A 72089-nucleotide genomic window follows, 5' to 3' on the forward strand; every position below is an offset into this window, starting at 1 on the left:
TCGAGCAGGTGACCCTGTTGAAGCCCTTTTCATGCTGTGGAACAGCAAGAGGCATTGGGCTTTTAACACAGTTGCCCCTGTGTGCTGTCTCCGGCATTGTGGAGTCCGGTTTGCAACTTCATACACCAGTGAACTAAGGGCAATGAAACAAGCTGGACGATGGCTAGAGTGCAAGTGGCAAAAGACGTGCTGTGAGGCTGACTGGGCACAAGTAAAACTTCATAACTATGCCTACTGTGTCAGGGCGGCAAAGAAGGCCCACTTCTCTGCCACCATTGTATTCTCAAGTAGCCATTCAGTGGAACCTTTTCATATTGTCAAGGTCTGTTGACATCAGCTCCAGGAAATGGAGTTTTAGACCCCTTGGAGGCCCACTGTGAATTGTTTGCAAGGCACTTTGAGGGTAAAGTTCCTCACCTCCATAGCAATCTTGATGCCCTATCCACATCTACTGTAGTCCCCAGTGAGGTGTTCTGTGCAATGTCTGCTGCAATGTCTTGGGACTAATTTCAGTTGATGCGGCCTGATGATGCGGACAAGGTGCTTGCAACGATGTGGCCAGCAACGTGTCCTCTCAACACTTGCTCTTCTTGGCTTATTAAAGCTTGCTGAGAAGGTATGACTGAGTGCATCCAGAATCAACTTGTTGTTGTGGGAGGGAGTGGTCCCAGCCACCCTGAAAGAGGCAGTGATCTGACCGCTCCTAAAAAAGCCCCCTGTGGACCCATTAGATTGTGACAACTACTGCCCAGTTGCAAATACCCCCTTTTTAGGGGAGCTGATCGAGAGGGTTGTGGTGCAGCAATTGCAAGTATTCTTGAATGAAACATTATCTTGACCCATTCCAATCTGGGTTCAGATCTTGATGGATGATCTTTATAAGGAGGACAGGGGGACTGCGACCCTGTTATTCTTACTTGATCTCTTGGCAGCTTTTGATACCATTGACCATGGTATCCTTCTGGCTTGACTTGGTGAGATGGGTATTGGAGGCACTGTTGTACAGTGGTTCCGATCCTATCTCCAAGGTTGTTTTCAGATAATAGCATTGTGTGATTGTCTTTCGGCCCCCTGGCGGGCAAGCATATTGTGCTGTGGGGTTCTGCAAGGTACCATATTGTCCCCCATGCTGTTTAACATCTATATGAAGCCCTTGGGAGCAGTCATTGGGAGATTTGGGGCAAAGTGTCAGCAGCACACTGATGATACCCAGGTCAGTTTCTCTATAACATATGAATCAGGAGGGGCCGTGCAAGCCCTGGACCAGTGCCCAGACTCGGTGGTGGGTTGGATGAGGATCAACATACTGAGTCTGAATCCTAGCAAGGAGGCGGCACTATGGGTTGGTGGTTCCTGAGTTTGTGGCTGTGAATAGGAATGTACTCCCTCTGAAAGAATAGGTCCGTAGTCTGGGGGTGCTCCTGGATTCATCTTTGTCTCTAGAGGCCCAGGTGACCTCAATGGCTAGGAGTGCCTTTTACCAGCTTCAGCTGGTAAGTCAGCTGCAACTGTTTCTGGACTGGGATGTTGGCTTACTAGGCCTTACTACCAATGTGTTTTTTCATCAGGTCTGAAATGTTTCAAGATGTATGGGAAAGCAGCCTTATCTGCTGTGCTGGCCTGGGAGCGCTCATTCAAGGCCAGACAGTAGTTGTCATGGTAACGGGAGATAACAGCTGGGAAAGTTGTAATTGCTGTTAGTTCTTTCTTCTTCTGTGTGTGTCTTTGAAGCAAGCAGGTCTATCCTTGAAGGGGGGGGAGAATTCTACTTGTATCTATCCTCTTAAGCCTTTGGCCGTAATGTCTTAGTAAAGACTCTTAAACCTTTCTCAAGCCTCTGTGAAGTTTCTTGCTCAACTTAACTCCAACGTAACTTATGCTGTTCACGCAACAACGCTCACACATCAACAGGGTTATGGGCCCAGATCCACAGCACGTTACACAGGAGTAAGTGGCTGGTCTGAACGGCAGACGGAGTTCCAGAGAGGGCAGTTTGATTGATTGTGCCAGACAGAGGTGAGCAGGATGGCTGCTGTAAACGTGTGGAGGCTTGCCGATGGAACGACATAATGAAAAGAATTATGGAAGCTGGAGGCCAAGGATGCGTGCTTTGTTGATAAAAGAGGATTTATGGGAAGCTATTGATGGAACACCCCCTGCACCCCTTACAGCGGCCTGGACTCGGAACGATGAGCGGGCGCAAGCTTTTATTATTCTGGCTCTATCCGACTCTCAACTGCTACACATGAGAGATGTTACAAACGCCAAACAGATGTGGGACGTGTTGGAGGCCCTTCATGTGCAACAGACCACGGGATCTAAATTGTGTTTGGCAAGGAAGCTGTACCAGATGCGCTTCACGGGTGAGTGCGAAATGAGTGAGCATCTCACAGAATTCAGATGCCTATTTGCTGAGTTGCAGTATCGAGGCATGGAACACTCTGTCCTTCAGAAGACCTATTTGATCCTGGCTTCACTCGATGGGACTTGGAATAATTTTGTTATGGGAATTGAAGCCATGCCCGATGGTGGGCTGAATGTAGCCTTTATTGAAGAAAAGCTGACCCAGGAACGGCAGCGGAGACAGGAGGCGAAAAGCGCCGTGCCGAAGGAGGCAGCCGGAAACAAGCAGGAGCAGCAGCGGCTAAAGGCTTGTTATGTTTGCGGAGCTCGTGGGCATCTTCAGAGAGACTGTGCAGTCAAGCGAAACTCCAGGGACGGAGGCTGGAAACAGAGCGGCAGTGTGAACTTTGTTTGTAAACAGAAGTCTCAAGATTTAGGACCTGTTAACTGGATTCTTGACAGTGGGGCAAGCCATATATTAATATATTAATATATTCATATATTAATCAAAGACAGTTTGTTTTACACGTCTACAGATGAGCAGGACTTTGTGTAACTGGCGGATGGATCACGGAAAAATGTGGAGGCTCGAGGTCTGGTGAGATTTGATAAACTTGGAATACTGTCAGATTGTTTGTTTGTACCAGAACTGTCTCATAACATATTGTCAGTCAGAAAACTGGTGAGTTGTGATTTTTCAGTATTGTTTCACAAAGACAAATGTTATGTAATGAGGGGAGATCAAGTGTGCATGCAGGGAAGCCTGAATGATTCTCAGTTTGTAATAAAAAGCAGTCAAGCAGGGTGTGCTGTGTTAAACGCTGAGGCACACACACATCAAGGCTGCGTCCATGAATGGCATCAAAGGCTGGGGCATGCAAACTTTGACACGATTAAGAAAACCCCTATGCATAGTAAAAACATGCGGTTGAAAGATTGTGGACAGTTAATGGATTGTGATGCATGTCATAAAGTGAAAATGACAATTGCACCAATAAACTGGGAGGCTGAGAGAACCACAACAGCTCCCTACCAGCTAGTTCATGTTGATTTATCAGGGCCAATAAACACTTCATGAGGAGGTGCGAGATTCTTTATGGTACTGGTAGATGATTTCTCTAGATACACTAATCTTTATTTGCTCAAGCATAAAAGTGAAGCTGAGCAGAAGCTGAAACTGTTCATTAAGAGAATCGAAACTCAACATGGCGTCACTGTGAAAGCGATACACTCAGACCAGGGAGGAGAATTCACGAGTAAAGCATTGAGTGACTTCCTTGAGAGTAAGGGAATAAAACAGAATTTCACTGCTCCATTTAGCCCATTTTCCAACGGGACTGCTGAGAGAAAAAATAGAGTGCTTCAGGAAGCAATGAGAGACATGTTAATGGATTCCAGTTTAGGGAATTCTTTCTGGGGAGAGGCAATTTTGTATGCGAATTACATTCACAACAGGGTATTACACAGTGCACTTGGAATGTCACCTTATGAGAAAATCACTGGCAGAAAGCCGAAAATACAACACATTCAGAAATTCAGGGCACGTTGCTGGGTCCACATTTCACAGGGAAAAAGAAGAGGCAAGCTTGCACCCAGAGCACAGCAAGGGTTTGTTTTGGGATTTCAGAATGCATATTTCAGAGTTTGGTTACCAGAAACACAGCAATTAATTCTGAGCAGAAGCATTAAAGTTGCAGAAAAGCCTTGGGATCAAAGGCAAACAGTCATTCTTACAGGATCAACTGACACACAAGCACAAACACAAGCACAAACACAAGCACAAACATTCAAACCAAACCTTGACATCAAAGTGGAAGGCACACAAATTCCTCTCAGGGATGCGTTAAATGAACTCATTTGTGGGAAACGTAGAAATAAGAAACACAAGGCTGAATAAATGGAATTTCCTGATCAAGCTGTTCCAAGTACCAGCTCAGATGGGGGGGCTGAGAGAGCAGAAGCTCTAGTTCCTTTGAGACGCTCTACAAGACCGAACATTGGCAAACCGCCTGAAAGATTTACTGTGGGGGTAATTACCAGCCCAGGTATGCATAAACAGGTTGAGATGGATCCAGAGACACTATATTTGACCTGTGTTCAGCCGAAATTTGATTGAATAAAGTTATGAAATGTACTGAGATGTTCTGAAATGTACTGAAATGTAAACTGGATCTGTATGATGCATTATCTTTGTATTGTAGAAATGTGTTATTGTTATTGTTGTAATGGATTTACAGACATGATGAAAGGGGGAAATGTTGGCTTACTAGGCCTTACTACCAATGTGTTTTTTCATCAGGTCTGAAATGTTTCAAGATGTATGGGAAAGCAGCCTTATCTGCTGTGCTGGCCTGGGAGCGCTCATTCAAGGCCAGACAGTAGTTGTCATGGTAACGGGAGATAACAGCTGGGAAAGTTGTAATTGCTGTTAGTTCTTTCTTCTTCTGTGTGTGTCTTTGAAGCAAGCAGGTCTATCCTTGAAGGGGGGGGGAGAATTCTACTTGTATCTATCCTCTTAAGCCTTTGGCCGTAATGTCTTAGTAAAGACTCTTAAACCTTTCTCAAGCCTCTGTGAAGTTTCTTGCTCAACTTAACTCCAACGTAACGTAAACATCGCTCACACATCAACATGCCTGAGCACTGTTGTCTATGCACTGGTAACCTCCAGGCCAGATTACTGTAATGCACTCTGTGTAGGACTGCCCTCGAGGTTGGTCCAGAAGCTGCAGCTGGTGCAAAATGCAGCTGCGCGAGTGCTCACTTGGGCAGGGTATCACCAGCATGTCACCCCACTGCTAAAAGAATTGCACTGGCTGCCCATTAGCTTCTGGGCCAAGTTCAAGGTTCTTCTTTTGGTGTACAAAGCCCTATGCAGCTTGGGACCAGAATGTCTGAAAGATCATCTTAGCCCTTATATATCCAGTCAATCACTGCTCTCTGCAGGTGAGTGTCTCCTGCAGATACCATCTTATCAGGAGATCTGTTCCGTACAACATAGGAAGTGGACCTTTAGTGTAGTGGCACATACTCTTTGGAATTCCCTCCCTTTAAATATTAGTCATCTCCGTTATCCTTTTGGCGCCTACTGAAGACCTTCCTCTTTCAACAAGCCTTTTTATGCAGAGACGTTGTCCCAGTCTGCATCTGTGTTGGAATTACTTTTTAAGGTATTTTAAAAGATGTTTTGTTTAAATATATATTAAAGTTTGTTTTTAAGATGTTTTAGAGGGTTTTTTAGTGTTTTTGTTTGCCACTCTGGGCTTCTGCTGGGGGGAAGGAGGGGGGGAAATGAATAAATGAATGGTTAACCAGCATCTAGGAAATGACAGCATAGATCTGTCAATGCATGTAGATGGAATTGGTTGCTCTAAAGGTGTTAGTACACTTACTCATATTCAAGGGACATATTGGGTGGTATTCAGTGCTAGTTCTACTCAAAGTAGACCCACTGAAGTTAGTACAGTAGGGCCCTGCTTTTTGGTGTTCTGCTAATACAGTGGTAGCATGCCATCATGTGGGTAATAGCGCCATCTAGGGTCCGAAGGCAAGAATGTACCGAAGTCAAGACCTGGGGCATCCATGCCCCTCCCACTCCAGTTCATTCTTGCCTTTGTCCGAGGCACTTATATTCACATGTACTGTGAGAATTGAGTGTTTTAAGTTAAGTGTGTGTGAAAAAGATTTGTTAGAGAGTGTTTTGGGGGGTGTTGGTGGGGTTTTTGTTTCCCAGCTTTTTTCCTCCCTCCTCTTTCTCTTTCACCTTTTCAGAGATAGTTGGGCTGGTTGGGGTGGTCATTTTCAGTTGTCCCCATTCACTTCCTCCTGCTCTACCTGTTTCTCTTTTGTTTTTTGGGAGAGTGGGGGCTGCAGCATGTTTGGTGCTTGCAGTGGCGGCTCTTTCCCTCTCATCCTTTCTCTGCCCCCCCCAGGAGGCTGTCTCCTCCACCGTGATGGCCAACGTTGCACTTCTTTGAACTATTTTCTCTTCACCTCTGTGACAGCTGCCATTTTGTTTTTGAATTTTCCTGCCTTTCTCCTGCCATTTTAACGCTATGTTCCACTTTTCAGTGATTTTCGCTTTTCAGCGGGGATCTGGAACCTAACCCGCCATATGAGTGGGGCCCAACTGTATAGACATTACTAACTTAGGTTTATTAATTTCAATGGGTCTATTCTGAAAAGGACTTAGCTGAATACAACCCATTTTGTTTATTTTTTTAAAAAATGTATACAAAATTAAGAGGCCTATACCTTAGTCTGGTGATGTCTAAGTCCCCCTGAGTTTCATGTAGCTTACTTGCAGATAAATGTGCATTTTAAGTTGCTTTGAGCATTTTAAAACGTCATATCCAATTTGGTTTACAAAATAGAATCATATTTAAATTCTCTGCAGGGAAAAAATCCTAACCATTATTTTTCAATGATCCATGTTCTTGCTCTCGGATGCAATTGCTACAATAAATAGTGGTTATAAAACAATTGTGAAAAGGGCCTACTCAGTGGTGGTAGCCAAGTAATAGAATGCACTCCCCAGACAGGTTTGCCTCACACGTTCTTCTAGTCTTTTCAGCACGATGTGAAGACCATTCCCTCACCCAACTTTTCAATAGAAGATGTTTTGAATTTTAGATCTGTTGTATATAGAGTGACAATTTACCCTACTTTACAGAGAAGTCTTCTATTTGAAGGGCTGTTAGAAGACTGTTCTCTATTGGAAGGAATCCTCTATTAGTAGAAGTGGTGTCTAGTCCAAATCTGGTTTAAAATGAAGCACCATCAGAAAGGAGAGCAAGGGCCTTAAAGCTGCCAGTCAACAGTTAATACCTGGAAGCAGGCTAAGTAGGCACACAAGTCAACTGGTTACAGTCTTTCCCATTATGGTAACATGTATATTTGTTAAATTTATAGTATGTTTGCATATATGTGTGTGTGCACGTGTGACTGTGCATGTAGACATTTTATTTAAATCTGTGCCCCTTTTGTCCTTGTTTATGATGCACAGTAGCGTAGTGGCAAATTTAGAAGTGCAGAGTCCCTTCATGAGTCATGCCATGCCACCTCTCAGCCATGCCCCCTTGCAGCCTCTCTCTCACACACATGCTACTTGAGCACCTCCCCACTTAATAAGTACACCTAGCGATGGGATCCATAGCTGCCATGGATTCTATGCTGATCCGCCACCACGGAGGAGGAGGAGGCAGGAGAGAAGCTCCTCCCTGGGCCAAATGATAGAGGGGAGGCCTTGGCAACAGCTTCCCCAGCAAGGCCAGACTCTAGAGGAAGAGGGACAGAAAGAGGAGGTGCCACACCATGGGGCAAGAAACAGGCTGCAGACTTGACTGGACAAATATCCGCATAATTCAGACCTCCCCCTGTGGAGGGGGCCATCTGCAAAACAAGTAACAAGACTGACTCCTGACACATCCTGACAGGACTACACACCTGGTGATGTATTGGCAATGTGTAAGCAGCCACCCTAGCTGTATACTTTTAATGACACTGCATATTTCGCTGTGCAGTTCTACTCCCTCTTGCTAAAAATGTACTTTTTAAATGCTGGAATCTATTTACATTTCAATTCCGTGATTATTATTGTATTTTAATTTGTTATTGTTTGTAAGCCACCCAGAGAACACTGTTATTGGGTAGCATACGAATGCTGCAATTAATAAATCATGCTTGAATCATTGCATCAGCCAGCCAGCCATCCCTTCTCTTCATCCCTACTGTATCATACAATACCATATTGTATCATACAGTACCACACAACCAATGGCAATTATAGTTTTCTGCAAGCAGTTTCTTGCACCTTCTACCTGCATTTGTATACCGCCCCATAGCCAAAGTTCTCTGGGTGGTTTACAACAAGGTAAATGGTGGTGATAATCTCAGACTTCTAATAGTGTGTGATGGACTAAAAAGTAGGATTCTCCATTTAGTGGCAAGGGGTGGTGTGGTCTTTGGAGGAGGTATATCATTGGTTTCTGGTAACCAATAATCACATAAATCTCAGGGTTGTCTCCAGAGACAAAATTGATGGGTATAACTAAGGTTCATGAATTTCATTGGGTCAATTCTGAGTAGGACTTAGTTGGATACAAGCCTCAATGATGTTTAAGAGAAAAGGGAGAAAATATTATAGGAAACTACATTTAAAAAAAGGCATATTGAAAACATTTCACAATATGCTTTGATTTAAAAGCCAATCAAGTTTTTTAACAAGTAGTGTGTTGTGTCCACCATGTAAATTCTTTCAAACTAAAATGAAATAGGTATCTAAAAGTTTATCCTAATAAACCGGATGTTTAGGAGACTTTGCTCCAAAAACAGCTGATGTCACATGCTGACACTGTACCATAGGAGAATGTAATTCTATGGCCGCACCCTGCACGCCTTGCAGAAAAAAGCGCAGGTGGTGCTGTCCCTCCTTCAGACCCCAGAATGTTCTGCGGTCATATTATGCAGTCACCTTGTGGAAGCTAAGCCATTCTGGTCACGTCCTAGATAAAAGTCTACCTGAGAATCTCCCATATGTCACCTTGAGTTCCATGATGGAAAAAAGGAGGAATATACATGTACAAAATTAAAGAATAAACATGCAATATCCTGCCAAAAGGCATTGAATTGTCATGATTGAAGATACTTTGGGTCAACTGTTTAGTTTATTGTTTTTCTTTCCCCCAAAAGGTTTGAATTTCACCATGATCCCTTATACAAAGCCTTGTACTTTTGTCCCAGTTCCTGGGAAAGAGAGGGAGGAGTGAAAAAAAAGTGTGAAATTAGAGAGACTAGAAGGCGGTATAGCCATAGTTAAGGCCTTTTTCCTTGTTTTCTTGTTCAAGTTTTTTATTTTAATGACTGGCTTGTCTGTCATTGGAAAGCAACAGAGAAAATCAGCAGACGTAAACTGGATACAGTGGTGCCATGACTCGGATATTCCCATATATATATATATATATATATATATATATATATATTCAGAAGAAAGTGCAACAAGGGAGCCAGTCCAGTCAGTTCAGCTCTTTCTCTGAGAATTGTGGACAGATCTGTGGTGATCAATCAGCTGAGGAATATGGCTTCAGGTTATGAGGGAGCAAAGGCCCAAAGGAGCTGTGGCCAGATTCTAGCCGGAACGTCCCAACTCCCACTGGTGTGTATGGTCAGGGGAGATGCCTTCATATGAGAAATGTGCCCTGTGGGCTAGGCCTCACCAACCAGACCCAGGATGTAGTGACAGAGAGCCAGAGTCTTCTGCTAGAACAAATAACTTCCCCAGGGTGATGTCCACCCCACTTATACCTCCTGTGGAGCATCAGAACAACCAGTCTGCTGAGATCAGTACCATCATCACCCAGATAACCACTCAGCTAGGTGAGGCGTTAATCTCCCAGATCTCCAAAGGAAATCATAGTACAGTTGGTCATAGTGGAACTAATCAATCCACTTTAGGAGCAGAGGACAGTCTCAGGGGAAACCTTCCCTCCAGTGCTAGTTCATTTCAGCCCAGCATCATTATCAAATCTTATGGTATGCAGCCTCCAGTTTTTTGTGGGGATGATACAGAAGGACTTAGCATTCATGAGTGGGTAGATATGATGAGAGTGTAACCCAGGAAAAGAGGGATTGTGATATATGAGTGAGGTGAAGAGATAATGGACAGATTAAGGGGAAGAACAAAAGATGTAGTAAGGATCAATCTGCACAACAATCCTGATTTTGACTGCATAAAAGACCCTGAGGTGATTTTTAGTATCTTCAAGCAGAGTTTGAGGTTATATAGTCAGTACTCCTCAGTACTGCATACTCTTCAGTATACTCCTCAGGTTACAGAGGTCCTCACTGAGCTTACATACTCCTGTATGCCACTGACAGATTTCTGTGCCACACTACCCAGAGAAGGGGAAAATCCAGTTGATTACTGGGCAAGACTGAACAAAGCTGTGGACATAGTAGATGAAGGAAGATCAGTAGAGAATACCAAGCATGGAAGTTACCCTGATGTTTGTCTGCAATTGTCCAGACCCTGCTTTGACTTAAGTGTTTAAGTTTAAGGTGCCAGAGGAGTGGACAGCTAAGGAAGTCCAGGCCAGCCTTAATGACCATCTAAGAGAGTCAAAAATGAAATCTAAGATACTAGGGCCTGGGTGCAAGGGTTTGGTGGAAATAGGAATGAGCCTTTTGCAAGGAGGGGAAGAGAAAATGACTCCAGTGGAAAGAAACTTGGTTCAGCTGGAAGTAACTGCAAGGCCACCTGTGCAGGAAATATCTTCAAACCAAGCGGCTCAATTTCTGGAAGCTTTGCTAGAACAAAACAGACAAGAGTGTCGCCATGTTGCAGTGTTACACCCCTAGGCAAGATTTCCAACCAGCACAAAGGGACTTCCAAGTTCCTCAGGATTGTAAAGTGTGTGTAAGTAAATGGCATTCCATCCGATTCCATAGTATCTGGGACCAGTTATGCTTCAAGTGTTACTCTTCTGACCATCAAAGTCTGAAGTATCCCCAGGCTGCTCAGAGCAATTATCAGCTTCAGGAAAACTAAAACATCCATACATGGTGAGGGGAAGAGTGGACCAGCATGATACTCTCCTCCAAAGAGAACTTGATCTGGAACATTTGTTATGTTATGTTATGTTTTGTTATGATTTATTTCTAGGCCCCAAGTCAGCTTACACACAAATAAAAAGCAAATACAAAACACAAATAAAAACAATACAATTTACAAAAAATCAAACTAACAAAATTGTAGCATTTCTAAAAAGCAACAACAGCTAACCAAAAGCATTCATGTTCCTGGTAACACAGTCCCCAGAAAAATGTCACTAAGAGCAGGGGTGAGGGGGCAAAGCAGGTGGAAACCCTTCCCCCTTGGTGGTCCCAGTAGTCTCACCCCTGCAGCAGTACCTCTCAGTCTGCAGCTCTTCCTGATAAGTCCAGGCAGAGGGGTAGGGCAAGGCAGGTGGAAAAACATGCCTCTTGATGGTCCCAGCAGTCTCACCCCTGCAGCAGTACCTCCCAGTCTGCAGCTCCTCATAAAGTCTAGGCAAAGGGGTGGGGCATGGACATTCTGTCTGGACTCACTCAGTGGAGGGGACAAGATATGCCAGTCAAAACTGGTACAGTAAGGTTGATGCAAGCTGTTACTCGTTTGACCCACAAAGAGTATCTGGTCTGGGGGAGGTTACCCAGCAAGAGCAAGAAGTTACCCAGCAAGAAGTACCGTTATGGTAGAACCTACTACATCAAAGTGCCTTCGCCATCACATTCTAGTGAGAATGACAGTTTCATCCATGTGGAATGATTGTTGGGTACCTCTGAAGGTGGTCAATCTGTCAGACAAAGCTATGACTATTAGGAGGAATCCAAGCTAGCAAATATATCAACCTGTTCAGTGCTGGAGGACATCCATCTGCAAGCTGAGGTGATCCCAGAGGGAAAGGCCAACTTATGCAATAACACCCAAACCACTGCCGAGGCCTCTTGCAGGGATCATTTCCAGCTAAGCAAGAAATGGGAAGAGAAGCTTGAAAATCTGGGCCTAAAGAAGCTGAATATTCAGTCTTGTGAGGTGTTTAGTTTTTGGAAAGAGAAGTTGACCCAAAAAGCTCTGAAGTATGAGGACATCTTCTCTAGACATAGGTTGGATTGTGGTGAAGCAATGAAATTTGTCCACCGGATCCGCTTGGTGGATTAGAGTCCTTTCTGGTTGTCTTACAATCAGCTCATTATGAGAAACTTTGTCAAGCTCTGTCAGAAATGGAAGAACAGGAAATAATCTGGAAATCCAGTAGTGAGTATGCATCACCATTAGTTCTGGTCTGGAAAAAGAATTTGTATGACTTCAGGTGGCAGGGCTGGCTCCAAAAGACGGCCAGGTAGGGCCCTGGCGAAGGGCCCCTCATTATGGTGGTGGAGTAGCATTCCCCTTCCACGGCAGGATCCCTGCCGTGGATTGCAGGGAGGGAGCTGCCCACCAGCTTGCCAGTCCACCCACACTTGCTTGCTCACTCTCCCCCATGCCTGGCTGCTCGGCCTCCATGCCCGGCTGCTCACCCTCCATGCCCGCCCGCTCCCTCGCTTGCCCTCCCCTATCCGCTTGCCCTCTCCCCCTGCTCGCTTGCCCTCCCCCGTCCCCCCGCTCGCTTGCTCACCATCCCACCCCCTGCTCGCTCACCCGTCTCGCCCCCACCTGCTCCCTTGCTCGCCCTGCTCCCTTGCCCTTCCCCCACCTGCTCACTCGCTCGCCCTCTCCCCTGCTTGCTCATTCTCCCAACGCTGCTGCTCACCCACCGTCCCGCCTCCCTTACCCGCCCAACCTCCCCCTCCTCCACCCACCTGGTAGGTAGGTGGGGCGTGCATACGTGCATGCGGGTGCCAGGGCAGGCTGGTGCCCAAGGGCCCTGGCATGCCTGGGGCCGGCCGTGTCAGGTGGCATAATGCTACAAGCTCATTTAACAAAAGTTGCAGGGGGGTGATGCTTTGGTGTATAGCTCTTGAACCAGACCACCTAGAAACTTAATTTTTTAAAAAATGAAAGCTGAGAGTCCAGAGAAAACCCAGAGACCTGGTAATGCTACCCAACCATTCTGATCTATTAACCAACATCTACATAACAACAGAAATATCTGGAGGGCAGCCATGACGCCAGCTTTAGCTGGACTGGGGCATAAATCTCTATTTTATTTTAAATTATTTGTATCCTACTCTTCCTCCCTAAGGATATCAGAGCAGCCTACAATAAAAGCAGTAAAAACCAATAAACATAACAATAATTCATGATCTGTCCTCCCCTCACTTGCAGTACTAACTTGCAATAGTGCTCTGACTTTTAAAAGTGATTGGTAACTGGTGCTAACCAATAACTGAGGGTTGTTATTGTAGCTACACAGCTAGTGGCAGATGTCTCATTTTCTGTTTATCTCAAATGCATAATTCTAGCCATCGGCCTTCTTGTAGCAGTTACTTTGAAGGTCAGGCATAACTGGGCCATGAACAATTTCCCCTTAATCCCCAATACATGCAAGGACAATTTAGATGCCAGATGTTTGATCATCTGAAGATCCTCCACTGTTTCTTCTGATACACACACCAAGCTGCTTCATAGTTGTGAGAATAATAATTATACCTGATTGTTACGCCAAAAAGACTCTTTACATCTGGAGGAAGCTTCAATAATCACCAGATGAGAAACCAGATATAAAACAACACCTTTATTAACTTCTTTTGCAAAAGAGAGACCAGGTATCCGACTCGCGTCTGGAAACCCGTCTGAGGCATAGCTACACAGATACATTGATATATTGGCTCCCAAGTTCTCCTTACACACAGCCCCTCCCATCTTGTTAGCAACTCTTGTCAAGAGAGCTCCATTGTCTTCTGCATTTACAGTGTTCTAATCTTGAGCGCTCCCTGTCCCCTACCTCCCCCAGGCACAACACATTCCAGATTGAATGTATCTTGCTACATGGGATGAACAAGCTTAACAGAACATCCTGCCTTCACAGCACTTTTAGAAATTTAGTTTTTCTGCTTGTATATGGATCAGATTAACTCATTTTCTGCTGTGTCAAATTAACACTACATACTATAGTTCCCAAACTATAACTCATTTCATATCATGATGGTGCTGAGCTCCTGATCCCTGCAGGCTCCTGAAGCACTCTTCCTGCCGTGGATTTGATTCATTAGTTGCTAGGCCCAGAATGTGCAATCTGAACATTTTCTTGGGACATTTTGGAATCCACATAATTTAACAGAACATTCATCCATTAATTTCTACAGAGTTCAGGTAGTCAGGTGTGGGGTTGGAGGTAGAGAAAATAAGCTTAGAACATAGATATGATCACCTACAGCTCCGGCCTGGATGTTTAAATAATTAGCATGTGAAGGAAACAAACCACAATCTCTGGTTCATCATTTTCTCCAAACCAGGAATCGTGGTTTGTTTCACACACACACACACACACACACACACACACACACACACACACACACACACACACACACACCATGACTGGTATGAACAAACCGTGGCTTATCGCTGGGCTTTGTTTGGAGTGAAACAAACCTCAATCCCTCATTTAGACATAATGCTAAGCCAGAGATCGTGCTTTGTTTCGCCCTGGTGCTAGTGGGATGGAGTGAAACAGGCACCATCTGCTTGTGCATGGTAAGCCAGAGGTTATAGCTTACTATGATGTGCAAACATAGGCATTGTACAGCCTACGAAGAGCTTGACATCCCTCCTGTTCTTGAAGTCTCAGGCAGTCAGCAAAAAGAGTTTTATTGATCTCCTGGTGAGCTGCCATATATGGCTGATGGGATGTTTTCAGCTTCAGGTCTAATATACAGATTTTCTGTTTATCTCTCCTTGTTTGAGAGGACCTGGTAACAGGTGCCTGTTCTTACTATTGTTTTGTTTTGCTTTTCTTCTCCCTTCAGTTTTCCTCACAGTGGGGGAGTTAATTGGTTCCATACAAAGTTCTTTGCAACACAACACTCCTAGTGCGATCAAATGAGCTAAGGAATAAAAGGACAAACAGACTGAGATGATGGTGCAGCTGGCAATGGCAACACAGAGCTGGAAACATCTCACTGTGTTATCACATAACGGAATACTGAAATAAAAATGTAGCACCTTTATGCAGCAATAGTGAGCATATCCGTTCTTAAGAGGAAAAGAGGGAAAAAACCTGCAGTACAATCTTCCAAGATTTTTGCAACATCCCTAGAAATGCACTTGCTGAGACAGGTGTCTTAAAGACTTAACAGAAGCCCGCAGCCAACTCTGACTAATACATTCCAGCACACACAACCCTTCCCTTAACTTCAAATGGGTGGATTTGAGCAAAATCTGCCTCCCTGCGGTGTCTCTGCCTCTGTAATGCATGCTCCCTCTGTCAACAGCTCAGTCTCCACTTTGTCTCTCATCTCTCTCAATTATTCTGGGTTTGCCATTTTCCAGACTTTTAACAGCCTCCATATACTTTAAGCTCCCTGCACCCTTCTCTGGAGGTTGGGTGGCTGCCTATAAGGGATGCTGTAGCAGTAGATTACCTGCATTAACAGGATTGGAGTACATGACATCTGAACTTCTGCTTCCAGCTCTATGGTTTTATGGCTATTGACATGGGGTCAACACCCATCCTTCCATTTAAGCTGGTGGCAATTCAGGAGTAAGTAAGAAAACTTTTATTAATGTACCACTGCTCAGCCCAGAGCTCCCAAAGCAGTGTACACATGCCACCATGACAAACAGGTCATCACCACTCACAGCTTCACCTTTTCACACAGTTGTAAGATAGTACCAGCCCAAGGCAACTGAGCCAATGCCTCCCATCCCACAGTAGTGCAGTAGCTTCTTCTCTCTGTTCCATAACTGAGACAGCCAGGCTGGGCTAGCTGCTCCTTCATGACAGGCCCACACACTGGTCTAGTTTGCACATTGCTTTAAATACAGTTAAACTTAAGCACTATTTAAAGGCAAACATGCAGTATCCTAGTGCACAGAGTGAAAAGCTGTTTTTCCTTCCCTGCTCCTGCCATGCTGCCAGGAGTTAAGACATAGTTTGGCCTAGTATTACATCCAGACTTAGTTCATGGTTTGTCTCTCTCCAGACAAATACCAATCCCTTGAATCAGGCTCAGAATTGAATTGACAGCCAGTGCAGATATTTTATGCTTACCAGTTGTGATTCCATTTAGAATTCACATAACCCTGTTCTACAAGAATCAGTATTGATTGCCACTTCATTTCCTGGCCCAGTTCAAAGTGCTCACATTAGTGTTTAAAGCCCCCAAATATCTGAAAGACAGCCTTCTTCCCTACGAACAGAGGACTCTCTTGGTAGGTCCACCTTCCACATAAGTTTGAGGGTGGTGGTGGCCCACAGGAGGGCATTCTCTGTGACAGCTCCTAATCTGAATTGTCTGCGCACAGAGAGATGTGCCTGGCACCTTCATTGTATAGTTTTTGTCATATGCTGAATATGGGCCTCTTTAGTCTTTGATACCTTAGACAGACAGACAGACAGACAGATAGATAGATAGATAGATAGATAGATAGATAGATAGATATGGACCCACCCTATTCCTCTGATTGTAAATTGTTTTAACTGATTTTAATCTTGTATTTTTATATTGTTGTAATCCGCGGGTTAGAAATTCAATCATCCTCATCATAATTATCAATAATAACAAAAACTAACCATCTGACTATTCTGTAACATTGCATGTGGTGCTTCACACTGCAACACCAATTTATTCTTTGACTGCCATTTTGCCAAATAAGCCTCTCTCTGTTTTGCTTAACCCCAAATTAAAACTTATTTGTTTCTACTACTTCCTTCAAGTAGTAAATTGAGTACAGATGCACCAGGACACTAATCCCCGTGGTGTGCAGCAATCTCCAACTTAAAGATCCCCCAAATCATGCTTCGTTGGTCTCACATGCAACTCACATGTTCATGTAACATGTGACAGACATACAGGCAGGTTTCAGAAGATGGGGACACGTGGCTGTTCAAAGCAACTCTTCTAATTCAGGACATTGAAGCTGAATCCCTTCCCAACACAAGATGCAAGTTGGGAACGCCTCAGAAACTCCTTATCACTGGCCGCTTAAAATTTTTTACTTCTGTAGCAGAATGGTTTAGTCTAATCAGTGACCATGCTGGCAGACCTGAGAGAGAGAGAAGCACAAATCTGCATCATTTTACAAATGCAACATTAATCATTTCAAATATTTTACATTTTATTATGTATTTATTTATTTATTACTTTTATATCCGACCCTTCCCCCAAGGAGTTCAAGGTGATGTATATGGTTCTCCTCTGCTCCATTTTTATCCTCACAACAACCCTGTGAGGTAGATTAGACTGAGAGACTCTGATGGGCCCAGGATCACCCAGCGAGCCTTATGGCTGAGTGGGGATTTGAACCCTGGTCTCCCAGATCCTATTCCAGTACTTTGAGCACTACACCAAACAATGCAGGGGCAGTGTTTTCCAGATGCACAAAAATCAAACTCCTCACCCCCGTTAATAAAATAGTGTTCTTTTTAATCACCCACCTGCACCATTACTTCCATATTTTTAAACATATGAAGTGATGCACAGTTATTACCTTGTTTCCCTTTGATTTACGTGGCCTGATGCCTCTTTACTTAGCTATTGTGAAATAAACTAGACTACGTACATGGATCATTTATGATGTAATTTAATAAGATGCCTTTTACAGTCATCCACCTTGCAGGGAGATATATAGTTTGCAAGCACCTAGTGAAGAGCACTCTCCCCCTCCCCATGGTTCTTTATCTTTGTTGCTGGGATTCTGCATAAGAAGCAATTTATAGCTACAGTGCACACACCATTATTAAATGACAATCTACTTTTAAAAATCTTCAAAACCCAGGGGGGGAAATGACAATCACGTGCCAAAATGAGGGAGGTCATGATTCAAGCTCGGCTACTTCCTAACCTTCTGTGAAAATTGCCATGCAAATTGTGCCATGATTCACCCTCTCCAATTTTTCAAACAGTAAAGATTTATTTCAGTGCAGCAAAGACAATGAACCCACAGAGTACTTATTTGTTCTCAGGTTTCATAAACAATTTCAGGAAACAAATTGCAAGGTTTATTTATATTGAAATGTAACCTTTGAAGCCCTAAACAGGTTTAAAATGGATAGAGAAACCGTAAGGTCTGGCTATTCAAACATTAAGTTGTCCGAGTATTAAAGGCTCCTCTAGATGACTTGTCTGTTTGACCATTCATCCTGATTTGCTTGCACACAGTTTATGCAGAGGTTAGACTATGCCTGGTCTTTATTGAATATTCATTCCGATTTGTTTGCAGGACAATTATACAACAACGTGAGCATTCATCCTGATTTGCTTGTTGGGTGTTTATACATCTTCCCATTAATCATTTGTTCATCCTAATTGTTTCCTTTTTTTAAAAAAGTGGATTTCTTACATTAGGGCGACAGCCTCTTAACCCACTTCAAATGTGTAAACCTAATTTTTGATATCCTCTTGAATCCCACAAAATAGTGTCAGTCTGGAGACACACTAAGAGAAGCTGCGTTCCCTTGTAGCGAGACAGGCAGTGACCAACCACATGGCCTTTTCAGTTGTGGCACTTCAGCTTTGGAATCCTCTCTTCAGGAAAGTTTCTGTGGCTTTGAGTCTACTGTCTTTTCAACACCAGAGGAAGTTGCCCAGGCTTAAAAAATCCTTTAAAAGTTAAAATCTTCAGTTTTTATTAACTCTGTTTTAATGCTGAGACTTTTTGGCTGCTCTATTCCTTTTTATTTTATTTTTGTGTAGTGTTTTATTGATTCTTATGTTTCACTGGGTTGTTTTGTAAGCTGCTCTGTGAGTCCTTTGGACTGAAGAGCAAGATATAAAATGTTCTAAATTATTTTTTTTAAAAGAAAAAAGGAACAAGAAAAAGGCCTGGTCCTGCATCGTTGCATAGCAAATGAACAGAAAGGGTTTTAAGGTGATTTTGTAAGACTTTATTTCAAATGCAAATTATTAAATGGATGTAACATAAGAGAATAACAGCAGAACAGAACATTGATTTATCTTTGAGGCTTTGACCTGTGTCATGGAAAAGTATGAACACCACCAGATGGTAATACGAAATGCAAATGTGACCCAAATCCCTGAGTAAATTTAATCTTGGTTGGAAGATATAAGAAATGAGGAAAAACAAAAAAGGAAAGAAACAAGCTCATCTCTATTTCTCAAGAACAGAGGGGTGGAGAGGGGTGGCTGCAAGAGAAAGAGGGAATTTGCAAACGTTGCCTCCTTAACCCTTCTGTCAGGGCTGACCCTACCATTAGGTAGAGTGATGTGGCCACCTCAGGCAGCAGACGTGGGGGCAGGAAGTACAGGCAAGGTGTTGATGACAGAGCTCAGTGTGCCATGTGACCTGCCCTGCACACCTAGCTGCTTCCCTCAGGGGCAGAAAGGATGCTGTAAGTTTATATATTATTGGATGTGTATGCACACCTTCCCATGTGCAAGTGCTATAATATAAAGAGCTTGCAAGGAATCCATTCCACTTATTATGCATTAGTTCCGCCTCCCCAAATAAATACATAATAATACTCCTAGAAATATTGGCAATAGCGCTCATCTTGGGTTACCTGATCTCCGTTTTCCGGCCTGAGACTCCAGTTTCTGGGGGTCCCGTCTGGCTCTCTGGCTGACTCATCTTAATCTCTGGACTTTCAGCTTTCATTTTTTTAAAAAATTAAGTTTCTAGGTGGTCTAGTTCCAGAGATACACACCAAAATGTCAGCTGCCCCCCCACAACTTATTGGTTGCTCTAAGTTCTGCTCTAATCCCTGCCCTTTCAGGTTTTTAGCCAATAAAAAATTAGGGTTGTGATTGACAAGGAATGATAAAGACAAAAATGTAGAGTCAAACTGAATTGTCTGCCTTCAGTAGATTCTGACTTATGGCTATTCTATGAACAGCGTTTTCATGGTAAGAGTAGGGTTGCCAGGTCGGAACCATCCAAAAACCTGAGAAAATGGGGGCGGGCCCTAGTGATGTCAGGGGGCGGGCCCTAGTGACATCAGGGGGCGGGCCCTAGTGATATCATTAAACATGATACATTGTATCAACCACAGTTGCTTGGAGCATACCATTCAAAAAAAAATTCTCTGGAGATTAAAATAGAAATCTTACCTAAAATAGGGTGTTCCTAGGTCCATCTGAAGTGACAAGGTCATTCTTTCTCACAAGCTTAGGGTGATGCAAAATGGAAATGGACTGCCTTCAAGTTGATCCCAGATAGGGTCTTCATGGTAAGCAGTACTCAGACAGAGGTGGTTTACTATTGCCTTCCTCTGAGTCTGAGAGGCAGTGACTGGCCCAAGGTCACCCAGGGAGCTTCATGGCTGTGTGGGGATTCAAACCCTGGTCTGCCAGGTCACAGTTCAACGCCTTTAGGGAACATTTAATCTAGCTTACTTGCTTCTGGGAAGAAGGGTTTACGTGCCCTCAGGCCAGCCCATTATTGGAAGAAAGGAGCTTAGTGTTGCAGAGACATTAGATGGGAGCACAGATAGATGCCCCTGAAGGCAGCAACTGTAAGCATGCTTATTAAGGAACTAAGCCCCATAGAACTCAATAGGACTTACTTCTGAGTAGATATGGTTGCAGCCATGTTAAGGACAAGGGAGGGCATTCTAGGCAAAACAGACAAATAATTGGGTGTCAGAACAAATTAAACCAGAACTATCACTAGAAGCTAAAATGATGAAACTGAGGTTATCATACTTTGGACACATCATGAGAAGACATGATTCACTAGAAAAGACAATAATGCTGCGAGAAACAGAAGGGAATAGAAAAAGAGGAAGGCCAAACAAGAGATGGATTGATTCCATACAGGAAGCCACACACCTGAACTTACAAGATGTGAACAGGGTGGTTCATGACAGATGCTCTTGGAGGTCACTGATTCATAGGGTCGCTATAAGTTATAATCGACTTGAAGGCACATAACAACAGCAACAAACCTCCCTGATAGACTGTGGGAATGCTGTGGACACAATATATTTCAACTTTAGCAAAGCTTTTGACAAAATGCCACATGATATTCTGATTAGCAAGCTAGCTGAATTTGGACTGGATGGAACAGCTATTGGGTGGATCCACAGTTGGCTACACAATCATATTCAGAGTGCTAATCAATGGTTTCTTCTCAACCTGGGGGGGGTAACTAGCGGGCTACTATAGGGCTTTGTCTTGGACCCAGTGCTCTTCAACATTTTTATTAATGACTTGGATGAGAAGGGGCAGGGAATGCTTATCAAACTTGTAGATGATGCAAAATTTGGAGGAATACCTAATTCCCTGGAAGACAGAAACAAAATTCAAAGGGATCTTAATAGGCTGGAGCATTGGGCTAAAAACAGCAGAATGAAATTTAACAGGGATAAGTGTAAAGTTCTACACCTAGGAAAAAGAAACCAAATGCAGTTATTAAGATGGGGGATACTTGGCTCAGCAATACTACATGCAAGAAGGATCTTGGGATTGTTGTTGATCACAAACTGAATATGAGCCAACAGTGTGATGTGGCTGCAAAAAAGGCAAATGCTATTTGAAGCTGCATTAACATTTGGAGGCAATATGCCTCTGAAGGCCAGTTGCGGTTATTTATTTTATTTATCTATTAAACTGATATCCCGCCCTTCCTCCCTGAAGGGTCCTGCTTGCAGGCTTCCTATTATGGTTGGGGTGAGGAACTAGATGTTCTTATGTCCTTAAGGGAACCTGAAAACTACTGAAAGGTACCAGGAGAACAGATGGGCCCAACTCCTGCTGTGCAGCTCCCAGCACGGGCGGATGAAGCAGGGTGGCCAAGGCAAACTAAGACTCCGAGCCCTGGCCTGAGGCAGGATTGGACCAGATGCGAGGATCCGCTTCATTTACCCAGGAATGTTGGATGCAGACCCATGGGTGCTCTCTAGCCCAGTGCTGTCTGCACTGGCAGCGGCTCTCAGGGCTTCAGGCAGGGGTGTCTCTCAGCCCTACCTGGAGATGCTGCTGAGGACTGAACCTGGGCCCTTCTGCATGTGCAACAGTTTCCCTAAAAATAAAGTAAGATTCTAGTCCTTATGGTTCTGAATGAAGGGTGATTTAAACAGGGAGCTGCTTTATACTGAGTTAGGCCATTGGTCCATCTGGTTCAGCATCAGCACTGTCTACAGCGACTGGCAGCGACTGTCCATGTTCTCTACCACTGAGTTACGGTCATCTTCCCTTGATTTAAAAGGGGGGGACGGGCTCTGGCCTGCAGGTCCCCCAATATCACCTGCTCCACAGGCTCTTCTCAGGCAGGAGGGTGTTCAGCACTGGGCAGTCTCTGCTTGAGGAGAATTTTGAAAGTGCACATTGGGCAAGCTGGCAGCTGACCCAAGGCATCTCCTCAGGCCACTGACCCACAGACAAAGCCAGCTGGGGCCTCAGGTTGATTTGGCTGCTGGTGGTCAATGGCTCTTGACAGACAAAAAGAGGCTTCCTACTCTGCTGCGGGGGGCTTTGCACGCACACTGAGAGGTTTAACTTCCAGAGTCTTGAGTGGAGGCAACTCAATGCTGAAAAAAGACTAGAAACTTGTTAGCAGAGTTAGGTTTGGGATCAAGAGCAGACCCAGCGCTGATGTGTGTGTGTGTGTGTGTGTGTGTGTGAGAGAGAGAGAGAGAGAGTGAGTGAGTGAGAGAGACTTTCCCTGTGAAGTAGCAGACTTTTACGCTGCAGCAATAACTGAGGATTCAGACTTAGTACAATAAGGAACAGCTTGCTTCATTGAAGAATATACATAATAGATAGGAAAGGGATTCTAGTTCTAGTAAACTACCTGCATTGGAGGTTCATGGACCTGACATGGCCTTTGCCCTCATGCTGCAGGTGAGAGAGACAAAGCAAAGACATCTCTTCTCTTCAAGAGACAGCGAAGAAGCAGGAAGGAGAGAGTTGGAAGGTGTGGTCAGCATTCCTAAGAGGTATCAGTTTTCAGGAAGGAAGATGAGCATATGGCCAAAGGAAAGGCACAGCCTAGCAACCTGGAGGTCTCCTCTCTGTCTCCCTCCAAACATGGAAACACCCAAATCGAGTTGCATTTCCACAATTCCAACACAAGTGATGCTTAAAATGGAAACTGTGATTTATCAGGGATAGGGATTAGGAAACAGACATTGTTCCTGGGGAACCTGGCCTGGTTTTCCCTGCCTTCCATCTGCAAGATTCTTTCTTTATTTTAAGACCCACTCTGCACCCACCTGTTCCCGGGGCTGCCAGCTTTCTTTGGGTGGCAGCCAGAAATTCAAGACGTAGAACTTTCATTGTCACAGAGATGAGGGGACGGGCCTGTTCACCTGCTGAAGTTCCATACACACACAAACCCAGCTGGAAAAATCACATGGCAACCTCATCCTGCTATACATTTTGCTTATTTAAACATTTGGTTTTCAACAATCCAAGGAGCAGTGGCAGACATGGAACCACCAGCTTTCCACAATCAGAAAAGGAAGAGGGGAGGCCCAGGGTGTGAGAGTGTGTGTGTGTGTGTGATGGAATTTCCTCCCCCAAGGTGTGGTGATGGCCAGAGACTGCTGAGCCCCATCTCTCAGGCCTCTCTCTCTCTCTCTCTCCCTGGCCTCTCTGGCCTCTCTCTCTCTCTCTCTCTCTGGCCTCTCAGGCCTCTCTCTCTCTCTCTGGCCTCTCTCTCTGGCCTCTCAGGCCTCTCTCTCTCAGGCCTCTCTTCTCTCAGGCCTCTCTCTCTCTCTCTCTCTCTCAGGCCTCTCTCTCTCTCTCTCTCTCTCTCAGGCCTCTCTCTCTCTCTCTCTCTCTCTCTCTCTCAGGCCTCTCTCTCTCTCAGGCCTCTCTCTCTGCAATCAGCCGCAGTCCAACCTGCTCCAGCTCCTGCCACCCGCAGCCTTCTGCTTCCAAACAAGATTCCAAACTGCTCTATCGGCCGCGATGCAAACCACAGCCAGAAACGCCCATCGCGGCTGCTCCTCCCACCCAGCAGCCATGCGTGTCAATCACGCATGCGTGCCTGAGGGGGACGTCCAAAAGCCGGAGATCAGCCTCTTCACACCAAATATGGCTGGAGGCCGGAGACGGCCCACTTTTGCTGGAGACTCCGGCAGAAAACCGGAGACCTGGCAACCCTAGGTAAGAGGTATTCAGAGGGGGTTTATCATTGCCTCCCTCTGAGGATGAGAGGCAGTGACTGGCCCAAGATTCAGAAACGTGCTTTTTCCTGCTTTATCCTCACTCCCTTTCATCCATAGAAGCAACAACAGTGGTTCCATGCGCTCTGCTCAACCTTCTTAAACCCACTGATGATGCACCTTGTTGTTTGTTTCTTGTCCAATAGTGGTAAAAGAGAATTCACATACTGGGCAGCTTGGCTGTAATTGTTGTTGTTCCTAAGCTACTGCCTATGAAGGTAGACCAAGTCATATGTGCTTTCTCTCTGTCATTTATATTCACTGGAATTGGGTTGGCTGATAAAGTAAGTTTATAGCAGCCCACAGGGGAGACAGAAAAGGGTAGAGAATCTTCTTACTCATTACTCAGACCTCTTTCTGAAGTGAAGGGTCAAATCTGTAAAGCAATTTGGATGTTAAAAGGTAGGGGCAGGGCATTCCAGGCAGGGGGTTGCCAACCCTACTTGGATATGGATATCTTTGCAGAGGATCCCTGGTCAAGCTTTACCAACAACACAATCTAAACCATATCTACTGAGAAGTAATTCCTATTGAGTTCTATTGGGCTTAGTCCCTTAGTAAATGTGTTTAGAATTGCAGCTCTTTGGGAGCATCCATCTTTATTCCTGAGTGCTGCCATCTAATCTCCACAACACTAGGCTCCTTTCTTCCTACAATGGCGTTCTGGTGACTTGCCTGGCCTGGCCTGAGGGCACTTGAACCCTTTTTGCCAGAAGCGAATTGGCTAGATTAAATGTTCCCCACCCAGGCTCCAACTTTTAGCTAAGATTTCTATCATAATTTCCAATCAGATAAATGGTTTTGTATGAATTGTATGCGCCAAGCCACTGTGGTTGATGCTTAATGTATCATGCTTAATGACATCACTTGGACCCGCCCCATGACATCACTTGGACCCGCCCCATGACATCACTCGGGCCCGCCCCCAAAATCTCAGGGTTTGGGATGCTTGTGACCCGGCAACCCTACGCTCATCATATGTTTATCTGTGTAGAAATGAACAGGTGGCAGAGGGAGCAGGTTCATGCCTAAATCTGTGAATAGAACCTACCTGTGTAGATCTTGTACATGCATAGGCTATCTCCACACAATACAGGACCCTGCATTTTCTAGGGTCCCTGGCCATTCATACAGAGCCTACATAGAGTGGTGCTATCAGGGCATGACCTCGGGGCAGCAGTGCAGAGCCCCACTCCACAGAATAAGCAGGACAGCTCCCAAATTTAGCAGGGCTGGCTTGCCACATTTTTAAGGAAAGGCCATAGCTCAGGGGTAGAGCATTTGGTTTGCATGCAAAAGGTCCCAGGTTCAGTTCCCAGCATTTCCAGGTGGGGTTGGGATGAAACCTTGTCTGAACTCCTGCAGACCTACTGCCAGATGGGCCACTGGTCTGACTCAGTATAATTTCAGAAAAAAAGAGTTACGGATAGAGAATACATGAATATAAGAAGTTCAATATATCAAACAATAAAAACAAACTTTAAATACTTATTCTAAAGGTACCTATATCACAAGTTAATGGGACAAATACATATTTTTAAAAAGTGTTCCTTTGGTGTTCTGGCCAGACATCTTTCAACAACCTGTCTTCCTCTGTGGCCAAATGCATAAAATTCAGGCTTTTAAATAAAAAAAACATCATTTCAAACTGGAAGCAATATATATCACAATCTAATGTGGGATGCCACAAATCGCCTTTACAGTCCAAATCCCAGTGAATATTATAAAGAAGCCATGGGTTTTATTGTTTGATATACAGTAGGGCCCCGCTTTGCGGTGCTCCACTTTGCAGCGTTCCTCCGATACAGCCCTTGTTCCACTTTTATGGTGTTTTTCGGGCGTCGGGGACCATTTTAGACAATGTCAGTCAATGCGTTCCGCTTTACGGCAGATTTCGCTTTACGGTGGCGGTCCAGAACGGACTGTATTAAAATTCTTATATTTATGTGTTATCTGTTCTTACTGCATTCCTTGGGATCCCCTTTTTTAGAATTTTGATGTATATTGAGCACTTCCAGTCTGTGGGCCATTTTATTTTCCATATTTGTTGACAAATTTTTCTCAAAATTTGGACAGATTCAGTCTCAGTAACTTGTAGCTACTCTATTGGTATGCCGTCCGTCATGATTTGTTTCTTCCAAGTATTTTAAGGGCAGCTTCTAAAATTCCTTGTTCTAAAATTTCTCGTTCTTCATACGGTTCCTCTGTGAATGAATCTGTCATCCTTGCATCTCTTTTATATAATTATTCAGTGTATTGCTTCCATCTTCCTTTTATTTTATCTCGGTCAGTCAGTGTGTTCCCCTGTTGATTATTCAACATGCCTACTCTTGGTGTAAATTTCCCTTTGATTTCTCTAATCTTATGGAATAGGATTTTTACTATCGTCTTCTATTTCTGTTCAATAATTATCAGACTATTGCCTTAATATCCCATGCAAGGAAAGTAATGCTCAAGATTCTGCAACAAAGGCTCTTACCATGGAGCAAGAAATGCCAGATGTCCTAGCTGGATTTAGAAAGGGAAGAGGCACCAGACATCATACGTTGGATTATGGAACGGACCAAGGAATTTCAGAACAGAATCACCCTGTGTTTTATAGACACAAAGCCTTTGATTGTGTAGATCACGAAAAACTATGGAATGCTTTAAAAGAAATGGGAGTGCCACAGCATCTGATTGTGCTGATGTGCAACCTATACTCTGGATAAGAGGCTACTGTAAGGACAGAATATGGAGAAACCGATTGGTTCCCAATTGGAAAGGGTGTGAGACAGTGGTGTATTTTATCACCCTTTTTGTTTAATCTATACGCAGAACATATCATATGGAAAGGGAGATTGGACCAAGATGAAGGAGGTATGAAAACTGGAGGGAGAAATATCAATAATTTAAGATATGCAGATGATACCATACTACTAGCAGAAACCAGTAATGAGTTAAAGAGGAAAGCACAAAAGCAGGACTGCAGCTGAATGTCAAGAAGACTAAAGTAATGACAACAGAAGATTTATGTCACTTTAAAGATGACAATGAGGACATTGAACTTGTCAAGGATTATAGTCATTAACCAAAATGGAGACAATAGTCAAGAAATCAGAAGAAGGCTAGGACTGGGGAGGACAGCTATGAGAGAACTAGAAAAGATTCTCAAATGCAAAGACGTATCACTGAACACCAAAGTCAGGATCATTCAGACCATGGTATTCCCAATCTCTATGTATGGATGTGAAAGTTGGACAGTGAAAAAAGTGGATAAGAGAAAAATCAAAAATCATTCAAAATGTGGTGTTGGACAAGAGTTTTGCGGATACCATGGACCACGTAAAAGACAAATAATTGGGTGTTAGAACAAATTAAACCAGAACTATCACTAGAAGCTAAAATGATGAAACTGAGGTTATCATACTTTGGACACATAATGAGAAGACATGATTCACTAGAAAAGACAATAATGCTGAGAAAAACAGAAGGGAGTAGAAAAAGAGGAAGACCAAACAAGAGATGGGTTGATTCCATAAAGGAAGCCACAGAGCTGAATTTGCAAGATCTGAACAGGATGGTTTACAACAGATGCTATTCAAGGTCCCTGATTCATAGGGTCACCATAAGTCATAATTGACTTGAAGGCACATAACACACACACACATCTGTCTTTAACTCTTTTTTTTAACTTTTGCATTTTGTTAAGGATAAGCAACTTTTTTTCTGTTTGCTGACTCTATATATAAAGCAGACTCCTATGTTACTAAGTAATGTACATGACCATATAAAGAAGGAGGCTTCCATAAGACCATTAAGCCCAGAGTCTAAAATTACTTAACTATACCACTGCCCAGGTTGGCTCTGTTCTGAAGTTTGAGTGAACACATGGAGGTCACTGGTAGAGTCAGTGGCTAGGGACGTAAGAAGACACCCTGTATTCAACACATGCAGGACTGTTTCTATTCCACTGTAGTTTTTCTTCCGCCAGACACTATGTAATTCTGCTGTCTGCTGTGGTAAAAGCACATAACCTACATAGTAACATTGCATAAATTCCGTAAGTTACAATGTAATTTTGTTATTCCATCCCATTCTTTTCAATGCAAAGTGGACGGGGTGGGGAGAATGTAATCAGTTATGAATTGTTTGAGAACTGAAAGCAATTACAACCACAAATACTGATCATATTTGCTGTATTGATTTCTGTTCCAGTTATGGGGCAAATAAGTGAGCATCAATTTCTGGTCCCATTTCTGGTTTAGTCAGAATTCTCCAACATCCCTATCAATGGTCATAATCCTGCTTCTCCTTATACTTTCATTTTACATGGTTGAATGCCTGAACAATCTGTATGTGTTATCCAAGAGGAGTACATCAACTAGGATCTGATTGTTAATAAAGTCTTCATCATCTCATTAGGGAATGTGGGGAATATTATGAGTTTCTACATTCCAGCAGAGATCCTATCACATCAGTCACTGTAATTAGTAGATTAAAAACTCCCATTTGCTGCATTGCTATTTCAATCCACCAGCAGATAAGACAGAAAGTATTGTCCTCTAGGATAAATACAGGGATTGTATTTCATTATTTTGTTAAATGAACCCTAACTTAAGGCAGAAGGACGATGAAGGCCAAAATTAGCCTTCCAACAGCATACAAAAATGATTTATGGGGAGTTAGTTTAACTTCAATAAAGTAATATAATCACAGTTTTGCTTTATAGGAAGAATTTTGCTTTTCACTTCCTTTGATTATTCCCCCCCCTGTTTATTATGATATTTCTCTGGTTATATACAGTTCTCTATGGTTATGTACAGTTCACTGAACCAATGAGCTATCTGAGGTCCTCATGCCTTTGGTTTTCTTTTTTTCCAAATTGGTAAAATTGTTGGTTTTTGAAATTTATACCACTAAAACCCCTAAGAGAGCAAATAATAAACTGCCAAATGTGTCTCTAGAAAGTACAGCATAGTGCTAGCACACACTCTAATACTGATTGTCCCAGAGATATCAGAAGGAAAAGAGACCCACCAACTGCCATTTAAGCTGTATCTTGACCCACAGTAAACATCCTCTCTGGAGAATAACTAATATCCACACTACGGGTTTAACTTTCTGTTCTTAACATTAATTTTGTTAATCAAATGTTTCATGCAAGATCTTTTTTTTCTTTATTTGGATTTTTCCATCTTTGAACAAAAACAAAATGAAGGAGAATTTAGAATCAGCTGGATGAGGTTTAAGAAATTGTGTAAGGTAAAACACAATGAATATATTATATCGTTATGAACTATTCAGGGAGCATACTGGAAACATGCATACATTCACAAGTACATTTCTTTTTCTTAAAAGTCAAAATTTAAAAGATACAGTTATACAATCTGACCAATGTTCCTTAGAAGATGGCATTCCCAGAGGAAATGATGGGTGGCTAATGCTTAGAAAATTACTGGAGACAATTTTAGCAGAGATACAACGGAAGAATTGTAACTTTTCCTACTCAAGAAATCATTGATAGACTTTTAGGATCTCTGTGACTATGGTATATCAAACGTATGGAATAAGAAGTGAAAGAGGGCATGAAAGAATTTTGCATGACTCTGTAGTAAGTTAGAGATAGCCAATGTGGGTTTGTTCTATAAGTGCAAATCTCTTGTGAGCAGAAGCTCCCTCTGTGAACAAAGCAACACCAGCAGTACATTCAGTTTAAATCTTGGCCACAAAAAGGCAACCAAAATAAAAGTTATCTTATATATATATATATTTTATTTATTGTATTTATATACCGCCCCATAGCCGAAGCTCTCTGGGAGGTTTACAGTACCTAAAAACATTAAAAACAAATATACAAATTTAAAACACATCTTTTAAAAACAATTTAAAACACAATTTAAACATTTAAAACAATTTAAAAACAAATGCTTAAAGTGTTCTTGAGCAAGCAGAGCGTTATTAAGGCTTTTCATTCCTTCATGCAGGAGACGTATGTTCATATGTTCTTAAGTGTGCCCCTCCAGATGGCCATAACATGATACATTGCGGAAGCATTGTAGAACAACTGATAAAGGGAATTATGTGTAGCTATTCCATTACATATCTGCCACGAATGCACTACTATTGCATCAGAGACATGTTGTAGAACACATACACAAATAATTTCCTCCCAATATCTCTTTCCCCCAAACAGCCCTAAGGCCAATCATCTTTCCTGTGGTATCTTCGGTTAATGTACAGTATGTCTTTGACACCTTGATTCATCCACAGGTTCCCTGACTCTAATGGAGAAACTCAGTTCTCCTCCTCTCATGTCCTAGGTCTACAGCACTTCTCCAGTGATGAAGTGTTGGACTGACAGCATTGAAGGGGAAAAACACTAACTTTTTGTTATGACAAAAGTCTTGTTATTGCTAGTAGGGACCTTGTATATCTGCAGGCTTCCTTTTAGCTTTAAGACTGCAGTAGGACTAAGTGTCAGAGAACAGAACTTGCCCTCTCCCCTCCCTCTTGCTCAATTTATGATTGTAGCAGCACTTAGCACAGCCTGGCCTCCATGACATTTCGATAGTATATAAATATAAGCTACTTTTATTGGTGTCTAAACAGCCTTAACAAACCTGCAGTACTGTGTCCTCTTATTATAAAAAGCAATTTGCTAGAAAAAGATAAATCTATTCAAACAGGCTCATAAAATTGTATCCTAGCAAGAGACCGGTTTGGGGTGGGAGAAGAGAATCATCCGTCCCCTTGTCCTATCCTGAATCAGGGTATCCTAGACAAAGTATCCAAAGATCATGTCAGCAGCACAGTTACAGCAGCAATTATAGTCAATTGTCAGTTCCACCAGATGACCTCCTTATTGAGCATTCATTCTGATTTTGCTTGCACAAAGCTTACACAGAAGTTATATGATACCCGCTCTTTACTGAGCATTCATTCTGATTTGTTTATGGGGGTTATATGACATTGAACATTCACCCTGGTTTGTTTGTGTGGAGGTTACACATCTCCCCGTAGATGATTGTTACCCTATACTTTTTAATGCATTTCCCTGTCACTCTGTCCTCAGAGCCAGGAATCAGGCAGATGTACCAATGCCTTGACAGAACAGCAACCTTTATTCCAATTACAACACAGCCTAGAATAGGGATGAGGAACTTTATATCCTCCAGGTATTGTTGGACTACATTTCTGACTATTGGCTATGTTGATTGGGGATAACAGGAGTTGGAGTTCAGCAACAGCCTAAGGCCACTTTCTCAGCTCTGGCCTAGAACAAGGCAGACTAAGAGAAGGCCAGAGGGCTGTAGCCAGGGCCGGTTCTAAAGGGCGGCCAGGTGGGGCACTGGCCCGAGGGCCCCTGGAGCTACAAGGGCCCCTGAGGGGCCCCTCTGCTCCCCTTCCACGATCCGCAGCAGGAACCACAGATCGCAGGACAGGAGGAGCTTCCGAGCCACCCACCATCCCCGCTTCACCTATCTTTCTCTCTGCTGTTTTTTGCAATGTGCGCAGGGTTGCCATCAATCAAGATGGCAGCCAAGGTTTCCGTAAGGGGCTGAAGCCTCTACCGCCATCTTGGTTGATGGCAGCAATGCACGTGCATGTGCCATCAACCAAGATGGTGGCAGAGGCTTCAGCCCCTTATGGAAACCTCGGCCGCCATCCTGATAGATGGCAACCCTGCGCACACAGTGCGTGCAGCCGCAAAAAACAGCAGGGAAAGGTAGGTGAAGTGGGGGGATAGCAGGGGGATGGTGGGCAGCTTGGAAGCTGCTGTCCTGCGATCTGCGGCTCCTGCTGCGGATCACGGAAGGGGAGCGGAGGGGCCTGGGGCAGGCTGGTGCCCAAGGGCCCCGGCATGCCTGGAGCCGGCCCTGGCTGTAGCCAATCCTACTGAAAGAAGATTCAGTTCAGGAGAGCTTTCCAGTATTGTCAGGGGTTTGTTGATATCAACTCCAAGAAATGGAGTTTTAGACCCTTCAGAGACCCACTGTGAATTGTTTGCAAGGCACTTTGAAGTTAAAGTTGCTCACCTCCATAGCAGTCTTGATGCCCCATCCACAACTACTGTAGTCCCCAATGAGGTGTCCAGTGCAATGTCTGCTGCAACTTCTTGGGAATTGTTTCAGTTGATACAGCCTGATGACATAGGCAAGGTGCTTGCAATGATGTGGCCAGCAACGTGTCCTCTTGACCCTTGCCCTTCTTGGCTTATTAAGGCTTGCCGAGGGGGTTTGACCAAGTGGATCCAGAGTGTGGTCAATGCATCATTGTGGGAGGGAGTGGTTCCAGCCACCCTGAAAGAGGCAGTGATCTGACTGCTCCTGAAAAAGCCCACCCTGTGTCCTGCCCAGAGTCCAAGACACCAGATGGAGGCGAGGTTTGATCTAATTCTCATTTTATTAGTGTGATGGTCACATCCAAAGTAGTGCACTTCATAAACCTGTCTACTCTGACTCACTACTTTCCCTAAATAGCTTATCTAAACAGTCTCAGCAGTGTGTGGGGAGAGCTGACTCAGCGCTAGAGCCTGGATGGGCACCTGCTTAAGTAGGGAAGGTCTTCACATGTAAATGACGGCTCCTCCGAAGTTCCACCTTCTGAAAGTCTCTCTTCTCACACCTTCTTGCATGGGGCGAGGGGGGCGAGCCTCTGATGGCCCATCTGACAGCGGGGCTTCACTAGGTGCGGTGCGACCTCGGGGAGCAGGAAGCTGGTTGGCGGGGAAGCATTTGAAGTGCCGGGTGGGGATTCCTGCACGGGTGGGGTCAGCACATGTAAAGGGTCACTTCCCAATGGTTCAGGCTTGGTGCTTGCAGGTGGGGCAGGTCCCGCCTCAATTGGGTTGCTGGCCAAGGAACTCTGCAGGTGGCAGAGTCCCCCCTCCTTCAACGCCCCCAAGGACCTTGTCCTCATCTGACTCCTCTCCCTGATCTAACTCCCCTTGTGCCTAGGGCACAACATCATCCCCCCCTTCATGCTCCATCTCCCTCCACCCCCTGGGCTTGGGCTTGTCTGAGTAGGCATCATGGAACTCTCTCACCAAATACATAAACACTCCATCTGATCGTACCCCTTCTAGTGGATCAAGTATTGAAGCCACCCTCAGCGCTTCCGCAAGTCCAAAATCTGCTCCACTTCATATTCCTCTTGTGCATTCACAGCTATGGGGGGTGGAGGCGCCTCTGGTATCCTGTGGGGATCAGGAGGATGCTCCAGGGTAAGCAGAGAACGATGAAACACTGGATGTATCTTGAGGGAAGGCGGCAACCTCAGACGAAAAGCCACTGGATTGATCTGAGCCTCAACTTCAAAAGGACCCACCTTTCTGTCTTCCATTTTATGGCATTGCACCCATGTAGGCAGATAACGTGTGGACAGGCACACCCTGTCTCCCACAGGGATTTCGGGCCCCTCCTGTTGATGTTGATCTGTAACTCTCTTATAGTCCACCTTTGCCTTCTCTAACTGTTCCTTCAACAACTGCTGCATCTCCTGGAGCTCTTGCACAAATTCCTTGGCTGCCGGAATGACGGGATTGACATGTGGGGTGGCAAAAGCTCAAGGATGGTATCCCAGCTTGGCAAAGAACAGGGTCTGTTGTGTGGTAGCATGCACTGCATTGTTGTAAGTGAATTCCGCTAAGGGCAAAAAGGACATTGAGTTGTCTCGCTGGTAGTTGACATAACAACGGAGATAATGCTCCAACGTGGCATTCACTCTCTATCTGACCATCGGTTTGTGGGTGATGAGATGACAACAGTCTCAGTTCACTCTGCAGGAGTTGCCACAAAGCACGCCAAAACTGAGCCATAAATTGCGGGTTCTAATCTGAAACTAAACTGCCTGAAAGACTGTGCAAACGGTAAACATGCTGTACATACAGTTGAGCCATCTCTTGTGAGTTGGAAGTCCTGAGCATGGAATGAAATGAGCCATTTTAGTAAAAGCATCCACCAACAACAACATTGTCGTCTTCCCCTGAGAGGAGGGGAGGTCAGTGATGAAGTCCATAGTTACCATCTGACAAGGACCCTCGGGTGTAGGGAGTGGCTCTAAGAGTCCTGCTGGCCATCCCGTTACGTGTTTGGCTCTGACACAGGTGGGGCAGGACTGGACGTAGCACTCCAACTCCTGCTTTATCCGGGGCCACCAAAACTCCCTGGCAACTGCTTGCAAGGTTTTAAAAACTCCAAAGTGCCCAGCAGTGGGGAAGTCATGACACTGATGCAGGACCTTGGCTCTCACATCTCCGGGGGGCATGTACATAGTGTCATAATGATACAGCAACCCCCTTCAGTGTGAAGCCCTCTGCACTCCCAGGAGACTGCTCCTCTAATTCTGAACGCTTCTCCTTGACATACGAATCTCATGCTTGTGCCGAATGCAGTTCCTCCACCCAGAAGTCCTGGCACACCCCCTCCACCATCTTCTCAAGGGGTATAATCAGTTGCGGAGGTCTTGGGGTTGGGGTCTCCAGTTATTACGGTTTGTGGGACAGAGCATCTGCCTGCTTATTCTGCACTGGGGCAATGTAATGGATTTTGAAGTGGAAGCAAGTGAAGAATTGAGCCCAGTGCACCTGCCTCTGGTTCAACTTACGGGAGGTGTGGAAACTCTCCAGGTTCTGATGATGTCGCCAAGTTTCAAAAGCATCCTGAATGGCTAGCAACTCTTTTCCCCACACAGTATAGTTTTGCTCAGAACTTGTCAACTTCTGTGAAAAGTATGCACATGGTTTCAGACCCCCATCTCTGTGCTGGTTGTAAAAGCACTACTCCGATGGCCACATCCGATGCATCCATCTCCACCACAAAGGGGTGTGTAAGGTTCACGTGTTGCAGTATGGGTTCAGAGGCAAACCGAACCTTCAGCTCCTCGAAGGCTCCTTGCATGGTGTCAGTCCAGTGAAAGGGACCCAAACCCTTCAGGCAGTCCGTGAGTAGCGCAGACTTGTCAGAGTAATTAGCGATGAACTGATGGTAGTAGTGGGCAAACCCCAGGAACTGCTGAAGATCCTTCTTCATTTTGGGAGGCTGCCATGTGAGAAAGCTGTGGACCTTGCCCGGGTCCATCTCCACTCCAGTGGGAGAAATGTGGTACCCCAAAAAGTCCAGTGTGGTTAAGTCAAAGCCGCACTTCTCCAGCTTGGCATAGAGGCGATGTTCCCTGAGAAGTAACACCACCCACACATGTTCATTGTGTTCAGCTGGAGAGTCCAAACAGATAAGGATATAATCCAAATGCACGATCACAAACCGGTCCAATTAATCCCTAAATATGTCATTCATAAACCTCTGGAAGACCCCAGGACTATTGGATAGACTAAAAGGCATGACCAAGTACTCAAACTGTCCATATCGTGTCTTGAAGGCTGTCTTCCACTCATCCCCCTCCTTGATTCGTATCAGATTTCAAACTCCCCTCAAATCCAACTTGGTATAAATCTTGGCCAACCGCAGTCACTCCAGCATCTCCATGATGAGCGGCAGGGGATAGCTAATAAAAATTGTGATCTTGTTCAACTCTCGGTAATCATTACATGGGCGTAGCTCTCCACTCTTCTTCTTAATGAACAGCAAAGGGGGCCTGGCCAGAGACTTGGATGGTCGAATGAAGCCCCTCTTGAAATTAGTTTCTAGGAATTCCCTTAGCGCCGCCAACTCTGGTTCCAACAAGCAGTAAATCTCCCCTAATGGGATGCATGCCCCCGGCATCAGATTTATGGCACAGTTGTATGGTCGGGGGGGGGAAATGATCAGCTCCTTTTTTGTCAAACACATCCCGGTATTCCTCATACTTATCCAGCAAGACGACTCCCTCCCACAGTGCAACTCCAGCCATGATGTCGAGGGGAGACTTCTTCCGTGGTTGGCAGTGCTGATGGCAATACTCTGAGGTAAACACCACCACTGCTTCATCCCAGAAGATTGTGGGGATGTGTTGAACCAACCAGGGCATTCCCAACACCACTGGGAAGTGGGGCAGGGATGCCACATAGAATGACAGTCTCTCCACATGTCCCGGGATTTCCATTCCCAGCGTCTCCGTCACCCTGGTAACAGTTCCTGACTTTAACGACCGCCCATCAATGCTCTCGCCTGACAAGGTCTTCTCGAGCATCTGAGTGGGCACGCCATGCTCCTGGGCAAAACTCCAGTCATAAAACTTAAGGAGGCCCCGCTGTCGATCATGGTGCTGACCTGGAGACTTTGCCCCCAAGGGAAGAGTCAACCGAACTGGCAGGTGAAGGGTGGGCTGCGACGGGAGGGGCTGCTGGCGAGGCCGTGGTGTCTGCTTCGCTCCCAAGTCTTTGGACTCTACGAGAGCTGGAATTTGAAGTTTTCCTGCACCACAGCTCTTTCTCCTTTGGAGGGGCATCCTCAGGCCAGGTGCCCCCCTTTCCTGCATTACAAACGGGACCCCTCCCTCCTGCCCATCTCCTTCTCCTCCTCTGACAGGCATGGTCTAGCCCCTCCAATTTGCACTGGGCTCCACCCTCGACGAAGTCGAGGTTCCCACGCTAGCCAGGAAGTGGGCATGGGGGAGAGGTGTGGGAGCCTGAGAACGTGGAAATTCCATCCTGTGCTCCAAGCGGCAACCTTCAATCTGACTGTCTATCTGCAGGCATAACTGGATCAGCTCTGTCAGGCTGCTGGTTGGGGAGGCGCACGCCAATTCATCCAGCACCTCCACACTAAGTCTGTTCTCGTAGAAGTACATCAGAGCAGGGTCATTGTAATCCACTTCCTGGGCTAGGACGTGAAACGTGTTAGTATAAGTCCCCATGGAACCCTTCATCTCTGTCAGGGCTCCTAGCTGTTGGGAGGCCGTCTTTTTACGCTGAGGGTCACAAAACATCTTGGTCATGGCTGAGACAAAGGCGGTATATTGACTCAGGATAGGATCGTTTCTCATCAAAAATGGGGTAGCCCACTTGGCTGCTTCCCCTTCCAAGAGGCTGATGATAAACACTACCTTCACATCATCATTCGGAAACTTGGCTTGTCGTACACATATGTACACTGGGCAAGGGACATGGCAAACTGGTCACTCTGGCCACCATAGTGAAGAGGTAGACCCACTGGCACCTTGACTCGGGTGGGTGGAGTGGCCACTAACTCCCCTTGCACCTGGGGTGCAACACCCTGGACCCATTGGCCTGTGACAATTACCAACCGGTCTGAAATATCCCCTTCTTAGGCAAGGTGATTGAGAGGGTTGTGGAGCAGCAATTGCAAGTACTCTTGGATGAAACAGATTATATTGACCCGTTCCAGTCTGTGTTCAGGCCTGGTTATGGGACAGAATTAGCCTTGGTCATCCTGACGGATGACCTTTATCAGGAAAAGGACAGGGGGAGTGCGACCCTGTTACTGTTACTTGATCTCTCAGTGGCTTTTGAAACTATTGTCCATGGTATCCTTCTGGGCCGACTTGGTGATGTGGGTATTGGAGGCACTGTTGTACAGTGGTTCCGATCCTATCTCCAGGGTTGTTTTCAGATAATAGCATTGGATGTTTGTTTTTCAGCCCCCTGGCAGTTGTGCTGTGTACCTCAGGGTACCATCTTTTCCCCATGTTATTAAACACCTATATGAAGCCCTTGGTTGCAGTCATCAGGAGATTTGGGGCAAGATGTCAGCAGTATGCTGACAACACCCAGCTCTATTTCTCTGTAACATCTGAATCGTGCAAGCCCTTGACCACTGCCTGGACTCGATGATGGGCTGGATGAGGCTGTGCAAGCCCTGCACTGCTGGGTGGACTCAGTGGTGGGCTGGATGAGGGCCAATAAACTGAGTCTGAATCCTAGCAAGATGGAAGCATTATGGGTTGGTGGTTTCAGAGTTCAGATAATTGGATAGCCTGACCACTGTTGTCCATGCACTGGTAACCTCCAGGCTGGATTACTGTAATGCACTCTATGTGGGGCTGCCTTTGAGATAGGTCTGGTAGCTACAGCTGGTGCAAAATGCGGCGGCGAGACTGCTCACAGAGGCAGGGTGTCACCAACATGTCACCTCACTGCTGAAAGAACTGCACTGGCTGCCCATTTGCTACCGGGCCAAGTTCAAAGTTCTAGTTTGGTGTACAAAGCACTATACAGCTTGGGACCAGGATACCTGAAAGATCATCTTATCCCTTATATACCCATCCGATCACTGTGGTCTGCAAATGAGGGCCTCCTGCAGATACCATCTTATCATGAGGTCCATTCTGCACAACATATGAAATGGCCCTTTCGTGTGGCGGCACCTACCCTGTGGAATTCCCTCCCCTTAAATATTAGACAGGTGCCATCTCTGTTATCTTTTCAGCACCTATTGAAGACTTTCTTCTTTCAACAAACCTTTTAAGTTGGGACCTTATCCCAGTCTGTGTCTGTGTGGGAATTGCTTTTTAATGTGTTTTTTAAACCTTTTTTAAAAGAACAATATGTTTTTAACCTTTTGTTTCTTTTTAAGATGTCTTCAAAGCTTTAAAAATGTTTTTAAAGATGTTTTGTTTTAATGTATTTTAAAGTCTGTTTTTATGATGTTTTAAAGTGCTTTTAGTGTTTTTGTTTGCTGCCCTGGGCTTCTGCTGGGAGGAAGGGCAGGATATAAATCAAATAATAAGTAAATAAGATTCAGTGAAATTAATGGACATAGCCAATTTTGGACCATTAATTTCAAGGGGTCTACTCTGAGCTGAACTAACATTGGATACAAACCTAGAGAAGGGTTTTTTAAAAAGATATAAAGACAGTATAACAAAGGCACAAGCTATTGTTCGAAGCTAAATTTCACTCATCCCTACAGGGCCTTTTCACTGGTGGCTCCCCATTTGTAGAATGCCCACCCTGGTGAGGTGCATCTGACTCCATCATTATTGACTTTTTTTTAGGAACTCCTGTTTACCAAGGCATTTGATGGTTGAAGGAGAATGTTTCTGACAACGTAGAGATCACTGGGTGAAATAATGTTTTAAATGTAACTGTTTTTAGAATGTTTTCAACTGTTTTTAGGATGCTTTGTTTGTTTGCTAAATTGCATTCAAGTGTTTGCTGTCCTGGGGTCCTTCAGGAGGAAGTGCAGGATATAAATTCAATAAATAATAATATAAAAGCTGGACCTGGCCCTCAATCTATTTATCTGAAGCATTTATATCCTGCTTTCACATTATTCATAGAATCATTGCATTCTAGAGTTGGAAGGGACCTATAATACCACAGAGTCCAACTCCCTGCTCAGTGCAGGAATCCAACTTAAAGCATACTCGATGGGTGGCTGTCCAGTTGCCTCCTGAATGCCTCCAGTGTTGGAGAGCACACCACCTCCCGAGGTAATTGGTTCCATTGCCATACCACACTAACAGTTAGGCAGTTTTTCCTGATATTCAATTGAAATCTGGCTTGCTATAACTTGAGCCCATTATTCTATGTCCTACACTCAGAGATGTTTGAGAAGAGATCCTGGCCCTCCTCTGTGTGACAACCTTTCAAGTACCTGAAGACTGCTATCATATCTCCCTCAGTCTTCTCTTCTAAAGGCTAAACAAGCCCAGTTCTCTCAGTCTCTCTTCATAGGGCTTTGTTTCCAGTCCCCTGGTCATCCTTGTTGCCCTCTTCTGAACCCGTTCCATTTGTGTGCATCCTTCTTAAAGTGAGAGGTCCAGAACTGGATGCAGTACTCAAGATGAGGCCTAACCAGTGCTGAATAGAGGAGAAAAAATACTTGATATGAGTTGGAAACTATACTTCTGTTAATGCAGCCTAAAATAGCATTTGCATTTTTGCAGCCACATCACATTCAGCTTGTGATCAACAACAATCCCAAGATCCTTCTTGCATGTAGTATTGCTAAGCCAAGTATCCTGCATCTTATAACTGGTTTCTTTTTCCTAGGTGTAGAACTTTGCACTTATCCTTATTAAATTTCATTCTATTGTTTTTAGCCCAATGCTCCAGCCTATCAAGGTCAATGTGAATTTTGTTTTTGTCTTCCAGTATATTCCTCCCAATTTTCTATCATCTGCAAGACAATAAAATGTTTATTTATTAAATTTATATTCTGTCCTTCCTTCCATAAGGAGCCTAGGGCGGCAGTTGTTGAAGAGCACTGAACCCAGGACCGAGCCCTGAGGTACCCTGCTTGTTACCTCCCCCAGTTTGAGAAGGAACCATTGATAAGAACTCTTTGAGTACAATTCAGTAATTGTGGATCTACCTAACAGTTGTTCCATCCAGCCCACATTTAGTTTCTTGCTAATAAGAATATCATAGGGCTGTTTGTCAAAAGCTTTGCTGAAGTCAAGGTATATTATGTCCAAAACTTTCCCACAGTCTACCAGGGAGGTTATTTGATCAAAAAATGAAATAAGTTTAGTCTGGCAAGGTTCGTTCTTGATAAGTAAAAATTTAATAAAACTATGCATACCAATCTGAGACATCTCCTACAGTAAATAATGTTACAGTTTGACTATTTTTGGCATAGTTTGTATCAAAACTGTACTTCCTGACTGTAGCATGGTAATCAGTTTGTGACATATGTGTTTTCATCGTGTGATTTCAAAATATCAGCAGATGGCTTCCCATATATATGAAGACTGTATCTGGAAGGGATAAATAATTGATTTGAATGTTTAGGTATGTTATCAAACAAGCCAATGGATCACCAATAGATCTCTAGGCAGAGTATAGACTTCAAGATCCTGCCTATTAATTTAGCAAGAATTTGCTCAATGTTTTGCCATTGATTTGGCCATGGCCCCTTCTGTATTATACATTTAAAGCAATATTGTGCCATGGGTTCCCCTAAATAATCTTTGGAACTGTAGTTTGTTAAGGGTGCTGAGAGCTGTTAGGAAACCCCTATTCCCCACACCATGGTACAATTCCTAGAGTGGTTTAACAATCAATCCTTCCTATGGAACTCTGGGAATTGTAGCTCTGGGAAGGGAATAGGGGTCTCCTAACAACTGTCAGCACCCTTAACAAATTACAGTTTCCAGGATTTTTGGAGGGAACCCATGGCTGTTTAAAGTGGTATAATGATGCTTTAAATGCATAGTGCAAATTGGACCCATGCCTGGTATCTTCTGAAACACATCTTGGCAGTTTTATTTGATTATATCATAACATGTTCCCCTCATTTCTCTACCAGTCTTATGAAAACAAAAGCAACCCAGCCATTCCACTATTGTTTATAGCCCACCAGAGAGTTTTAACTGATAGATCAGCATAATGCCTGTATCTAACTTTATGCACAAATTTCACTGTAAGTCAGAGATTGATACACTCATATTCTGTGGGTACATTAACAGTGTAGGCTTGTCACCTTATCATGTTCAGTCATTTTATTAAAAGTTCTTTGTATATGTATATGTTAGCTTTCTATAAGATTATATCTTGACTTTGCTTCATTTTCCAGTGATGTATTACACAGCAGAAGAAATTCATAGTCTAAAACCTGCCCTTCTAAGAGATAAAGTTTTGTCAGGCAATACAAGGTTTGTAAATGCTGCTTTCAAAGGTTTAAAGGGTTCTAAATAACATTTTGGAAGACACTTAAAGTATGAAGGCAGTGGCAGCTGGTAACATTTTGACTTGGTAGAGCTGCAATTGTTAACCTTGCTGTTTTCATCACAACAGGACTTCTACAGCATTCATTTAGGAAAGTGTGTCATTACATATATGCAGAGTGCCACTGTCTCCTCACTAATAATATCAATTCTCTGTACAGCAATGGACAATGGAAGACTTTCCATGCAAGAAGGCCAAGAATGATTCTCAGACAAGATTGACTCCATGCTTTTTATCTAGAAATTAAGCCATACCACATGACATAACTTTGTATTCATATATTGATATCTACACATCCATGCCCCCAAAACCTAAGCACACACACAAAAACCTTTTAAAATGTGAGGAACACTTCCGGTTGCATGTAGTTTTCCTCCCCCCAAAAATCATTTTTTCATTATAATGTTTTCCCCCCTCTAAATTAAAGAACAAAGTATTCCTATAAACTTTAATGTCATATTATCAGGAGAATATGTGGAATCCAACAATTTCTCTATCAGATAATGTAAGTAAGTAAGTAAGTAACTTTATTAACGATCACAAGGATCCATACAAAATATAAAAACATTTATAACATTTCAGTTTACAATTCCGAATCTAATTGTATTTTAATTTAAAAGTATTATATTGTATCCTCATAATAAGATAATTATATCAGATAATGCACTATCTGAGCCTGAATGGTGCCTGAAACTGCTTATAAGCAGAGGCTTGTTAATACTGTGTAAGAATGAAAGGCAATCTAGTTAGAACAAACTGAGAGCTCAGGGCACTGCCTGGGCAAGAGTGACTCATACAGAAAACATGAGTTGCCTTTGAAGTAGATAAATGGGAAACAACATCTGGTGCTTTATCAGTATGTTATGACTATGGCAGTGAAGCCATGGGAATTGTTGTTGTTGTTGTTGTTGTTTATTTCTATGCCGCCTTTTGGCCAAAAGGCCCTTAAGGTGGCTTACAAAAAACCCCACAAATATAGAAATACATATCAATAAAAACAGTACAATTTTCAAAAATTAAATAACAAGGTAATAACATTATTAAAAAGCAGCTATAACAACTTTCAATGAAAATACAATAACAAACCACACTTTCCTAATAAATTCCTAACAATTAGACAATGTCTACTAGTTCTTACATCAATACGTTGACATCGAAACATGATACCACTGAGGTGTCCTGCTGGTACTGCAACTACCAGCCCTAATACAGGAAAAGGAGCAGGAACAGTCCAGCTTTTTTCCAACATAGACGGTGACCACAGTAAGCAGTACTTCAACTTGATCACAAGGATGAAGCAGTTGACATTCCGGCTCTCGTAGGTCATTGCAAAGGTGGAAACGATGGGCTTGGAAAGAAAGGAGAAGAAAGAAGTAGAAGCCTGCTCGGTGTGGGTGGGTCTGCCCACAGGAGGGATGAAAACAACGGGCTCTGAGAGGAAAGGAGAGGAAAGGGGTGGAGGCCTGCTCGGTGTAGATGGATCTGCCCACGGTGGAGGTCCCGGCGCTGGAGCTCAAATAGTCGGAGAGTTGGTACAGGTCTGCCATCAATGGACAATGAGAGTCCCGGCAGGGAGGGTGGCGGCAAAAAAGATGCAGTGGCAAAGACAGGCAGTCAGCATTGGTGGCTCTGGGACTTTCTAAGGTAAAGGTGGCAAAGCTGCCCCTCCACCGAACTGGACAACAAAAAGCCCAGCAGGGAGGGTGGTGACAAGAAAGACGTGGCGGTGACAAGCGGGTGATGTTCGATAGCTCCAGAGCTTTTTGAAAATAAAGGTGGCACAACTGCACCTCTGCCTGTGACTCTGCTCTGCCCAGGTCCCGAGTGACAAAGGTGTTCAAAATAAAGCACCAGCACCTTGCCCGCTGCTCCTTCTCCACTGTCATCTTGTAACCTTGCAGGAACCTTGCAGGAACCCCACTCATAATAAACAACTAGAGAGTCTTGCTGAGGTGGCAATGCCACCTTCTGGCCATTTACAATACTAGAAAGGGCCTATAACAGTCATTTCTCTGCCTATAAAGGAAACGCACTGGTACACAGAGGCAGAAGAGATAGCACACATCAACCTTCGCACATCAATGGTACAGAATTTATGCTAGTCTAGGGAGGGCTGCTGAGCTGACCCACAGGAGGCTCCCTTCCATATAATATAGGGAACGAGGCCTCTACCATAGCTGAGACTGGTAATATAATCTGCAATGAAGGATCTTATTTGTAATGCTGAAGTGTAATCTGTTAGCTCAATAAAACTACATTAAGTAGCACAGTTGGTATCAAACTTTATTGCTTATCTGACATCATCATAAAAGAACATCTCCCCTACCCCCCGGCAAACACAAAGCAGATGACAGACTACCTCAAAGTAGGCAACACTACCTATTGTTTCTCTAGCTACCTATGAAGAGATCTTGGTCTTCAGGGAAAGAGCTCTAAGCTAATAATACCTATGTATTATTTTATTTTTTATTTAATTTAATTTATATACCGCCCGAAGGCTCTCTGGGCGGTGTACATAAAAGATAAAACAAGTGCAGTGTAAAAATACAATAAATCAAAAACCAAAAACAAACAAACAAAAAAGAACCAAACAACGTCCAAAATGCAAAATAATAGTGAAATACAGTTAAAATACACTTTAAAATGCCTGGGAGTATAAAAAGGTTTTCACCTGGCGCCGAAAAGATAGTAACGTCGGCGCCAGGTGCACCTCATCGGGGAGTCTGTTCCACAGTTCGGGGGCCACCACTGAAAAGGCCCTGTTTCTTATTATTCTTATTATTATTCTGGTATAGGCTAAAGCTATCACATAGGAATGTTCTTAAAGCATGCCTGACTCCTCCCTAATCTGCTATACTGGCTATGCTGGATAAGCCTCATAACAACAAATGGAGTACCCACCTTCACAGTAGGGCTGACAAGCAGGAAGTCCAGGAAGAGACCTCTTTGCCATAGCTACAATTTTGGATGAGGGCTGGCTGAATGGTGCAGAGACCTGATTGCCAGAGAACAGGAGATTAACAGAAATGCCTTCACATGCTTCTGTAAATTCAATAAATTATAAAATGTGTGTGGAACATGAAAGAGTGTGTAGCTTTGAGATTCAGTGTTTTGGTTTTTTTAATTGTCTGGCATTCTCATTGGGAGGGTTGTGCCCTGGCAGCCCTAGTGGGCCAGCCTCTGCTGTATGTAGGTATGGTTGGAAAGATTATATGGACTGCATTTTCCTCCAACACACTTTTACAAATTGGGAAACAATATAAGGAAGGGCTATTTGTCTAGCATGGCCTGTCAAGCCCCATTTTGTAGGGCAGTCTTCTCCGCCCTCATGCTCTTCAGATGTTTTTGGACTACAGCTCCCATTGTCTTTGACCATTGGCCCCACAGGCTTGGGCTGAAGAGAGTCCAGCAACATCTGGAGGGCACCAAGTTGGGAAAGGCTGGTGTAGAGCCAGGACCCACTACCAGGTTGTGGCCTGATCTAAGGTGGGTCACGACAGCAGCACTACCATCATTCAACTACATGGTTAAGAGTTAAGAAATGGATCCCCAAGTGCACCTATGGATTAAAGGTGGGTCTTGGGTTTGAAAAGGCTGAAGCCTATTGGTGTAGAGTATTTCCTATTGTCTGGACCTATGAGGCCCTGGTGCCTACATCAGGTGAGGCTTCCTCAAAAGAGGAGTAATTCCTTGCAGACTCCACTATGTACTCAGACTAGGAGGAGTTGTCTGTCCCTTATGGGGAAACCAGATAGGCAATTATGAATCTGATTCCTCACTGAATGGACTGTCCCTATCCTACACTATAGGCCCCTCACCCTCTGGAGAATTGCCAGAAAATAGCTTCCTTTTCCATTCCACTGATGAATCCTTCTGGGACGATGGTATAACAGAGCCAATGTCTCCTGCTGCCTTTGGACAGGGAGCAGGGTCAACTCCAACAGGGATGCAAGATGATAGGCTCAGGAGCTAAGAACAACCTGGAAATCTAAGATTCTTTTTATGTGCTACTGTCACTGTGTTGCAGAGCATATGGCAGAGATGGAGAACCTGTGGTCCTCCAGATGTTGTTGGAGTGCAACTCCCATCATCTCGGACAATTGGTCATGTTGGCTGGGACTGATATGAGTTAAGAGTCCAACAACATCTGGAGAGCCACAGGTTTCCCATCCCTGGCATATAGTATTGAGTTATGAAAGATAAATGCAATGCTAAAGAGTGTCATATATATCCACATCTTTGTCTCGCCAGTACTGCCCATTTATCTAAGTTCTAAAATTCCTCCAGTTGGTTAAAATAATATGACAGTATCATTAATACTCTTAATAAGTTCTCAGGAGGTGCTCATTTCCCATACTTGACACACTGGGATCGAATAAAATGGTTAACAGTTAAGACTTACCCAAGAAGAATTTTTATGTAGATCCTACATAGACTCATCAGTCAGTCCCTTCATGTAGACATATGGGTAATAAAGGCATATTTCCTACAATTTATCTAATAAGAGTCATATATTTGAACCAAGGGTATGATTCTAAAAGTGGATAAGTTCATTTTCAGATTCTGAATGGAACTATAAAAAGCTATTCATCTGCCGTAATTATGTCAGTGTGAAGACTTAAAATTTACTTCCTCTTCATAAATGCTACTTAGAATTTAATTTCAGGTGTTCTGCATGGAGTACAATAGAAAATAGTGTTACATTTAAAACTAAAGGCATATGCAAGTTATTATTTCACAGACAATCTAGCTCCTCTTGTGACCCATATTAAGAAAGGTCTTGGCAAAGAGGCTAATGGCTGCTTGTTACTTTATTTAAAGCATCGTGAGAACCGAAATGAGTAACTGTGTGAAACGCTTTAGGTTTTGCAGATAATTTGGTCTTAATAGCGATAATAATTCTGTCGGAAGCCATACGATTCTAAGTTCCACAACAGTAATGTTGGTGAGGCCTATGAAGAAGGTCAGAGTGCTCCCTCTGAATAATATTGCTACCATCCTAGACGCTTATGGGTAATTGTCCCTTGGCCTGGAGCAGCAACTCATGCCTCATTCATTAGTTGTGATTTAATTTTTCCTATCCACATTGCTTGAATATTCTGAATATATGAATCTTATATCTATTTAAGTCCTCCTGAATGATAGAGTTGGAGCTGTATTGTTAAGTCCTCCTGTTTCCCTTTAGCCAGAAAGACACAGGAGTCAGAAGTGGGGTTTTCTGCTGCTTCCTTTTTACTGAACATTCTAGAAAGAAAAAGAACAGGAAGAGAAACACCCACAGGGACCATGACTGAATTTGTTTTTCAGGCAGCCCTAAATAATCAATGCAAGAACAATAGATTACAGACATAATCAAGCATAGTCATAATAACACTGTTCGAATACAGTACACTCATCCCCACTATATGTAAACCCATGTTATCACTACAAATGTGGCCACTGTGGTGGCTTTCTTATTTGAGTGGGATAGTGTCTGTCCATCACAGGTAGAAATGCTTGATGTGTCTGGTAGTACTGGTGACTGTGGAGCAACCACTGGTGAAATATCTTCCTCGGGAGCAGGTGCTGATGGTGGTAACTCAGAAATTGCTGTTGGAACTCCAGCCATGTCTGGTGCTACCTCTTTGATCTGTACCTCTGATCTCCCCAACGGGTCAATATGTTGCCTCCTAATGTTGTTGGGAGCAATCTCTACAGTATAAGAGAACAGTCCAGTCCTTTCTTTGATTTTCCCAGATATCCATTTCTGTTCTCCTCTGTAGTCCCTCATTAGAACACGTTGTCCAATGGAGAAGTGTTGTGCTTCTTCATGAGAAGATTGCTCAACTTGTTCCAGTTATTTGTCCTGAACATTTCTCAAATTGGGCTTGAGAAGATCCAAACTTGAACATAAGGTGCAACCTAAGAACAACACTGCAGGTTCTTGGTTTGTTGTTGCATGTACAGTGTTGCGGTATGCAAACAGAAAATTTGCAAGCTTTTGGTTCAATGTGATGTTTTCCCCCAACATTGCTCACAAAGCATTTTCAAGCTTTGAACAAACCTTTCAGCCAATCCATTTGTAGCTGGATGATTATGTGTCTAATTCCTTTCTTTTTCAGGAATGCCTGAAACTGTTCAGTTACAAATTCCATTGTCACTCACCAGATGTTCAGGACCACCTGTTATTACAAAGAGTTCTCGCAATACTTCTATGGTATGCATGTCCATTGTTGAAGTCATTGCAGAGTTCTGGCCACTCGGAACATCCATCCACCACAACTAAAAAGGTTGTGCCCAGAAATGGTCCTGCAAAGTCTATGTGAATTCTTTGCCAGGGCAAGGCAGGCCATTCCCACAGGTGAAATGAGGCTGTTTCGGCATCTTTTGGACATGCTGACAACCTGAACAACTCATTGCAAGCTGTTTGATTTGTTGGTCTATTCCTGGCCACCAAACAAAACTATGGGCGCATGTCTTCATGTTTACTACTCTTATATGTCCAACATGTAGCTCCTCCAACACTTGACCTCTTAGCTTGGATGGAATGATGACTCTTAGTCCCCACCTAATACAACCACTGTCAAGTGTAAGTTCCTTGCTGCATTGATAGACCTCAATGAACTGAAATTTCTGCTGATCATTCCAGCCATTTTGGGTTGCTGTGTAGACTTGTGACGATGTTGGGTCTCTACTAGTTTCTCTTTGTATCATCTCCGCTGTGACGGGAAGACTCTCAATCTCTGTGAGAGAAAACATGTCAAAAGAATCTCCATCTGATTTGTATTCCTTAGATTTTTCATCCTCTAGAGCAGCCCTTCCCAACCAGTGTGCCTCCAGATGTTGTTGGACCACAACTCCCATCTTTCCTGACCATTGGCAACGCTGGCTGAGACTGATGGGAGTTGTGGTCCAACAACATCTGGAGGCACACTGGTTGGGAAAGGCTGCTCTAGAGTAAATGAGACAATCCATCTGCATTTGTGTGACTGTGTGTCCTCTTAAATTCTATTCTGTATTTATTTATTTATTACATTCATATACCGCCCCATAGCGAAAGCTCTCTGCGCGGTTTACAGCACTTAGAAACAATAAAAACAAATATACAAATTTTAAAACACAAAAAACAATTTAAAAACACAATTTTAAAAAAATTAAAAACAATTTAAAAACACATGCTAAAATGCTTGGGAGAAGAGGAAAGTCTTCACCTGGTGCCGAAAAGATAACAGTGTGGGCGCCAGGTGCACCTCGTCAAGGAGATCATTCCATAATTTGGGGGCCACCACTGAGAAGGCCCTCTCCCTTGTTGCCAAACTCCCAGCTTCCCTCAGAGTAGGCACCCGGAGGAGGGCCTTAGATGTTGAGCGTAGTGTTCGGGTGGGTTCATGTCGGGAGAGGTGGTCCATCAGGTATTGAATCGAGCTCAGAAACATACAGGCAGCCAATGAAAGCTGGCCAGAATCAGTTTTATATGTTAGAACCGTCTGGTCCCTGTGACCAATCTAGCCACTGCATTTTGAACAAGCTGCAGCTTCCGAACCGTCTTCAAAGGCAGCCCCACATAGAGCGCATTGCAGTAATTTAACTTGGAGGCTACCAGAGCATGGACAACTGAAGCCAGGTTATTGTCCAGATAGGGGCGTAGCTGGGCCACCAACCGAAGTCGGTAGAAGGCACTCTGTGCCACCAAGGCTACCTGAGCCTCAAGTGACAGAGATGGTTCTAGGAGAACCCTCAAGCTATGAACCTGCTCCTTCAGGGGGAGTGAAATCCTACCCAGGACAGGTTGGACATCCGCCATCCAGTCAGAAGAACCACCCACTAGCAGCATCTTGTCTGGATTGAGCCTCAGTTTATTAGCCCTCATCCAGTTCATTGTCACAGCCAGACACCGGTTCAGCACATTGACAGCCTCACCTGAAGAAGATGAAAAGGAGAAAAAGAGCTGCGTCTCATCAGCATACTGATGGCAACACACTCCAAAGCTCTGGATGGCCGCACCCAGCGGTTTCATGTAGACGTTGAACAGCATGGGGGACAGAACTGACCCCTGCGGAACCCCATACTGGAGAGTCCAGGGTGCCAAGCAATGTTCTCCAAGCACCACCTTCTGGAGCCAACCCGTCAAGTAGGAGCGGAACCACTGCCATGCAGTCCCTCCCACTCCCAACTCAGCCAGTTTTCCCAGAAGGATGCCATGGTCGATGGTATCGAAAGCCGCTGAGAGTTCAAAGAGAATCAACAGAGTCACACTCCCCCTGTCTCTCTCCCGACAAAGGTCATCATACAGGGCGACCAAGGCTGTTTCCATGCCAAAACCAAACCTGAAACCCAACTGAAATGGATCCAGATAATTGGTCTCATCCAGGAGTGTCTGGAGCTGGCCTGCGACCACTCGATCAAGGACATTGCACAGGAATGGACCATTTGCTACCGGCCTATAGTTATTAAGATTTTCTGGGTCCAGGGAGGGTCTCTTCAGGAGTGGTCTCACTACCGCCTCTTTCAGGCATCCAGGGACTATCCCCTCTCGCAGAGAGGGATTAATCACTTCCCTGGCCCAGCCAGCTGTTCCATCCCTGCTAGCTTTTATTAGCCAAGAAGGGCAAGGATCCAGCACAGAAGTGGTTGCACGAACCTGTCCAAGCAACGTCCTCAGGCTGTACCAACTGAAACTCATCCAAGAAATCGGGACAAGGCTGTGCTCTGGATACCCCTCTTGATTCACCTGCTATAACACTGGAGTCTAAGTCCTGGCAGATGCTAAAGATTTTATCCTGGAAGTGCCTAGCAAACTAATTACAGCTGGCCTCAGATGGTTCTACCGTGTCCTTGGGGCCAGCATGTAATAGTCCCCGGACAATTCTGAAGAGCTCCGCTGGGCAGCAGATTGATGATTTGATCGTGGCAGCAAAATATTGTGTTTTTTGCTGCCCTCACTGCCCCTAAATACAGCTTACCATAGGCACTTACCAGTGTGTAACTGCATCAACCAGGAATTCGTCTCCATCTGCACTCAAGCCGTCTCCTATTCCTGTTTCATTGCTCTCAGCTCTGCGGTATACCATGGAGCCGTACGAGCTCTACACAGGAGAGGGAGCTCAGGAGCAATCATGTCAACCGCCCGGATCATTTCTGTATTCCACAGTTCAACTAGGGTTTTGACAGGAGTGACAGCCCTATCAGCTGGAAAACTCCCCAGAGCCCTTTGGAAACCATCCGGATCCATTAGTCTCTGGGGGTGGACCAGCTTAATAGGCCCCGCACCCTTGCAGAGGGGAAAAGCCACCGCAAGTCTAAACTTCAGCAAGCAGTGATCTGTCCATGACAAAGGGGCTGATGTAAGGCCCCCCACATTCAGATCACCATCTCCATGTCCAGTTGCAAAAACCAAGTCTAGTGTATGCCCTGCTACATGTGTTGGGCCAATGGCATGTTGGGACAGTCCCATGGATGTCATGGAAACCATGAAATCCTGAGCCACCCCAGATAAGGTGGCCTCGGCATGAATGTTGACATCCCCCAGAACCACAGTTTGGGGGATCTCAACAGTACACCAGAGACCACCTCCGTCAGCTCAGCTAGGAAGTCTGTTGGGCAGTGGGGTGGGCGGTACACCAACAGAATCCCCAGTCTGTTCTGCTGGCCTAACACAAGGTGCAAACACTCCAGATCAGTAGTCACATGGACAGGGTGCTTGCAGAGGGAGATGGAGCTCCTATAAACCACAGCAACCCCTCTCCCCGACCCTCAGGATCTACCCTGATGCTGAACCAGGTATCCTGGCAGACATAGCTGGGAAAGACTGACTCCTCCCTGCTCACCCACCCAGGTCTCAGTTATACATGCCAAATCGGCTACCTCATCCACAATTAAATCATGAATGAGGGAGATCTTATTATGTATTGATTTGGCATTTAGGAGCAGCATCTGGAGGTCTGAGAGCTGGCTGATAGGGCAACCAACAAACCTGCGGGTGTGGGGAGGACCGGAACAAGGCACAGCCATTAAATGCCTGGGCTGTGTTCCCCTTACCTGGGAAGTCCTCCTCACAACGCCATATCTCCCTCTACCTGTCACTACACTAATTGGGACCCCCTCAAGTCTCCCCACTTGGTTCTGAGTCCTCTCTCCCAGGCACATAACTCAAGACCTGCCAGTCCCACAAAAAGCCAGGAAATCTACAAAGCAGGAGCCACCTCAGCCAGCCAGCTTATGTATCCCCTCCATGGAAGGGACAGGTGGACAAAATCAGCAACAGCTGGCTGAGTACTTGGGGGCCTGGTCCTGCAAGGTGTGGCAACCTGCAGCACAGAAGTCCAACAGGGAGAGGGCGGTGGTGGTAGCCAAACAGCAGCAGCAGCAAGCAAGCAAGCAGGCAGACAGCCACAGCAGATGGCTATCCCTCTTTCCTGGGCGATGGTAGTCCCCTTCTTCCTGCAGGCACTGGGTTTCCCAAGCCACCTCAGCCAGTGTATCAGTGCTCTTGCAGAAACTATGCCCATCGCTTTATTCGGGCAGCTGCTGTCAATGAAATCCCTTTTTGTGGATTGAAGCTGGACAGTATTGGCTGGTGGTCAGTGATGAGGGTAAACTTTCTCCCATACAGGTACTGATTGAAATGTTTCACTCCCCAAACCAAACCCAGTGCTTCCCTGTCTATCTGTGCATAATTTTTCCTCCGCAGCTGTGAGTGAATATGATGCAAAAGCTATTGGACGTTCACTGCCATGTTCCATGATGTATGATTTAATTGCACCAATGCCATATGGTAGGGCATCACAAGCTAGTTTCACTGATAGGTGTGCACACAGTATCTGATGTCATCATTTTCTTCACTTCCTTGAAAGCTTATTCACACTGTTTTGTCCACATCCATGCTCTCCCCACTTGTAACAAGGTATTCAAGGGGTATAGCACGGAAACTAAGTTTGGCAGGAATCTGTTGTAATAATTAATGAATTCTAAGAAGGATTGTAGCTGGGACACAGCTTTTAGCCTTGGAGCATTTATGGGTGCTTGGGTTTTGTCTGCACACTTGTGTAGGCCTTGCACATCAATAGCGATGACCACAGTATGTAATGCTGGGTTTAAAAAACTCACATATGTCATGTTGTGCTCCGAGTCCTTATTCTGCCAATCTCTGTAGAGTTGTCTTGAGGTTATGCAGATGCATCTCATCATTCTTTCCAGTCACAATGATGTCATCTAAGTAGCACTGGGTGCCTGGATAGCCTTGTAGCACCTGATCCATGGCTCTCTGCCAAAGCGCTGATGCTGATGCTATTCCAAAAACAAGTCTGTTACAACAATATAGCCCTGTGTGTGTATTTATGGTGAGAAACACCTTAGAATAACCTTACATTTCCATTTGTAAAAAAGCCTCTGCTAGGTCTTTTTTGCTGAAACATTGTCCTCCAGCTAGGTTAGCAAAAATGTCCTCAATTCAGGGGAATGGATACTGCCCAGCCTGTAACATTGGATTAACGGTAACTTTATAAGAATCACCACAGATTCTGACAGCTCCATTCTTCTTAGCTATGGAAACCACAGGTATAGTCCATGGGCTCCAATCAACTTTTGAAAGAATCCCCTCAGTTTCCACCTCTTAGCATATGGATGGGCCTTGAGAAACTCGGTGTGGCATCCTCCTGTAACACTATTTTACCTTTGATGCACTTTAGTGTGTCAATGCCAGCTTGGAACACAGGTGTAGCATGACACTACACCTTTTTCAGCTTATTTTCAGTCAACTCCAACATGGGGAGTGTGGCGTGCAAACTGTTGATGGCACTCCAATCTAGCTGCAGCTACCTTGGCCAATCATGACCCCAGAGTGCTGGTCCATCTGTTTTCAGAACATATAAGTCCAATATCTTTTGTTGCTTATTATATCTCACGGTTACAGATGTAATTCCAATGGGAATGATCTTTTCTCCAGTATATGTTTGCAACTGTAGTTCTGAAGGCTTTAGTTTAGCATGTCTAAAATGCTGCTCAAATTCATGCTGTGATATAACTGACACAACAGAACCAGTGTCCAATTGCATTGATACTGTTTTGCCATTCACTTCTGGTGTAAGCCATATTGCTTGCCTTATTCCATCCTTTATATTATAGATTTCCAGGCTAGCTAGCCCTGTTTAATCTCCATTATCAGGTTCTTCCTCTACAGCATGCATATATGTACCTTTTTTAAAGTAGTGGCTTGATCATTTATCTTTATCTCTGTCATTAGCAAATGGTTGGCTTTTCCCTGAGCGACAGACTCTCTGAATATGTCCCATTTTATTGCATTTTCTGCACATTTCACTTCTAAATCTGCATTGAGCTGGTGTGTGTGAACCCTTGCCACAACGTAGCACAGTTCATTTGAATCTGCTATCTTCTGTTTACACATTATTGCAAGATTGTTCATGTTTGCTTTCACTCCTGCCTACAACTCTATTGCATCTTTGGCAGCAGTTTCCATAGATACAGCAATTTCAATTGTTTTCTTAAATGTTAAATCTGCCTCTATTAAGTGTTGTTTCTGAATGCTTTCTTTCAGAAATCCACAGACTAGCCGGTCTCTCAATTTATCATTTAGCCCCCTACCAAATTGGCAATTTTCAGATAACCTTTTAAATTCAGCTACAGATATTGCAATGTACTCTCCCTCTTTCTGGTTTTATTTATGGAATTTGAAACATCCTGCAATCAGTAATGTCTTTGATGCCAAATGCTCCTGCCTTATTTGCACTCATTCTGAAAAGCTGAATAGCGAGGGGGTTTGTAGTGCAGTTAAACTTCTCAGTAAACTGTATGATTAGCCTCCCATAACACTCAGTAAAACTGACAGTTTTTTTTCTGCAGCAATCTCATTTGCTTCAAAATACTGTTGAAGCCTCTCTGTGTACAGTGTCCAATCATCTGTTGCACAAAGATATCAATCTTTCCAATACAGCTAGCCATCCTGTTGTGCTCTTTTTCCCCTTTGTCTTTACTCACTGTGAGTGACCAAGTCTCTCTTTCCCTCTCCTTTTTTTTTTAAACTCCTTTCTCTCCCCCAGAGATGAGGTTAGGCCTACAGCTTCTGTGCTTTTACCCTCGTTGTCCTCCTGCTTCCTTTTAGCCAGAAAGACACAGGAGTCAGAAGTGAGGTTTTCAGCAGCTTGCTTTTTACCGAACATTCTAGAAAGAAAACGAATAGGAAAATAAACACCCATAGGGGGCATGCCTGGGTCCGTTTTTCAGACAGCCTTAAATAATCAGTGGAAGAACAACAGATTACAGACATAATCAGTCATAATAACACTGACCCAATACACTACAATACTGTCATGTGTTAGTTAACTTGTATATATTTTGGTCCTCTTTTGAGTCCATTTTGACTGGAAGTGCTGCAAGACCTTCTCCCTGCTTGCTGGCCTACTTCCGCCTGACTGCTTTCAGCTGTGAAAGCTACTACTATTGGAAGGTGACATCTTGATGATGGGATGTTGCTTAGGAACTATTGTTGGTGGCCAAAACTTAATTCTGGAGGTCAGTTATTTTTTCTGTTATTTGGATTATGTTTTAGTATTTTGTTGTTGGATGTTATTTGAATTATAAGGAAATTGTTTCATTTTATTGTCTATTTCTTAATGAGATGTTTTCATTAACCTATTGCTTGATTATTTATATTTTGTTTTGTAACTGAGTGAACTATAACTTTTTTCATGCTCTAAACTGCCTTGGGCATAGATCACTATGGAAAGGCAGCATACAAATAAGTCATGATGATGATGATGATAATTATATTCAATTAGGGATTCCAGGAGGACAATAAATAAGACATAACTGCATTTGGCATACCATGCTTTAAGGGGATGGGGGAACACACAAGCTCTTTTTCATTAAAAGGTTAATCTTTTAAAAAGTTAGTAACAACCACAATAGATCAGAATTGTGGCACTAGGAGAGGGATTTTAAAAATAAACCCCACAGAGGGATCAAATCAGAAAAATGGCCTGGGACAAAGAATGAACATTCCTCTCCCCCAGCACTGCAATCAATCTGAGTCTGATTCATGCCACCAATGGAAACAATCAATTTTGTTAAAAACTGCAGAAAGTCCTAATCACAGATGTCCCACGTCACATCTAGTTGAGCCCTGAGCATCCTATTTTCCATCAGTATAAAATAAAACATTCTAAAATACTCTCCTGCAACTTCAGTGTAGAAAGGCCGTTCTCTATGGTGAAAAGAAAGGGCCACTAATGTAGGCATACATTTCAAATTTTGTACCTGTAGGATGGTTGTGAGTGTTAATCATCCTTCATCTGCATGGTTTGGACTGCCAGGTAGGGGCCATGCTGAGAGCTTTTTTTTTTCTGGTGCACCAGCTTCCTTCCCTTGGTTGGATCTTTGTATCATGCAGAGCATACCCACCTCTTTCATCCTTTAAAAACAGCCATGTGGGTGGTTGTTCATTTATTTAGTCCATTTATAGACCGTTTCTATCCACAGATCTTGAAATGGTTTACAATAAAGAAAAATCAAAACACATAATCAAAATACATAAATATATCAAGCACAATTTCAAATTATTTACATTGAGAAAAAAATTAAATACATAAATACACAATATCCATAATAACCATATCTATTTGACTAAGTTTGGATAAAACTAATAGGCAGCAAGATGCAAACTCCCAAACGACAGAAAAATACACTATACATGTAACCACGTAGGTAACACCTACACCATACATTTAAAGCACATGACTTTCCCCAAAGAATACTGGGAAGTGTGGTTTGTTAAGGATGCTGGGAATTGTAGCTGGGGCTGATGGGAGTTGTAGTTCAAAAAAGTAACTTTTCCAAGCTCTGCCTCCCACCTCTCACTTGGAAGGGACCCAGTTCTGTCCTAGTTGAGAATGCGGTGCATGATGGTGTGGAGATGTGGATAGAGATCCCTCTCTCGTAACACTAGAACTCAGGACATCCAATGAAGATGAATGTGAGAAGGTTCAGGACAAACAAAAGCAAGTACTTCGTACAGTGTATAGTTAAACTCTGGAATTCATTCCCACAACAGGCAGTGATGGCCACCAACTAAGATCCTTTAAAAGAGGATTAGACAAATGTATGGAAGATAAGGCTACCAATGGGTATTATGGCTATTAACTATGATGGCTATGTTCTACCTCACTGTTGGAGGCAGTATGCTTCTGAATATTAGTTGCTGGAAACTGCAGGAGGGGAGTATGCAGTTGCACTCAGGTCCAGCGTGCGTGCTTCTCACAGGCATCGGGTAGGCCACTGTGAGAACAAGATGCTGGACTAGATGGACGCTGGCCTGATCCAGCAGGCTTTTCTTATGTTCTTATTTATTTAAAACATCTATATACCACTTAATAATTTGCATTTCTAAGTGATGTACTGTACATAAAATCAACCCATACATGTTCTTACGTGTATAAAAGTCCTTCCTTTTAACTACAGAAGGGATAAAACTTCCAGCAACAAAATCATACAAATAAGCATGCTGAACATGCCCAACTCACAAGAAATAGCCAATCAACACTGGTAGCAGACAAAAACAAGCATCTATATAAACTCCATTGTGACCCTGAAGTTTACTGGGCGTTCAGCCCTTGCAGCAAACCAGGCTCTGCATTCTTCCACCTCAGCATTGCAGGTGTAAATGGTCCCATTCATTGAACTCTTGAGCAGAATGACCATCCAGGAAACAAAGGGGCCTGCCTCCCACCGACTGGTCATCCCCAGCTGTGAGCCACAGGACAAGAGCACTTGTGGTGTTGCTCTTCAACTTGAGATAGAGGTTCACACCTCCAGTAACAGCATGGCTGTCATAGCTGTGAGGGAGAGTGGGAGGAGACAAACAACAAGACCAGCCAAACACAAGTCCTCAATCGTCCAGCCCCCATGCCATCCAATTCAAAGTATTTTTCCATGTTAGTATTTATTAGTATTTTTAATGGGCATTGTTTTTCGTTGCTCCCTGAGCCATATCTCTACATCATGGGTGGGAAACCTGCGGCCTTCCAGATGTTGTTGGACTCCAACTCCCATCATACCTAGCCAACCTGAGCAACATCCTGGCGTGATAGTAGTTATAGTCTACCAACATCTGGAGAGTCACAATTCCCGACCCTTGGTCTATATAAAGGTTTAAATTCTTATGTTGGACCGGTTTCATTCTGTTTCTCAGAGCTTTGGACCTGTATCCTGTGAACAGTATGTACAATCACATACAATTTACATGTACAATCAGTATGTACAATTTACATGTAACAATATTTTAATTTGCCTTTGAGGACAACATTAACAGCTGGCGAATCAGCTTCCAAATAACAGCTCAGGAATTTCCAAAGGAAATTAACCTAGTGGCTGTGAAGAAGAGCTGCTTTGTTCCATCTGGATGTGGTAAATATGTGCATATCCACTGTGCAGATATTGCAGTATTTGCTCCAGAATAAATAGAGGATTCACTGGAAGATTTTCAGTTTTCAGAAGTCTACTGATGCTGAATTTCATAGAATCATATAATCACAGAGTTGGAAGGGGCCTTGTAGGCCATCGAGTCCAACCCCCTGCTCACAGCAGGAAATCCACAGCTAGAGCATCTCCCGCAGATAGCTGTCCAGCCTCTGCTTGAAGACATCCAGTGAAGGGGATCCCACCACCTCCCTAGGCAGTCGGTTCCATTGCCGAACTGCCCTTACTGTCAAGAAGTTCCTTCTAATGTCCAATCTGAATCTATGCTCCTGCAACTTAAAACCATTAGACCTAGTCCTACCCTCTGGGGCAGCAGAGAACAAATCTGTACCCTCCTCTATGTGACAGCCCTTCAGGTACTTAAAGAGTGCAATCATGTCACCCCTCAGCCCAATCAGCCAGGACTGATTATATTATGTAAGTGTAAGGTCAGGTTTAAATATTGATTTCTATAGTGATCTTCTGTTTTCCAACTTAATTTAATAAATTTGTCACCTTTTATAACCTAACACTTTGTCTCCCAGCCTTTTGCATTAGTGTAAATCTATCTAGAACACACTGTGTAGTAGATAGATAAATATATATATATTAAGTGGCATAGTCTCCAGTCCCCACTACCATATTTTGCAAATCATTAATTGAAGGTATATGCCTGAAGCAAAGGTTGAGGGTGCCTCTCCCATTCTTTGTACAAAAACTGACCAGACTAGCAGCTGACTCTTCAACACTACCAATGGGCCAGCATCCTCTCCCATACTTGGAAGGCAGCAGGTTAGCTTAGAGGGTGCAAAACAGACCACATAGCCCTGTCCTCCAAAACAGCACCACTATTCCCTGACCTTCAGCATCTGTCACCTAGAGCAGCCAACCACTCTGCTTAATGGCTGGGCTGCCCCTCTTCCATTGTATTATTACACGAAGTACTTACTTTACTGGAGAAAGGAAGCCATTTTAAAACATAGAGCCCTATGCTCTCTGATTAGTTATCACTGAGGTTTAGTGTGCTTGTTGCTATTTAAACATTGTAAGAGATTCCTGAAGATGTTGACTCAGGCTAACATTGTCTTACCACAAAAATACCTGAGCCCCCATCTTGAACATTTATTTATCAGGGCAATTAAAAGGGCTGATTAAAAAAAAACATTTGTGATTCCAGCAGCAGCCTGCTGATTTAGGGTCAACTGAGACACAATACTAAATGTGTCTTAGCATTTAACATGCAGGATTTAAAAAAATGTAAATAGCAACATCTGGACGAGGGGCTGATAATGAATGACACCAGGCATGAGGATTTAACCCTTTCCTTCCCTACTGTGGCCCATCCTCTGAAGCTAGTATTTGCATTAGGAGGAAATCTCCCATTGGCACCAATTCAAATATGCATAGTTTGGCCCTTACTCTTTGTTTACATTGACACAGAATCTGAATGGAGCCTGATAAACACTTCAGTTTTCCACACTTCAGTATGTGGGCTTCAGTATTAATCAATGTACACCACAACTATGCTAAATAAGCCCACCTATTTAATAAACAAATCTGCCTTTGTGATTCCTTTGACAAATTACAGGGTTTGTATTTTCCTGAAAACTTCTGATCATTCTGTTTGTTTGCCTTTATTCACATTCACTGGGTAATGATGATATAGTGTTATGTGTACTGACCATATGATAGTCCAGTGAATCCAAATTTGCATGTCATACTTTGCTCTCTCTCTCTCTCTTAAACTCAGCTGTTCTTTTTATTCAACAGTTTTATTAGATTTGGCCATTTCAAATCTCCATAAGACATTCACTTGCTATGCTCAAGCTCCCCAGAAAGGGGAGGGGTGTGTGTTACAAAATGGATTTATGGTACACACATTATACAGAGCTGTTCAGCAATTTGGTTTATTTATTTATTTAGAAAATTTATAAACCACTTTGTCAAAAAAATATTTCCAAGCAGTGCACTAGTCCAGTCTTATATAACACATGACTAAAATACAGAAATCAATTTAAAACAAATATGCATAAAGCCATCCTTAGAAACAAAGATAAAAATCAATAAAATGTTTAAAACAAATGTAACTAAATCTTGTGTGTGGAGAGGCTTGCTGAAGCAGAATGTTTTTCAGCATCTAAAACAGTATAGTGAAGGCGCCTGCCTAATGTCAGTAGTCAGGGAGTTCCAGAGTACAGGTAGAATGACATAATACACAGAGTACGCTAAAGGAATGATCACAAATCTGGAATGAACATTATCTGGCAATTGTAAAAGTGCAAGTTCTGCAGATTGAAGTGATTGAATAGGCATGCATGAGGTAAAGCGATTCCTCAAGTAAAGTCCCAATCCCATGAAGGGCTTTATATACCAACAGTAACATCTTGAACTTGGCCTGGTAACAAATAAACAGCCAGTGCTGATCCTTGAGCACAGATGTATTATGCTGACAGACTCTTACTCTTGTCGGCAGTCACAGAATCATAGGATAGTAGAGTTGGAAGAGGCCTATAAGGCCATCGAGTCCAACACCCTGCTCAATGCAAGAATCCAACTTAAAGCATACTCGACAGGTGGCTGTCCACCTGCCTCTTGAATGCCTCCAGTTATGGACAGCCAGCCACCTCCCTAGGTAATTGGTTCCATTGTCATACTGCTATAACAGTTAGGAAGTTTTTCCTGATGTTCAGTTGAAATCTGGCTTCCTGTAACTTGAGCCCATTATTCCATGCCCTACAGTCTGGGATGATCAAGAAGAGATCCTGGCTCTCCTCTGTGTGACAATCTTTCAAGTACTTGAAGAATGCTATCATATCTCCCCTCAGGCTTCCCTTCTCAAGGCTAAGCATGCCCAGTTCTTTCAGTCTCTCCTCTTAGGGCTTTGATTCCTGTCCCCTAATCATCCTTGTTGCCCTCGTTCCAGTTTGTCTGCATCCTTCTTGAAGTGCTGTGTCCAGTAATGGACACAGTACTCAAGATGAGGCCTAACCAGTGCTGAATAGAGGAGAACTAATATTTCACGCAGTTTGGAAACTATACTTCTGTTAATGCAGACTAAAATAGCATTTGCCTTTTTTGCAGCCACATCATACTGTTGGTTTATATTCAGCCTGTGTCCAACTACAATCCCAAGATACTTCTCGCATGTAGTATTGCTGAGCCAAGTATCCCCTATCTTATAACTGTGCATTTGGTTTCTTTTTCCCAGGTGTAGAACTATGCACTTATCCCTGTTGAATTTCATTCTGTTGTTTTCAGTCCAATGCTCTAGCCTATCAAGACCACTTTGATTTTTTCAAGGGTATTAGCTAGAGTACTGGGCCCAGGACCAAGCCCTGCGGTATCCCACTTGTTACCTCCCGCCCCCTTTGAGAAGAAACCATTGATAAGCACTCTTTCAGTATGATTCTGTAGCCAACTGTGGATCCACCTGATAGTTGTTCTATCCAGATCACATTTAGCTAGCTTGCTAATCAGAATATCTTGGGGCACTTTGTCAAAACCTTTGCTGAACTCAAGATATATTATGCCCACAGCATTTCCACAGTCTACCAGGGAGGTTACCAGATCAAAAAATGAGATAAACTTAATCATGCTGGAGAATTCTGCACTACCTGCAGTTTCCAAATCAACCAAAAGGGAAGCCACACATAGTGTGGGTGCATTAACCCAGTCCTGAAGTTACCAACGCCTGAACTACTGTGGTCAAGCTTTCTCCATCCAAGCACATGCGGGATAAGGCAATCCCTTAAGTAAACTGGTCCTGAGATTTAAGAACTTTATATACAAATTTCCTAATTCAAAATGTATACAATGCAATGCTGTAAATATCTAGATGAGTGTTGTTTTTGATGAAGAACAAAATGTGCTCCTGACATTTTTTTTTCCTGCTAGATTTATTTTACATATATATGTCAAGCGGTCAGGGCTTCTGAGACCAAAGACTTTGAAGATGTAGGCAGCACCAGAAAAAAAAAAGGTCAGGGGAGAAAATAAGTGCCCCTCTTCAGGCATAACCCCTAACATGCTCTCCCATGGTTCGATCCAGTGGTTACTTGGGAAAAGCCAATTATGCAAATTATAACTGAGCCATAAATTTAAAAGAACACTGCAATTTTAAGAATTTGAAAATGAAAGTTAACTCCATCCAGGGTCCCAAATAAATTCGATTTTCTTCAGAGAAAATTTGTTTAGGATCGGATCATTAATGTAAAATATTTTATTTCTTCTTTCAGAAATAGAACACGTGGAAATGCACTTTGCCCCATCTGTCCACCCTCGACCCCTCATTTTTTTCTGGTGCCACCACTGTTTAACGTCATTATAAACACATTTCATTTTCAGCCTGCAAAGAGTTGGTCCTAATGATATACCAGCAGCAGACACCCTTTAAAACCTGCTGTACAAGCAGATTTCTCATGTGTTATGCTAGAGCTACAAATTCATGCAAGATTATGGTTCCACTTGAATGAAATGAAAAATCGCAGCTTGCAAGGAAAGGAGAGGAATCAACTTAAATCATTTCACAACTCTCGCATTCCACTGTGCATGTGAACAAAGCACACTTGTAAGCAGGATTTTTACTCAAAGTGTCCATTGGCATAAGCAGGTGTTTTTCTGAAGCTGTTAGGCAGCCTTCACTAACCTGGTGCCTTCCAGATGTTTTGGGCTACAACTCCCACAAGCCCTAGCCAGCACTGATGGAAGTTGTAAGACAAAAGATTTGGAGGACACCTGGTTGGTGAAGACTGACTTAGAGAGATTCTTGAGAACTAGACAATATCGTGAGAAGATCCATTCAGAGGCTAAGAGTTCCCTGCAGTTTGAGGAAATATTGTGCAGGAGCTGGTGGAGATCTGGGCAAAATGATCAATACCTTTTTAGATGAATTGAAACAGATGGTAAAGAAGGCTGAAGAAAATTTGACCGATAGACAGCAGGGAGCCAGGGATCAGAACTAAGGAACAGAGAACAAGCCAGGCAATATCCTGATGAGGAAGTCTTTACAATTCTAGAGATCTCTGGATGAGATCCAGTTTGCCTAATACAGACACATAGATGTACACCATCTCCTTCGAACATACTTTGTGCCCCTCTTACCAGTGTTAAGCATTGGATTTGCAGGCCTAGCTCATCCAGTCTTCTATGGATTTTGAGTAATTTTCAGTATGGTGATAACTTATGGCTACTCCTATTTTGGGGTGGGTGTGTCAGAAGGACTTCACTATTTTCCAGGAAATCTCCATGTGATGAATGCTTTAAATAACCAGGATGTTGGGCCAAAATGGCAAAGGTCATGGAGATAATATGGTTGTCCAATATCACCCAAGGCAGCAGCAGAGATGGGCTTCCAATGCACATCTGATTGATCACTGTGAGAACACTGAGTTGGACTACATGGGCCTTTGGCCTGATCTAGCAGGGCTCATTTTACATTCTTATGAGATAGGCTTAAGAACAGCAATAACAACAATGGTCAGCTGGTTTGTATCTCTTGTAGCATGAAATACTGGGCAAACACAACACATGTCCAGCAGGAAGTCCAGTCATTTCGTTTCAAAATGCTAACTGTACAAACACAAATAGTGTGTACATAATCTTACTGGATGTAATCCCTCATGGTAAATGCAGTGCAGAACAAGCCCAGCAAAGTCAATAGCAATAAAAACTCAAACACAGTAGGACACACTCAGAAGAGTTGTTAAAGACTTGAACCTCATTATCTTAATGAATGAATCTCCCCTCTCAGGATTAATCAGTATTTTACTCTAAGTTCATTTATTTAGGAAATAGATTGTACTGCTAAGAAACAACAAATTAGATTGAAGAACAATAAGAAGATTGGTTTACAATAGGATTCCACGCTAGATTGTGTTCTTTTAAGCATACGTAAATGACCTCCCTCTAACTTATCTCTGTAGAGCCAGCCTGACAAATCACTTGCAAACTATTTGTATTTAAAATCCATGGAACCTTTATTGCAAGTTGAAAGGAAAGAAAGTTAATTCTTTGTATTGGTTTCCATGCACCACCACTAAAATGTCTGGGAAAATGCAATTTAAGAGAAGAAGATATGATTCAAAAGTTGAAGCACACTTAAGGAAACACAAAAAATGCTTTTCAGGAGTATGACATTATCTTTTTGGGTTGGTGAATTTGCCAGAAAAGGTATATATGAATTGCACAGGAAAGTCTCTTGTATTCTGCTGTAAGAAACTGAAAATCCTTGATTTACATTCTTGAAATCAAAACCAGCTGGTGGTAACTGATAGAATACAGTTTACAATGCAGAATAAAGTAGATCAGGTATTTAGTATGCAAAATAAAAACAAGAATAATTTCTTTACTTTACTTAAAATGCTCCACTCCAAAACAGAAAAAGAAATTCAGATAAAACTAGCTCACTCATTCTTCCCTCCTCTCTCTTCCAAAAGGTGATCAGCACCACCAGAGGAGCTGACAATGTCAGCCAGCATGGCACAGAGGGGTGGGTAGAGCTCATTTGCATGAAGGAATATCTCAGAACAAGAGTTAATAGATTCTCTGGGTTTGAGTACGTTATAATGAAGTTTCACTTGCTAAGAGACACCTAAGAAACTACATGGTCCAACAGCAAATGTGTTTCCCAAGCTTGTGTCTGCCAGTCAATATAAATACAGGGGTAATTTGTAAGGGAAAACTCACAAGTGAGCCACAGATAGAGCTGCTTAACTACTCCCATTTCTCCTAATTCTGCCCTACAAATGTCTACTGCTAAGGGAAGGGTCATAGCTCAGTGGTAAAGCAAATGCTTTATGTGCACAAGGTCTCAGGTTCAATTCCTAGTATGACTGGGGAGGTCTGGGGAAGTCACTTGCCCGAAACCTGGAACGCTGCTGTGCAACAGTGTAGACAATACTGAACTAGATGGGCCAATGGTCTGATCAGGAGTGGCTTGCATTGAGGTGCAGTGCTTCAGCCTTCTCAACTGCAGTGCCAATGCCACTTACTGAGATGGCAAAATTGGAGCTGCATGGGTGCACTAGCAGAGTCAATCCAGTGCTCCTGCTAGTGCACCTACAGAATCCTTGCCTCATTCCTCCCACTGCTTCTCTGCAATTGCTCCACAGCCTTGCATTTGTACTGAGGAGGCAGGGGCATCACTAAGCAGGTGTGGGGGGTGCGGACCACACCCGGGTGACACCAAGAGGGGGGTGACACCCAGAGCCGCCCCTACCTTAATCTCCGGACTCTCAGCTTCAATTTTTTTTAAAAAAACTAAGTTTCTAGGTCATCTGGTTCCCGAGATATACACCAAAACGTCAGCCCCCCCGGCGACTGTTTAATCTGTTTTTTAACCGATCTGTATAGCACCTTTTAGCCAGAGCTTGGAAAAGTTACTTTTTTAAACTACAGCTCCCATCAGCCCCAGCCAGCATGGCCACTGGATTGGGCTGATGGGAGGTATAGTTCAAAAAATAACTTTTCTAGGCTCTGGCCTCTAATCCCACCCTTTCAGGATTGTAGCCAATAAGGGGAGCCAGGCTTGTGATTTGTTGACCCAGGCAGTGCTTAGGCTTCATTACAACGTCAAAATGGTGGTTTTGAGGTCTTCAGTTTGAGTAAGTAAGAATATGGGTTAAAGTTTTTTTTCTCTTGTGTGTAACACACAGTCAGACCCTGGGCTGTTGGAGAGAGCAGTGCTTTGAAAACCAGTTATAAATCTGTTTGATTTTTACATTTCATTTTGTCACTAGAGTGGCCAGATCCAAAATAAAGGGCAGGGTTATGTCACCTTTAAAAGTTGTGTAAAGAAAGAATTTCAGCAGGTGTAGCTTCAAGCCAGAGCAGAGGAGGGAAAGAAGTAAGACCAGCCGCCTGAACTGAGAGACTGTGCTTGTTATTTGCTTGCTACCTCTTTGTGGCATCTTCTTCCTCTTGAGTAGACTTACTGAACTGGTCAGAGGGCTTCTGAATCAGCAGTTTCCAGCAGCCCTCTATATTGGGCCATTGTTGGAGGCAGGGCTGTAAGAGAGACACAGGTGAGGGGGGCTTGCTGTTGGCTATGAGGGCCTGTACATGACACTGGGGCAATGAGACAGACTGAGGATGCTGTTGGTGTACTGCCTACCCTAACTGAGCAGGCAGAGATGGTCTCAAGCTCGAGAACCCCATTACATTTGTTTTGAGGGACTTCAGTATCCACACTGAAGTTGCATTGGAATTTCATGGCCTGCAACCATGGGGCTGTCTGTCTTGGCCAAAGTGTAAGGAAGGGCATACCTTTGTTTTGGTCTTTGCCTCAGTGTGTGAACAGGGCAATCTGAACATTGAGGGGGGTTTAACTCACCCCATTGTTACTGTCAGACCACTCTCTGGTAAAGCTTGGACTTATAGTACTAGTCACCTTCGGTAGAATTGGGGGACCTATTAAGATGGTCTGACCTTGGAGACTTATGAAATCCAAAACCAAAGCCGGTGGGTGATCCTGTTGAGGTCTTTGTGTCACTATGGAATGCAGATGGGGGTAGGCGCTTGACATGATTGCTCCCAGTTGTCCTGTCCTGCATTGTAGAGCCCAGATTGCTTCCTGGTTTTCTGTGGTATACCAGGACAACGAAAACTAAAGTGCAAGTGGTGTAAGATTCAAAGTGAAGCCAACTGGACATGTGCTAGAGCACATAATTGCACCTACTGCATGGCAGTGAAGGCTGCAGAGAAGCTTGTTTTGCTGCTTCCATCACAGCCTTGAGTAGCCATCCAGCATTGCTTTTCCGAGTGGTGCGGTGATTATTCTCATATACCCCAGCAAACTGAATGCTTGCACTCTTGAGTCATGCTGTGACAAATTTTAAAACACTTTGAAGATAAAACCTATGCCAACTTGAATTGATACCATTGATACAGTATCAGATGGATGTCCAATGGAGTCTTACCTAGTTTTATGGGATCTGTTTCAGTTTTTGAGGCTTGAGGGCACGGACAAGATGTTTGTTGTAATCCAGTCATGCACATGTTACGCCTGTGCTAAAAGCACTGCACTGGCTGCCTATTAGCTATTGAACCATTTTAAAAGTTTTGTTGCTGACTTCCGGGAAGGGTGACTTCGCTTGTGCCTGCTTTTGGGACGGGCTCCCGCCTCAAAAGAAGCTTATTCAGATATAAATCAGTCAGAACATTTTTTTTTTGACTGATGAAATTTCTCCCGGGCAGGGAGAAACGTAGAGATCAACCTCAAAAGCCTGTTTTTGTTGGGAGGACTGGATTTCATTAATTTATGAGATAAGGTCCAGCCAACAATGCCGGACGGACTTCCTAACAAGCTCTATCTGCTTAAGCGATACGTTTATCTTTTCTTTAAAGAGAGAACGGACTAACAGGCAAGCACCCTTCTTTCTATTATTTTTTTTACTTGGTTTAAATTGTTGCAGCAAAAGGAGATTTGTCAGATTGATCGGCTTTGGACAACTTCTGGGTGAGATATAGCTCTTTTCTGTTATTTACGAAATTAACAGCTTATCTCTGTTTCTGTCGCAAAAAGCTGTCCTGGAAGTGCATTCTAAAGATAATAAACAGAAGAGGGATTTCTATTCCTGATTTCTATTCCAAGGAATATTATATTGTCTGGGACTATTCTCTTTTTGGTCTATTTTATTTTGACGAATCTGCTTCTTCACGACGCCACTAACTGTTTTGATGCTGGGAACTACATTTGTTTTGCATTCTTGAATATAGAGAGATAAGGCAGGTTGCTCTGTTTATACTGTGATGTCATCAAGCCTGGAATATTAACCCAATTGTTGCTGAAATAAGAAGTGGTTCTTCTTTATTTTTGTTTTGCTTTGTTTTCGTGGTTTTAAAAATGGCAATCAAGAAAGTGGCTGAGAATCTGGAAGTAACTATGTTTCAGAAAATAATGGATGAGATTGAGATAACGAAACAAGCCCTGCGACAGGGTAGTAAGGAGCTGAAAATTGAACTGAGCAAAATGACGCAGGAGTTTAAAGAAATAGGGGGTCCTGTGAGAGAGGAGAATGAGATCAGAGATGAGAAAAGAAAAAATAAAGGGAAGATACAAGCCCTGGAGATTGGAACAAATGTGGAATTGGAAAAAGATCTGGAGTTTATGGATTTTAGAAATAAAATCTACTGTTTGGAATTTAACGTTATCTCTGAAGAAATTAATGAAGATATTAGAGATAAAGTTATCAATGGCTTGGATAATCTTCTGGACTGGAATGATGTGATGGAGCTTGATATAGAGAAAATCTATGGAATTAACTGCAGCCATGTGACAATGGAAAAACTCTTAAGAGATGAGCCAGTGCATTTTGTAAAAAAGAAGAACACAGATATGACTTTACAACAGTATCTCAGCAACTTATTCAGAATGGATGGCAAGAAAATATTTGGGATAGAGGAAATTCCCATCAGACTCTTACTATATGACTATGGCTACAACAGCAAGATTATTATGGAATACTGATAATGGAAGATTGGACACTGAAATTACTGGACTTAACAGGACTATTGAAGAAGGAAGATGGAACTAATAGGGATAATGGAATAATGGCTATTGAAATTGTTGGACCTAACAGATTCTGATGAGATGGATTAATCGAAATGTTTATTTGGACTATGGTTATGACAATAAGATTATTATAATTATTAACGAGATGGATTAATTGACATGTTTATTTGGAGAAAAATTGATAGATATATTTCTTAAAGAATTGAAACCTCTCTTTGACTTTTTGTGGAAAGAATAAAGTAATGTTTATGAGATTTGATGATTAATTAAGATAACTACTGGAGGAAAGTGATTTTATAATATGATTTAAGAGACAGGATTGTTATATATTGTAGACCTATAACTGATTTGATATGTGACAAATGGGAAGTCAACATTTTATTTTTTTTTGTTTAATCATTTTTGTTTTGTTTTGTTTTTTGTCTTTGAATGTTTTATGATTTTGTTTTCTATGTTTTATGAAAATTTGAATAAAAATTATTGTAAAAAAAAAATAATAAAAGTTTTGTTGCTGATGTATGAAGCCCTAAAGAACTTGGGACTTGGATACCTAGAACAGCACCTTATACAGACCTGCTAGGACATAAAGGTCATCAGAAGAGGCCTTGTTAGGGTCATCCCACTTTATGATGTGTTGTTTGTTGATGACATAGAAACAAGCCTTCTCTGTAGTGGCACTCATTCTTTGGAATGCTCTTTCCCCCACTCCTATAGGGGAGGCATCTACAGTAGAGTGCTTCTGAAAAAGTGTGAAAAACACATTGGATTGCTCAGGCTTTCCCCAGCTGGGTCACTGGCCCATTTTAGATACTGTGCATATCCCTGGCATTTGTTTGTTCTTTGCTGTTGATATTTTAATATTATATATATTTCAGTACTTGTTTGATTTTATATGTTTTTAACATGTTAATGTTGGATTTTATTCTGTATGCCACTTTGGGATCCTGGATGGGAAGTGGTCTACAAATGTTATTAATTAAAGGTACAGGTCTGTTTTCTTTTTCATCTTTATCTCCCTCATTGTTATTGCTTGTTTTTTATCCTCAGTATTCAAGGCAGTTTTAAATGGACATACATTCAGACAAATTAAGGTGCAATCCAACTTGTATTTATGCCAGGCTGAGGGAACTAGGATATACCTACACCAGCAGAAGCCCCTCACCCCAGCTGAGGTAGACCCTGCCAGCTTTGTATAAGCATGGTCCCTCATTGGCACCAAACAGGCACTGTCCTTTAGCCACTGCCTTGGGCTTCTGCAGCTGCATATCCTCTTGCTAGGCCACACCTCTGAGAGCTGCAGGTGGAAACAATTCTGCCTGAAAACAGACTGACAAGCAGGTAGGCCGATAAAAACAGAAAAGTAGTCGCAGGGTACAGCAGATGGTTGCTTGGCACTGCCTTGGGCTTCTGCAACTTAATAGTCTCTTTGCAGGGCTACACTTCTGAGAGCTGCAAGTGGGCCATTATGGGACAGCACTGCAGGAAAGAACATGAAAAAACAAATGAACTCCAAGCTTAGCTCCAGACATCAGTACATCTTAAGAAGTTCATGATTGAGGCTGTCTGAGGTGCTCTGACCCCAGAAAAACTGATGATTGCTTCTTGCTTGCTGGTTGGACAACAAAAGAACATATGAACAGCCCTGCTGGATCAGGGCAAAGGCCCATCTAATTTAGCATCTTGTTCTCATAGTGGCCAACCAGATGCCTGTGGAAGCTAGGGTTGCCAGGTCCATGGCCTGAGACTGATCCTGTATCTTTAGGAGAAGAGAAGGTTAGCCAAGTGCAGGTGTTCTTGCAACTCTGTAATGGGAAAAACCACAAGGTGGAATTCTCCCTCCCCCCTCCACAACTTTTAAAGATACAGAAGACCTCTTGGTAGCCGGGCCTGGCAACCAAGAGGTCTTCTGTATCTTTAAAAGTTGTAGAGGGGAGAGGGAGACCACCTTGTGGTTTTTTCCCATTACAGAGTTGCAAGAACACCTGCACTTGGCTGACCTTCTCTTCTCCTAAAGCAGCCTTTCCCAACTAGTGGGCCACCAGATGTTGTTTGACCGCAATTTCCATCTTTCCTGACCATTGGCAATGCTAGCTGAGGCTGATAGGAGTTGTGGTCCAACAACATCTGGTGGCCCATTAGTTGGGAAAGGCTGTCCTAAAGATACAGGATCAGTCTCAGGCCATGGACCTGGCAACCCTAGTGGAAGCCCACAAGCAGGACCTGGCTGCAGTAGCCCTCTCCCCCTACTTGTGATTCCCAGCAACTGGTGTTCAGAGGCATACTGCCTCTGATACAAGAAGTAGTAAATAGTCATCAGGACTAGTAGCTGTTGACAGCCTTATTCTACATGAATTTGTCCAATCCTCTTTTAAAGCCACCAAAGTTGATGGCCGTAACTACATCTGCGGGCAAATTCCATAGTTTAACTGTACACTGAAGAGGAAGTCACCACTTTTGTCAGGATACTTCAAAAACAAGGAGTAGAAGTGACCACACAGAGACACACCAAGTTCTTCACTGTCAAGTGCTGCCCAGTTTTCAAAGTCAACTTTGACAAGCATTTTTCAGAGTCCCAACTCAGCTTAACAAGGCAATAGATCTTCCCAGGGCCACATAATAAGAATATGGGTTAAAGTTTTTTGTCTCTTGTGTGTAGCACGCAGTCAGACCCTGGGCTGTTGGAGAGGGCAGTGCTTTGAAAAACTTTCCGATATGAAAGCTTTAATCCAATACTTGCTTTTCTGGGAGTAAAGGAATGCTGATCCCATGTACCTGGAGTAAACCTCATTGAATTCATTAGGACTTACTTTTGAGTAGACATGGTTAGGATTGTGCTGTAAATTAATGGGACTTCTGAGTAAACATAACAAAGAATTGTGTTTGTGTTAAAATGAACATAATTTTGATGTAGTTCTTAAACGTTTTTACTTTGAATTCTATTGTTTTGTTACCGAATTTTCACTTTAACCACATGAAACTATGTATAAATGTAAATACATTTAGGCTGTGCGTATGATATTGTAATTTAAAGGTGTAATTTTAATTTTGCTAGTTGTTTAGGTCACTAATATTGCCATTACATTCAGTGATATACGGGAATTACGATTTATGAGTAACATTAGTACAAAAAACATTACTAAGGATTCTGTATGGTCTGGTACGGAGGTCCATGGGGGTGACACCATGAGCAGAGCTTGGAAAAGTTACTTTTTTGAACTACAACTCCCATCAGCCCCAGCCAGCATGGCCACTGGATTGGGCTGGTGGGAGTTGTAGTTCAAAAAAGTAACTTTTCCAAGCTCTGACCATGAGTTACTGCACTGGGTGACACCAACCCTAGTGATGCCACTGAGAGGAGGGATGGAAAGATCTGTCAATTTCAGTTATGTCACTCTTTTTCCAGTCTTAAATTCAGTTTCCCAGGTTTCCGTAGCAATTTGAATTTTTTAAAAAAAATCACATGGAAATTCTCCAG

This window comes from Rhineura floridana, chromosome 1 (assembly GCF_030035675.1).
Source record: "Rhineura floridana isolate rRhiFlo1 chromosome 1, rRhiFlo1.hap2, whole genome shotgun sequence".
Classification (NCBI taxonomy): domain Eukaryota; kingdom Metazoa; phylum Chordata; class Lepidosauria; order Squamata; family Rhineuridae; genus Rhineura; species Rhineura floridana.